This window comes from Cyrtonyx montezumae, unplaced genomic scaffold, assembly GCF_038088225.1.
Source record: "Cyrtonyx montezumae isolate F1298 unplaced genomic scaffold, pur_monq_1.0 scaffold_5, whole genome shotgun sequence".
NCBI classification, from domain to species: Eukaryota; Metazoa; Chordata; class Aves; order Galliformes; family Odontophoridae; genus Cyrtonyx; species Cyrtonyx montezumae.
In genome coordinates, this window is record NW_027072056.1 from 16,385,863 (window position 1) to 16,457,951 (window position 72,089).

At 38.9% G+C, this 72,089-nt stretch overlaps 2 protein-coding genes and 1 long non-coding RNA gene across 4 annotated transcripts; 1 reads left to right on the top strand and 2 right to left on the bottom strand.

The window, feature by feature from the left end:
• The first annotated feature begins 31,736 nt into the window (after positions 1–31,736).
• CCDC39 (coiled-coil domain 39 molecular ruler complex subunit) lies at positions 31,737–48,647 on the top strand. The gene is made up of 20 exons (XM_065748325.1): positions 31,737–31,847; positions 32,130–32,249; positions 33,351–33,497; positions 34,415–34,573; positions 35,556–35,648; positions 35,733–35,861; positions 36,429–36,620; positions 37,466–37,569; positions 37,925–38,057; positions 39,696–39,890; positions 40,585–40,749; positions 41,203–41,340; positions 41,584–41,792; positions 43,235–43,358; positions 44,411–44,570; positions 45,622–45,728; positions 46,431–46,571; positions 46,716–46,895; positions 47,136–47,224; positions 47,780–48,647. Exons 1-20 carry the CDS (start codon positions 31,737–31,739, stop codon positions 47,919–47,921), a joined length of 2,838 nt encoding a protein of 945 aa, XP_065604397.1. The 3' UTR covers positions 47,922–48,647.
• On the bottom strand, positions 36,025–38,541 carry LOC136056241 (uncharacterized). Of its 2 annotated transcripts, none has more exons than XR_010622922.1 (4): positions 38,447–38,541; positions 37,161–37,256; positions 36,600–36,667; positions 36,025–36,177 (listed from the first exon to the last, which is right to left on the bottom strand). It is a non-coding gene; the product is annotated as an uncharacterized LOC136056241 (long non-coding RNA). The 2 variants fall into 2 exon arrangements; XR_010622921.1 differs by having other exon boundaries at positions 38,422–38,541.
• Positions 48,564–58,105, bottom strand: TTC14 (tetratricopeptide repeat domain 14). The gene is given in 13 exon segments (XM_065748415.1): positions 48,564–48,574; positions 49,315–50,267; positions 51,012–51,121; positions 53,055–53,172; positions 53,901–54,023; positions 54,104–54,223; positions 54,650–54,721; positions 55,345–55,497; positions 56,027–56,156; positions 56,242–56,326; positions 56,923–57,122; positions 57,731–57,855; positions 57,939–58,105. Coding segments are annotated over 13 exon segments (2,364 nt in total). The 5' UTR covers positions 58,103–58,105.
• Between the last annotated feature and the right edge of the window lie 13,984 nt (positions 58,106–72,089).

Below are 72,089 nucleotides of genomic sequence, written 5' to 3' on the forward strand. Positions count from 1 at the left end.
CCACAGAGCAGCTTCGAAATATTTTAGTTGAAATATTTTATAGTTGTCCTATATTTATGAAAAACAATTTATTCTTGTTCTGTTTTCTGTACTCGTGCTAAGATATACATTTCTAATGAATGCACTTCAAGCCTGTACTGCTATCATTATTGTTTGGAAAGACAGAATGTCTCTCAACACATGCAGAGTCAATTTCCTGCAATAACTGCTTTGGACCATTTATTATTTTTGCAGCAAACAGTTGGTCAGATCAACCTCAACATTATGTAGATTCGTTTTCAAATAATGATCATAATGATCAATGATCTTATCTGACAGTTTATTATTAAAAAGCATTTTTGCCGAATAATACTGTTGATCAAAAGACTGCTGAAATATATTCCCTTTGAAAACAACTGTACAGCCAAAAAAGTGTTGTAACTCTGATCTCTGGGACTACTTCAGTACTTTATCACACGACTGACTTGGAAAACAGAGTCCTAGCTGCAATGGCTTGAAAAGTAAGCACTGAATGAAGGAATCACAAGCACCCATCCTTCCCTGGCTCTGTAAATGCCTAAACTGCAACAGCCTCCACAGAAGGAACCAGCCCAGGTACTTCACTTCTCTAACATATCATTCAGCAGCAGGTATAGGCATTTGGAATATACCTATCTCCAACATTAAGTGGAAACCACATTCTGCATCTGAAGAGATCTGAGGAAATTTCGACAATTAAGACCCATTTTGAAAACAAACTCATTCTACAATGAATAGATTATAAACTCCATCTAGGAGTTTTCATCAAAGTAACCAATCACAGTTTGTTCCACACATTCAATCAGAACTGCAGTATTTATTTTTTACTCTATCCAGTAGAAAATAATGTCAATGTCCCTTCCAAGCAATTTAAATTCTTTAAATTAAACACGTGTCTACTCTTAAAACACCAGATGCTGCACAGTATCATCAAGTTTGTCACCTTAAATGATTCTGCCAAAACAGAATTTTGTACAACACACCCAGCAAGCTCATACTTAAACCTCATACTTCAGAACTGAAGTACAGAGCCCATGAAATGCATATATTTATCAAACAGCAAAAAAGCTTATCTTGTTGATAGACTTCTAAAGCAGCCTATGAACAGCTTATGCTTTTCCAAGCAGTGCTATGCATTCCTGGAGTAGCCAGGAATTCAGAGTCACAGACTGATAAGCAAACTAGCATCTCAAAAATGACTGCTAGATGTGTAATCCCTTAATTTCTTCCAATAGCACTTTAGAGACGGTGCTACTCCAAAGAGAAAAATAAATAAATGATGCACTTGTTTAAAAGTCCAGATTCTGAAGTGTCTAAATAGGGGATCTATCAGATAGATAGCCATTGCAGAATATTTTCTATTGCAGGGTATTTTATTTGATAATAATTTCAAAAGAATTATTGTTATTCTAAAACAGAGAATTTATTTCAGAATAAAGTCACTTGTAATCTGAAAGAAAGTACTGACATGGGGGAATTATTCCAGAACAGCAAAAGTGAAATAATTATTCTGGGAAGTTATATAAACCAATTTCTCAGTGTAGCTAAACTGAATCAGCAGAATATGACAAAAATGCAGGCTCTCACACACTTGAGGTGGTAGATCAGTGACAGCAGCAAAAAAGCAGAAAGTGCACTTAAGACCTAAGTTTGGATGGCTATTTCCCACGTTATTAGCTATGTATACAATATCAGCATCATAACTGTATCATTACTTAGTTGCACTATTAGACTTGAATCAGGCTACTCTGCCAGTCAGTGCTCAGGCAGACTTCACGTGGCACTGTCTTCCCAGCAGAATTAGATAAACTATGTAAGCAAACAGAGAAGTAGTAACTTCAGAATGTGCTTACATGGCAATTACCCCACTGAAGTCCAGGAACTTATGCATGAATTTAGAATCAAATTGCCCATTTGTTTTTAAGCAAAGGCTTTTTCTCTATTGCCCATTTCATTTCTTCTATATCTGATTTCACTGTGAAGGCATAAAACTGAATGTGCAAAATCACAGCCATTTCCATGGCAACAGCTTGTGATGTTTTGAGGTCCACTGTTGCTGCAAACAAAAGAAGTGACCAAGCTGTTGGGATAAGAAGCAGTGGAAGTACTTTTTTTAACCATAAAGATTCATTTCTAAAATGATTGCTGGTTAATATCATATTTATTTCATAAACATCCCTTACCACTTTCCCCTAAGGTCATAATCTCTTACCTAAGTTAAAATGGTTAGTTAAGAGTTGATCTAGTGAACAGTAAGGTCGATGGAAGGCCTGCTGTTCTTTTGAGAAACAATATGACACAGGAGAACGTGCCACTGTGAATATGATCTAGGTAAGTAGTATTATTCCTGTAAAAAGGGGATGTAAATAACTTGATGTTTTGAGATTTATGTAGTATCATGTACTAGATGTCTGAAAGATCTATCACGGGACTGCTAAATTACATAATTCCTATACTATTTTTTAATAAAATGCAATCTAGTTTTACTATTCTATCAACTCAACACGTTTGTATCTGTCCAACAAGGTGAATTCTACTTAGAAACAGTGAGTTTCCATTTCCCTTAGGAGAGCCAATCATTCTCAGTACTATGAATTAAATTAAAGTTCAAGGTTAACATTTAAGCTCAAGGTGTACATTTGTATTTCCATGAATTCCATAAAATTAGGATTTTTTTAAAAAGAGTGAAAAATGAATTCCACTTTCTCACATTTATAAGACAATTGAACACAACATTATCTGTAGAAATATAAATTTTGTTATCTTTAAAACTATGGAGCTTAGTCCTCCTGTCATTGAAGCCAATGGAGATTTTGTTTCAATCATCCCCATCATCAGTTATATTAAAAAAAAAACCCACAAAAAACACATTTTATTATAAAGAGATATATATTATAAAAGTGCCCCTTTGATGAATGGCAGCAGCAGAATGGAATCTCTGAAAAAGCTCTTTGAAGCCTGCAGTTTTATGAGCTCAGTGCCTTCTGAAGCTTCTAAAGTAGTTACAGACAAATGGAGACATCTAAAGCTTTGCACACTTACTTCAGACATAAGTGAGTGACTAACTTAGAATGGCCATTAAAACTTGAAAGGTGAAGTGTGACCTGAATATTACTTGTCATAGTAGAGAATCTGTTAATGAGTGGATCTGATGAACTTTTTTTCTTAGAGTCTCTCCACAAAATGCCACGATCACAACTTACATAAATTGTATCATCTTAAATAAAATTTTATTTCTAAGTCTTCAGGTACCAGTGAATGCAAGCCTTTCTGGATATTCACACGATGCTGGCTCCCCCTCCATGCTTCCAGCTGAAGACTGTCTGTGTATTGCAAAAGCTGTTGGCCTTGGGTGCTATTCTACCTTCTTGCAAAGGTAATTTTAAAACTTAAAATACCAACATTTTCAACTATTATATTAATACTATATGTGGCTCACAATGGAGAAATGATTATGAGTTTGATAAGATCTAACATAAAGTGAGCATTAATAATGTTACTGAGTCAGTAAAATAAATTTGAAATACTGTTTAACAATTTCCACTGTGCAATTCCTGATTAATGGATTGATTCTAAATAATTCTTAAAACTAAGTAGCAAGTTTCACGTTCATGAAACAGAAACCTATCTCCAGAGATTATATAAATAATATGTAGTCAACAGTCAATAAAATAAGTCTTAGATTTAAAAAAAATAGTGGAAGTTTATAAATAAATGAAATTGAAGCAGCAAATTCCATGAGACAAAAGCAACAGCTAGCAGCTCAGAGAACCAGCTATAAGTAATCACAGAATTAGAGGGGTTGGAAGGGACCTCTAGAGATCGAGTCCAAACCCCCTGCCAAAGCAGCTCCCTAATGTCTGAAGAATACTTACATGAGGTAAAACGCAATAAGGTCAGCCTCTGAGGCAAAGTTGTCTGAAAGCTCCTAAGTGAGAGCTAGGAAAGGAGCCTTGGTCAAGAGGAATTTCTCTTCTTTGTAATGTTACGTTCATTTTCCATTCAAGACGTTTATCTTTTGCTTGTCTAGAATTCCTGCATTATTTTCACAATAAAGTTAGCATAATGTTAGGACTGAATATAGATGAAAGCGGCAATCAAGAAACACACTGTTACTTCTCTAGAAGAGCCCCCACACTGCTAGAACTTAATCAGAAGTGTTAATTATTTTCTGTAATTGTCTCCTGACAGTGGCCAGCAGCAAGTGTTCAGCAGGAGCAAATGTTGCAAGAGTAGGGCAAGTAAAGACAAAGGTAAATTCCCCTTAGAATGTGTTGGTGATCTGTAAAAACGCACTTGAGGACTTGGAAGAGAAAGGAAACACGCAATGCACTTATTCACCCAATGCAAGCCCAAAAGAAGGTATCAGAGTGCTTCAGATTGCCCACTCACACACCTATACACACCTTTCCCCTCTGCCCTGCTCTAACCACCGCTCTGCACTACCTGGCAGTATGCTTCATTGGAGGCCTGTGAGCAGAGACCTGGCCATGTCTGTACCTGTCTTAGGGAGTAAGTGCAATGAAAGTTCACACAACAGAAAACATACCTCCAACCTACTGCTTTACAAAGGAGTAATAGAGTCAAAGGAGTCAATAGAGGAGCCCAAGAAAAGGAGCAGTATCACATTATATTGGACACCTGTTTTTGAGAAACAATGATTGCTGATCTTAGGAACACAATATATATTAAAGTTAATGATTTACTAGGTCATTTGGAATCAGTTGCTTTAATGACAATTAGCAGGAACACGTTTTCAGAAATCTAGTAAACAACTGTATTATTTCAACCATCCACCATTTGATGCAGTAGTTTATCTCCTTCTCATCCCTGAAGAACAACTGCCTCAAAATCCCCGTAACTCAAGGAACTTCCCATATGGATTTTTACTTTCCAGATACTCGAAGACCTAGCTTACTTTCTTTCCCTCAGTGCCTTTTCAAACATTCCCATCTTAATTGAACAAAAACATATGTGTACGTCATGGGTGTTATAAGTTTGTGTATACCTATACAGACATACAGATTTGTAATTATGTAAATATACATACATACATACGAAGACACGGGGACTGCTTGAGATGCTTGCTCGGGCCATGCACAGTAGCTTGGTGTTGATGTATAATGAAGCACCACTAGACAGAACAGTCGCTTGTGGCAGGTAGCTAAGAAATTTCAATAAAGTAAACTCTCAGTATTATCAAAATTATACATTTGGGGCTGTTAGCATGGCCTAGAAAAAGATGAGGACAGGCTCATCTCATTAAATGAGAAGAAATAGTGGAATTAGCTTGAATCTAATTACAAGCCACACTATCTAATGTAAAAACATGACTGTTTTTTCACTCCCATTCATTTTGGCTAGTAATTAGTTTTGGCCTCTAAAATGCCACCCTTTAATCATCCAAACACAGATGTGATTTGCTGTGCAATTTAATCTTGCTTTAATGAAGAACTAATGGACGCATCGCAAATTACTTTCCCTGTTGGAGAAAAATTCTATTTCCTGCTTTTCAAAAGATCAAGAGTATCTTGTGATAATAGCCCAAGCGGCCCTGGCAGCCTCGTCGCACAGAGCAAACAAGCTCTTTTACTCAACTCCCAATTCAATGGAGAAAAAGAGGCTACAATTAGCAACAAAGCAGGGGAAACGCGGCATTACTGCCGAATCACTTTCTGCAGCTCAACCCCCAGCAACCACTGCCTTGTTAGAGCCAGGTCTAAAGTGTCAGGAGCGAACAATGTGCTGTGATAAATTACTCTCTTCAAACAGCTGCACTGCTAATTTTCAATTATACACACAAATGGCTCTCAGATTGGAAGAAAATGGAGTGCATGGGGAGAACAGTAGTAGATTTCTATGTTTGTTTGGTGGTGAGTGTGGAGGCGGGAGAGTGACATCCTGAAAAGAAAGCTGTAGTGTGTGGAGTTGGTATTTCAACATCAGATGATGAGCCCTCCCAAATCTTACCGAACCCGGTGGTTTCCTTTTCACATCTATGCTGGGCTAATGGAGAAAAAGAAACAGAACTGGCTATTTCCACTTCTAGAATATGAAACTTTGGTCATTGGCTACGTGGATTGGCAGCCTCAGCAGCAGATGCAAGACAGCTGACGAAACTGGAGACAGAGGTTCAAGTCCTGAAAGAGCTGACTCCCTCCCTTTCTCAGCTTTTCAACAGAAGAACAGGGGATTCCATATGTTATAAGTGGAAGAAACACTGAAATATGTGAACTTGTCATTCTGTGTGTCTTTGGTAAAAGCACAAATTTGCCCATGATCAAGGTCACACTTTGCCATACAACCAAATGCTGTATAACATCCTGATGCTGTAGGATTGACATGGCAAATTCTACAGAACTTGTTTGGGCAAAACAAGTTATTGAAAATATTTAAGAGTTTTGTTCAAGTCATGATTCCTGTTTTTTCAGTATTTAGGATGAAAAAGACAATATGAAGGTCCACTTAAGACTACTGTGATCAAGATGTGTCTCAGCTTCAATAGATTACAAAGATCTGTAGTGATTTTTCTCTTGCCTTAAAAAACATCAGTCACACTGAAGACAAGTAGATTTGAGTTTGGCTCATCATAATGAAGTTTCGATTGAGGCTTGATTATGATTTGTTTTATGAAAGACAGGAAACAAGTACCAGAACTGCAAAATCAAGCAGCTTACACTGAGGTAGAATAATCAGTTCATAGAATCAAGAAAGTTGGAAAAGACCTCTATCAAGTTCAACTGTCAACCCATCCCCACCATGCCCACTGACCACGTCTCTCAGTGCCACAGCTACATGGCTCTTGAACACCTCCTGGGATGGGGACTTCACCACTTCCCCAAGCAGCCTATGCCAATGTTTGTACAAGTTCCACCAAAATCAGGAAAAATGTCTGTTTTCCTTGCATTGTTTTGCTTAACCTTAATTTTGATGAATGACAACTTCTTTCTTCTTATTCTTTTGGGAGGAGGATGGGGAGGAAACAGTTTATATGACAAAACTGAGACAAACTTCAAAATCAGATTTCTTTAAGATCTGATACTCAGATATTGAGATTTGATTGCAGATATAAAATCTGATCTCCAAAAGTAAACACAGTAAACACTAAATATTATTTTCAAAACCTTGCTCTATTTTTACATTTTCATAAAAGCAGAAAGAGAAAAAGCAGTTTTGGCAAATGGAAGTAGTGAATGCACAATTTGAGAACAGCAATGTTGCCAGATCCAATGGCAAGTTTCCTAAAATTCTTTATTTGTAGATAACTTTGGCCTTTTGCCAAAAATGGCTATTTAGCACCACTCTCACAAAGGCATGGGAAAGAGAATAGCTCAGCATTTAGAAGGTAAAAATGCAAAGACAGATTCTCAACAAATGTAAGCTATTGTAGTTCCTTCTATTTCATTATGAAACAACAACACTGGGACTTACATCCTCTAATGTTCTGGGTCATAATGCTTTCTCTTCGCACACCTTCATTAACATCATACTAACTCAAAGTTCAGAGTGAGTTTTGAAACACTTTATGGTAATTGCAGTCCACAGTATCCCCGAGACAGTCAAATATGACATATGCTGTTAAAATGTTTATGGAAAAGGTTGGCAAAGTCATCAGATTTGTTTTATAAATAGCTATCATTTCAAATGAAACAGGCAAATAGAATCTAGTTGATTTTAATACTTTTCAGCCTGGCTTTTTTTTTTCCTTCCAGTAAATGCTAACATTGTATCTCCTAATTATAAAGCACATTACCATACAAAAAGGATTATTTTTAAATTTAAAAATGCCAGTCACAATTTAAAATTACTTTTCTCAAATATGGCTCCTCAGAGAAGCTAAAGAGAGAAGAGAAAGTGAGGGGGGGGTGGAATGAGAGGGGGAGAGCGGGAGAGGATGCAATATTGAATTGTAACAAGACACTTTTATTTTTTTGCTGAAGTGGGATTTCACTCCCTCTAGTTTATAATCGTTACAGAAATTTAAACCTCAAACCATTTCAGTCCAAGCTTATACTAAGCTTGTTAGTGGTTTCTGATGCTGCGTATGATAGTGCTACAGCATTACCATAAATCAGCAGAATTAACTATGATCTTCAGAAGCATGCCTGAAAGTGGGTGACAGAAGTCTGCAATTTGGTGCTCTGAATATTATGATAACATTCTATATTAAATGTTTATAATCTACTTAGAGCTGAGCTTCAAGTATATTTTATATTTGTGCTTTACCCAATATTAGAAATCATGGGCTATTATGGCCTACCATGCCTACGTTGTTTGTAATATCCAAAATTAAAGAAAATAGAAAAACACAAGGCGAGCAAGAGTTTCTTTTCTTACCAATGTAATGTTATAAATATTAAGAAGTTAAAGTTTACATACAGGTTAGAAAATGTAAATGTACCTTGGAATAAATACACTTCACTCCTTTTCGTTCATAAATAAAATAATCTACAGCACTGACCGGATTTTAGAAACTCCATCCTAATACAATTTAGAAACTCTCTGCTGGTGTTGGAGATACAGACTCAATTTTCCTTTCAGTCTTCGTAAAAGTAACATATCTAAATTATTCATCTAAGAGTAAATAACGACAGTGATTTGCAGAGAGTAAAATCACAAACTCGACAGTTTTGCTGGCCAGTATAAAAATCAAGGTTGCTGTGTTACACAAAGACATATTCTGATCCTGAACAAGCATGATCCAAAATTTAAAAAAATACAGCCTTGTCTGTACTAGGTAGAGGATCCTAGTGCTATCCTCCCAACTGAAAAAAATACAAAACTGCAGGAGCCACTATTTCCCTATATACATACATAATGACAACAAGCTGCAGGGTAGTAGGAGTAGAAGCTTTTTTATCAGACTACTGATGGATACAATAGTTTTGCTGCATAAACAGTCTCGAGAGACAAGAAATTGCATCTCGTAAATCAATATATCTCTGTGCATTATAGTAAAAGTAGGTTAAATTTACACCAGCTGATAATCAAACTACTGAATTTTCAAGCAATTCTGAGCAAGAGCCAGAAAACAATGCTGTCCTCAACACTGTAAGGTGTGTTTAACAGCAGCTTATTTCATATGTAAACTACCAGAAATATGAACGGAGCAGTGAGCCTGTATTTTTTCTGAAAAGACCATCTACAAACATCAGCTATCTGACCTTGCTGTGTTAGCTACCAGATGTGGCAGGTAAAACAAGGATACCTAACATATCTTATCATGCAACAAGATAAATTAATCCTGATTTTAGAAAAACAGAAACTAACAGGTCTGTTATTGTTTTCTACACTATTGTTAGGCCCCAAACAGCCCACCATCTACAGCAATAAATGGCAAACAAACCAGAACACAACCAAGACAGTCAGTCTATGAGGCCTGTGCTCTCATGCAATGCTCAGCTCATCAGCACCCCGCCCAACACGGTGCTCAATAGGAAGGTGAAGAGGGCATAGGTAACAAAAGGACTGTATGGTGTTTGTGGCTGATCTAAAGCTTACTCTTTCAGAGCAGCATAGGACAGCAGCCAGGATTCTTGGTAACAAACTCTTTCCATAAGTAAGTACGTTCTCTTAACTCACACCGATTCTTTACAAGACACTCAGGACATCTTATGATCCCAGGTATGACTTTATCTTGCTGCTGGAAAGATTCAAGGAACTGCAGACAACTCACAATTAAACCACCTTGAGTTCTCTGTAGTTTAATTTGGTTAATTAGCAAATTACCTTGAAAGTTCACCTTTGAGATTCTTGTAAATGAACTACACCAACGGGAAGACAGCTATGCACCACAATATACAGCAGGTAATAGAGAAGGAAATGCCACCTGTTCATTATTTTAGTTTCCACCACAGACTATTTTGAAGGTTCTTCACACATTTTTTTATTCCAAATACCCTGAATGGTAGATGAAAACTCCAGCGAGCTGGTTTGCTGTAAGTTTTATTAGAGCTTTTAAGTTTCTTTAAGCTGAAGCACTTTCCAAAGTGAAGACTGAGAGCAGGGATTTACCCTCACGACATCCACTGAAATATACTTTTCGTGCTAGTATGAAGACTATGAATTAGCATATTGTGATGTTCCTGAAATTAGAAGCCCCATGAACTAACCACTTTATGATATTTATGCTTTGCTTCATAATGCATTCTCCACAGATGAATCAAAGGGCCAAATGCAATTGCTGTTGTGAGATAATAAAGCATGAAGTGGTGTGCTTGGATTAAATTTACATAAGACGAAAGATGGTGGGAACGTTTCTGATGATAGCAACAATCGGTGAGCATACTGTGGTTCTGGCTTCTCAGAAATGGCTCAACAAAGTACCGCATCACGAGCGTGAATAATTAAAGCAGTATCTGAGGATTCAATCAATTTAAAAAGGAAGAAGGAAAGTTTTCCTCTATTTTCCTGGCTTTTATGATCAGAGCTGTCTAGGATGCACATCAGAGTTATTTCCCCAAAATAGTCTCATAGCATTGTGCAACTTGCTGTTCCTGTGTTTGCTTCTCTCGCAGAGCTGTGTTTTATAGTTAGCAGAAGAGCTGTTGGACAAAGCTTGGCAGAATCCTCCACAGAACACACAGATTCAGGGCAATCCACATTTTCAGCCTTCCATTTTCTTTCCTTCCATTTCTTCAACATTTTCCATCTGTCTGCTCTGTGAGTGAAACAGCCTTGCAGCCTTGAACCCTCTCTGCCGCTCTGGAAAGTCACTGGAAGGAGGCAGCCTGCTCCTTTGTAGACTACAATCACTGAATTGTGTCATAGTGTAGTTCAGGGACCACTGCCTGTCCCATTGCTCAATGCTTTACAAGTCCTCAGAATGGAAAAGAACACAGTAATAATTAATAGCATTTACAAATTCAAGGTATCTCATAGATACTTGGGCCTTTTAAAGGAACATCGAAATGGGCACAGAAAATCAAGCATCCCCTCAAAAAACAGGTGGCTTCCAGCTTTGTGCCACTTTGGTGGAACTAGCAAGATTGGAATTCATGACTTCTCAACTCCTAAATCTCTTCAGCTATGAGACCTACTTAAAATAGTCACTGTCACCTAGGAAAGGTACTTTTTAGTTCCATTCCTGATCACGCAATAGCCATTTGCCAAACCAGAAGTAACCACAAAGCTCCCAACAGGACGTGCTCACAATGAGAAAGCCACATTTGCACAATGGCGGTACGAGGTCAAGTTAAGTGGCTGGTGACATCCTGAGGAACCATACAGAATGGAAACGTCAGACTTCTGAAAAGTTCCAAATACTATTGGTAGAAACTTGCTTGGTTCTTCTCAAGTGAGCAGCAGTAAATTCCTCTAGAGCATGAAAGCAAGTGTGAGCAACTGCCAGCAGTACACCAAAAAAGAGAAGAGTTTCCCTTGGCTGAAGAGAACAAAGGCAGACTTCTTCAGGTTTCTACCCTGTGATCAGTTAAACAACCTCAAAGACAATGACAGATGCTCACATCTCATTCATTAAGGACTCACTGAGTTTCAGAACATTCTGAAGTTGGAAAATATCTTCAAATGTATGTTTCTTAAAGAGATTAGAAAGCAGAACTCTAGTTAGCTTTTGTCTGTCTGTTTTGCTGAGGGTGTTATTCTAAGAGCATGCAGGAGATGAATGATCAACACTGAAAACCTTGACGCTTCTGTAAATGTCTTATGTTCATTTTTTAAGGAATATGACAGCAAGAATTAGTACTGGCTCTTCTATTTCAATAATGGCAGTCATGTTGAAATGACAACAAACATCATTACATTTACATGCACATTTACGCAGACAAAAATTGTCATTACTTATTTCAGTGGAACATTTTATAATTTGCCGTATAAACAAATAAAATCTGTATAAGCTGTTTTTAGCCCTCAGCAGTATGTCAACACAAGCAACTTAGAGTTAGACTTACTGACACTGGAAAGTATCTCCTTCTATTTTTAAAACGCTTAAGATTAGAAGTATATTATTTGTTTTTCAGTTTTTAAGAATATAGTGGAAATACTTTTGGATTGTTGGCTGCAAATAAAAAGCAGATGTTAGAAATGTTGCAAATTTAAATAAAAAAGGGGGGGAAGTAAAGATGCATCCATGTGCTGCCTTTGACTTTAACGTTCCAAGTAGGAAATAAAATATGGAAAAATCAAAAAACAGGACAAGTTTATAAAAAAGAACACCTCTCTTTAGCCCATTTGCAAGGAAAAACTATTCTGATGTTCTTCTACCCATTGTTTACTTATCTGATCACACTTCTGTCCTTTGCCTACACTCTAATCACTGTTATACTTGACATACTTTATACCAGCCTACAGAAATCTTATGGTTAAGGTCATAAGTGCTAGAGTGCTTGGTGTGCACGTCTGTTCAGCATCAGTGTAAATTGACGTACTGCACAGGAAAAAGCATTTCCAAGCGCTGAAGGAGCTGCACTGGCTTTTTCTAAAGTTTCTTGTTAGCATGTACAACTGGTTAATTCCAGAAGATTCAGGGAGTATCCAGGCAGATTATAGAAGAGCAGGACAGAGCTCCAGATCCTCTATGCAGGTCTTCCATGACTAATGTTGAATTTAAAACAAAGAAAACAAAATAATGTGATCATCTAATTAAGGTAATGAAGATGGCAGAGGATGAAACTTGCAGTTATTTTTGGTTTGTCATGAATTTTTCATGTAAAGAGGACTTAGATCAGCTTTCCAGTAGAGAAAGTGGGGGAACTTAAATGTTAGGGTGGGGTTTGAGACATTTATGATCAGAATTAATATGACATTTCTGTGACTGCAATAAACAGATTTAGCACTCAAAGATACTGCCTTGTCCTAAGTTTCTATGCAAGCTGTTAGCATCCTATAAAAATTAGCACCAGTCAGGTCTTTTCATACAGAGGTAGGTACAAGTTGACCAAAAATGGAGAACAGCTGATTTGGAATGAGAACTTTCTGCCCTTTGCCTTCGAGTTCTCCCGTGCAAGCAGGAGCCAGAATTCAGCAGATGTGGCTGCAAAATGTCTGTGCACTTTGTTACTGAAGTTTCAGACTTTTCACTGTATCTTCAGTTACCTCTTCTCCCTTCTTCACATATTACAACAGGGAAGGACTTCATGAAACAGTGTGTACAGAGCCCTGCAATCAACATGACTGCATGTGACCGTCTGTATCCTAATCATTATTATTTCATGCACTAGTTGAGTGCTTGTCACGACAGCCCAGTTCTGCCCCACTTTATGCTGAGCAAAGTCTGAAGGAAACCTTTGACTTCAGCAGAACTGTTCGGCATATGCCTCAGTATGGCTGAGAACAGCATCTTCAACTGACGAGACAACTTACAGCTCTTTTTCATATCAGGACTGTTTTCAGTATTGCCTATACTGGGCCAAACTCTGCTTTTTAAGTTGAGCATTATACACCCAGATTAGCTTCACTGAAGTAAACATAGTCATTCTACATTTGTGCCCCTGCAGTTTACTGGAGGATGTTATTTTCCTATTTCTTAGGGCATCTGTAGTGGAGATAGCTGAATATGGAGGACAATTTAAACTTTGCTATCAGAAGAAAGCACGAAGAAAGTCACTCAATATAAAAAAGTCATGTAAGTGTGACATACATGAGTGCTGATAGAAGCAACTGAATAAACAGCTGAAGAACAGCTGGAAGCAATCACCTGACCTGGGTTAGGGTTACAAAGGGACACCATCATATGACTTAGGTCAGTATTATTAGCTCCAACAACAAGCCACATCTTTTCCCTTTTTTGAAATTCAAATGTGAACAAAATATATTGCCAACTACAAAGAATCAGTACAAAGTAATACAACCCAGCAAAGAGGTAGATAACAGTAACTCCTGGATGCTATTACTACCACTTTTTGAATTAAAAAATAAAATAAAATGGAAAGTTTCACTTTGAGACAAGCTACCTGACTGCTCCCTCACCTTCATTGTGAAGCATTATACAGTATCATGCAAGATATGCATTCAGCATAGTCTTTCAGTCCTTTGTGCCCCAGAGAAAAATACTGAGTGGCAAGTGCCATTTATTGTTAACTAACAGTGGAAAAGGCCCTTATGAAGGATGTACCTTCAGGTATTGTAAGTAAAAGAAATAACTCCCAAGTTTTACGAGTAAAGAAAATGAAGGCTCTAATTTGTATTGCCAAATGGTCCTAGCATATCTACTGCTACTTGAATAATGAGCCATAGATCATGACTGTATTTGTTAATGAACAGTGAAACTAGAGCAAGTAGAGAAATATGTGGTTTGCTTCCCTGCCTTCATTTGCATTAGAACAACAGAGACGTTTATTTAGTCTTAGCATTGTTCTCTTCATTAAGGTCTAGCCTCCAGTTGATAAAGTAGACACATACAACAGATTCAGTATCAGTAGGTGAAATAGTAAAAGGAGCAATTTCTGAGCAAGCTTTTCTAAATACTGAGGAAGTGTGAGGAAAATCAAAAACATATTCTCACAAGGAGAAAAAAAACCCACATTTTAAAGCTTGTCATAAATGAAAACAATTTACTTGTGCCAGTGTCCTTAAGTGCCACAAACTCTTCTGCTTCTGCTGCTACATTCTCTAATGATATTACTGCATATAGCACATCTCATCTAATCTGTTAGTAAAATCCTAAAGTCACTTATGTCAGTCTCTAATGCAAGCCAAATGAGTCTTCCCAGTAATAAGAAGCTTCGCAGAATTAGTTTTCGTTTTGCAGAAAATTGCCATTGGGGCTGGCACTTTTATCTAAAAATTTCACTCGTGCATAAGCAAAAAACTCATATATTATTTGGTTACATTCCATCAGTATGAGAAATAACATTGTGAGAATTCTATGCATGCTAATGATATATAGAAATCCACCTGCTTTCAGATAAAATGAGTTTAATTTTCTGTTGCCCACTGCCTGGTTGGCCTTTCATAAATTACTTATGCACAGCTATTATTAAAATAGAGGGAAAGCAAATTAGAAAGTCCTCATATCTCTCCACTGGATTTAACCAAGGCAGGGCTGTGACAGCTAGAGTCAGCGTTTTTGAAAAAATTCTGCTCTCTTGAAAAATTTTGCATCTCTATACAATTCTATGCCACTGTTGTAAACGTTCTGACCTGCCTTCTTACCAAATTAACCTAAATCCTTTCTATTTTTCAACATTAATGGAATCCTCTAGAGTCTTGCTGATATATATTAAAATATATTTATTGGTTAATTTGAATTCCAGCATTTTGTACCTCATTTCCCAGTACTTCTGTTATATCTGAACAGCTTGGAGCTTTAGCATTAGAAACTTACAAATTAAGATAAATACATCTGACAATTATCAGATCAAAACAAACTTAACTTTCATTGGAATATATGATTGCAAATTTCCTTTCCCGATGAAAGAGAAAATGAGGACTGTCTGCTTGAAACAGTTAATTGGATTTGAAAGTACTGTACAATTTCAGCAATCGGTGCAGCTTTTGGTTGGTCAATGACTACTTGACCTCCTGATTTTCTAACAGACAATTGGTTTTCATTTCTTAAGGGTCTTTTAAGTCCATAGTTCATGGTGACTTTAAGTTTAATTTTCTGTTAATGATATTATTTTGCTCTCTTAGGATAAAACTTTCTTGTGATGTGCTGAGCAGCAGTGGCAATCCCATTACTGTCTGAGGAAGGACACCTCAAACTGCATCCTTCAGTATTGTCTATATTCTATTCTAAATGTTATTTTAACACTTCTGCTTGGTAATTCATGTGCATTTAAACCACTGGTTATTCCTCTCCTTGAAAAAATACAAATGTAAAAAAATAAATAAATCACAAAGCCTTTGTTGTCACCTGCCCAAAGCTCCCCTTTAAGTAACTGGGTCCTGATTCTAATCAGCTACTAGTTTAATACCCTCCACTTCTGTACTGACTGCTGATTAGTGGTGGTGTGGGTTTGTTTGGGCCAAGGACGTGCCCTACAGGTTTCAGGCTCAATCTCTCCATTTTCAAGCCCATTAAATTTGCATCCATACCATATAATAGTGCATTAAGCCCATCCACACAGCAGGCTTTTTTCTAATGCTAACAACAATTCTGTCCATAGCTGACATCCACAGCACTTTGCTAAGCCCAGCCAATCAATGCTGGCACTGCTAAGAAATCTCTGCAGTTCCTATACTAAAGCAGTTTTTCTGATGTTGAAGCAATTATTTCTGAGGACTTTTTGACTGCATATATACAAAATGCATATTCATTTGTTATCTGCTATGGGCATTTTTTAATTTCATAATGCATTCTTAGCAATGACGGGAGCCACACAAGTGTGCCCACACCCTGGGTTGCTCTTTCCCACCTGAGCTGTGCAGATCAGCCACATTCGAGCCAAGGGAACTGTCCCAACTGACAAGCAAGCTGTATGCTATGTAACAGCAAAACCGGGTTCTCAACTACTAAAATTAATCCAGAATGTATTCACTTCAGTGATGATGACAAAATATACACGTGCATCTTTTATTTCACAGAGGGAAACATTTTAAGCCAAACTGCCAACTGGCATTACCACCGTTGCTGACTTGTTTTTGAATGGAATGACAATTGCCACTAGTGAACCCGGTATAAAGGAACTCTAAAGGTATAAAGGGACTCTAGGGCATTTGGGCAAAGAATTTCAAGTAGCCATTTCTGGGATCTGTTCCTCACCTTGCCATTTTCTCTCTAAAGGATCTTGCCCACGGTCTCACCATTTCCCAAAGTACAACTACTCATATAAAAGTTGAATACCTTTCTAATGTGGAAAATGCTCATATTCCCTTCTCTACTAATTTGAGAGCATGCACATTCTCTCCTATTTCCCACACTTCTGTTTGCTAAGCAAGAGGACAGGTGGCTTGCAGGTTAAATGCCAGCTCTTACCCACCTCAAAAACATTTTAAAAGTCATCATTGAGCTCCACCAAAGTTTTTAGCAATAAATATTGCTATATTTGTGTGTGGCTTTGAAACTCTCCGACGGCACTTCCTTTACCATGTCCAGAATTTCAGCTTTGTCTCCTTCTCTCTCTACTTTTCAATGACAAGTGAAATTATCAAACCCACATCAATCCAGAAACGTTCTCCAAATAACAGTATATGTTGCAAAATCTTTGACAGAATGGGAAGAACAGGATGGTACAGTGTCAGAGTGTAATGCTGAGTTTCACACACATTATTTGATTGCTTCAATAAAACTGATGCAAGCTATGAATTACAGAACAGTGTGGAACTTAGTGCTCCCCACAACACCTGGTCTTCCCCTTCAGTTTCCTGTCTCTCCTGACAACTTGCTATTTGTGAATCACATTGTACTTTCTGACACGACTCTTACCCTCTGCAGTTAAAGGATGCAGGAATCCTTGTGCCACTGTGACAGATGGAAGACAAACAGGGAAGAAAATGCCATCCTTCCTGCAGAAAGTTTGCAATTGAGGTGTAAGTTGTAGATGTATCTTTGAGCACTGTAATGTAGTATATAAGTAGCTTGTGAGAGTTCCATAGACTGAAATACGTTCTCCTAAGCCAATGACAGGTGATTTTGAACAATAATGAACAACTATATTTGTTTCTGTTCTTTTTAATTGATCTTGGCAGCTCTTGAACAGTTCAAATATTCGCTGTGTATAACTTGCCCAGATGCAACAGAGAGAAATGAGTAAAAGCCTGTCATGAGTTAAAGAACAACTTAAAACATAACACCAGCAATTTAAAACATAACACCAAAAACTATGATTTATTTCTGTACCCTCTCAAGTACAGAGTGTCCTGTGCACTAGTAGAGGACATTCTTTACTATAAGACTGTTGAAATGCTATAATTAAAGGTCTGTCAGGCTTTCCATTAAATCCCTGATTTTCAGGGTTTAATTAATAATAACAGTGAAAATTAATGTGAGTAGAATTAAAACCACTGTCATAGCCCTACTGCATATTAATTCCTGATTTTAAGTCTCTACAACATGTGGGACTGATCCAACTTTCCTTCTTTAGACAGAACTCCCATCACAGAGAAAACCTCTTTGAATGTAAAATTGCTCTTTGGAGTCAGTGGATGTTTGTCTGAACACAGACAGTGCGATTGGATTCTGAAATACCTACAGCACTTTTAAGGTAAGTTAGATGAATGTTTCAGAAACACAAGAATTATGGAACTGGATAATGCAAAAAGAAAATTCCCTGAGAATCAATGTGTTAAGCACAGTCCAAATTCAAACACCAAAATCCACGAACGTTCAGAATTCATCAGTTAAATCCTTCTCATCTATCAGCATAAGCTTGTGCATTTACTTTAAAAATATTTGCATTCTCAATTACTGCTAATTTCTCCTAAGCAAGAACCAAGGGATTTGTCCCATAATGGAAGATGTAGAATGTATGAGAATACTCAGAAATGGAATTTCCCTGGAAGTATGAGAGCAAAACCAATGTTCTGTTACTGAAACAAAAGCCAGTGCTGCTTTGGCAGTTTGGAACACAGAACAGGAGACAATTTCCTGAAAGCATGGGCTAGTAGCTTCCCATACAACACAAGGAAATTGAATCTTTGGCATAAAAAGATCAAATAAAACTCCCTCAGTGTGGAAGTCTGGAGATGGACCTGGCAGAATACTAGAGGATATTCAGCTCTCTGAGAAATAAATAGTATTAGAGTTCAAAAATGGGAAAGCGTGAAATTTTCTCAACGCTACTGGGAGAAACAGACCCAGAAAGATCAGGCATATGCAAAATATTACAGTGAAGGGTGGAGACAGCACAGCTGAGAATTATTAAAAATGTGAAAATATTTTGTTTCATGTAAAAGCACCTATTATAAGACTTGTTCAGATTCCAAACAAATAGCTGCCATCATTTTCTCTTACATTAAAAACATATGTTGTAAAGTAAATCTCTATATCGTACTTCAATGGTCAGCAGACAGAATAAGGTTCTAAACTATTTGCTGTTAGAACAGTTAAGTATGTCAAGGAAGTTCACAAGTAAAATCTCCATGCCATAAAGAAAAGTTGATATTTTAAATATAATAAAATGAAATCTATGGCATCTCAGAAAGAAGTACTTTTGTCAAAAACAAAGTCCACCTAAATAAAAACGGAAATTATGTCACAAATAGTGAGCTGAAAGCAACAACAGAGAATATGATGTTTTCATTAAAGTTGGATACATCTGCAGCACAACACAAAAACTGACAGAATGTATGCAATCAAAACATGCTTTAGTGACTCTGATCTATCTAAATTTTTGGCTTCACTTCTTCCTGCAGCTGGAGCGTTTTGTTCCAACAGCTCTATGCTGTTTTGCAAGCAAAGCTGGCAAAATGCCACAAATTTATGAGAAACTTTGAAAGGGCTTAGTATTAAAGATTTCTACCTTCAAATGAGTACAGCCTGAATCAATAACACTAAGTGCCAACAGGGACACTTTACAAATACACAAACCAGGAAGATCTAAGACTCTTTTATGCAGTTTGACATAACACCTTGCCCTGTCCAACCAGGAATTCCAGAAAAGGAATGGAGGAAAGATGGAAGATGCAGCTGCAAGAACGAACATGCATTCAGGTACATAAAGTACTGGCTAATTCTGCAATGAGATTTTAATTCCGTCAGAAATAATAAACGGGAATATATCGCAAAACACATTTACACTGCAAAAGGAGGAAAGGAATTTCTAGCACATTGCATTTTAGCAATCTGAGCTTTTTTGGCTTGCTGTGTTTTATGGTATCTCATTCGTACTACTGATAAATAAAAGACAAGTGGAATTTTCTATTGCCTCTCAAGTCATACTCCAGCATGCATCTAGGACCAGACGTTCTACTTCTAAAAGCCCATCTTCAGGCACATCCAGAGAACAATCAGTTACAAGCAGTGACTTAACACACTGCAAAGCGTCCAGACACCACAAGTGTGAGCTGCCTCCTGGCAGTCCGTGCTATGGGAGATGAAAAGCTCAGAAGGCACATCGTGGTCACGGCTGCTCCAAGTGTACAAGAGCTACATACATTAGCAACAACTGGTGAATAGGTACAAGCAGTCTTCTTCTAGCTTCCATATATGTGTAAAAGTACGGTCCCAGTTTAAATCATTAAAGGGTTCATTGGTCAGGTCTGGCTAGGCTGCAGAAGCTGCAGAGCCCAACAAGGGGATAGCTCAATTTTTGCAGCTCAAATTCTCATGTGATATATTTAACAGTTAAAGAACTGCATAGCTCGCAGTTCCTCTCCTCTTACATTCAGGCTCTGTCCGCTCTTGCTCACACAGCCACTCTCTAAGGCCTGTAACTATGCTTTCGAATAGCAGAAGTAACTGGACCCTGAAGCAGAGAACAGCTGCTTTTACCACAACTCTTACAAAGAATTTGCTAGGAGTTGTTTTTTTTTTTAAGAAAACTCTTCTTGGAACCTAAACTCTTCACAGGAATTTACCAATTTCAGTGAAGCTTTCAGAGAGAAAAGCCTTTCATGCCAAAGGCAGGATTTCTTACACAGAGCAGCCTGGTCAGCACCTCCGGATATAGGTACTAGCCTGAAGTGTCAAAGAGCATTCAGAGTTCACATTCAAGGAAGGGTTTGTAAAGTTGTACTGTACTTACTGGAGTGCCTACATTCTTCAGACTGTCACCAAACAAAAAGCTGCTTGGATGTATGAGAATCCTACATATCCCAGTCCTGCACAGTGACTCAAGCTACAATGATTACAACATGGAAACCATTTCAAGAGCCATCATTTTTCAGAGCCAGAGGTACAGTGCTGTCTGAGCACACATGTCTAGGAACATCAGGTGTAGGGGAGAGGTAAATAGAAGCTTACCATGAGTCTGAAAAGCAACATCTGCAAAGTTGCCTGAGGACTGTGAAAGTTCTCTCTCAATACCCATTTGACAATGAACTTACTCCAGTGAGTTCAGGTGAAATTATCTGTATTTCACAAAGGGTCTGAGAAAAATGAAGCTGCTTAAATGGTAACATCTCATCATCTTGTACATCTCATCATGCAAACTAAATGAAAAAATAAACCACCACATATGGAAAAATCGTCCAAAGAGTATTCTCTGCATGTAGCTGGAAGTCATTTAAGTTACTCAGTGAGTCATGATAATGGATGCTATTTTTCACTTGGTCAGTTCATATTGTGACACTGGGGGAAGGACAGTCTGTCAAGTTTTTGTCTGCAGTGCCTAATTTTTCACCACACGACTCCTGCCCTCCCTGCATTGTGTCAGGAGGGCTTGAGGTGTTGGAAGGGCAATGAGACTCAACCAGTGGGTGGAGAGGCTGGAGCAGGGGGACGGAATTACAGGCAGCCTGCTGAGTCTGGCTGAAAGGCTGTGATGTTGCTCTTTATGACTGATGTGCATCTGTGTGTGCCCCATGCCATATTACATGGAAGGGATTATAAATAGGATTTCTGATATTTCAGCTGACATGTCAGGAGAGATCATTTCATGCAACTGTCTATGTTGCAACTTCAAATTCACATATTCCACCTTTTAAAGGGATTTTATATACTTTCATCTGTACTCCTAGGTCAGAATCTTACGCATATGGACTGTTACTGCAATTAAATGTACTTTACAGTGTCTAAATCATAGACCATCTTTTGTATCCGTAGGTCTACCTTACTGCCCAGTAACACAATTGGCTATGTGAAATAAAATAAGCATTAAAATAGTTCAAAAATCTAGGTATATCACAGCTTGTAATGGATTGGAAGTGGTTTTGAAAACCAAACCTTAGGATTTTTATTTTGTTGGTTTTTGTTGTTTGATTTTTAGTCAAGATAAGGACAAGAAAATAAATAAAATATCCTAATTAGCTGTAAGTGCTGCCTATAAATACAAATAACGCTGTCACACAAATCTTAAAATAGATTACTACTTCTACCAATATAACTTCACAGTATGTAAAAATGTGACATTTTTAAAGAAAATTACAGGATCATAATAAAAAAAATTATACTGTGTCCTATATAGTATTTTACTGTATGTATAGCAAACATCACAGCAAATATGCACTTTAGAAATATAAATTAACTGTTTCATGAAGACAGTAACATTTCATGACAAATACTCAGTGCAGTAACAAGACTTAGGACCATTCAGTCTCCCAATACAAAACATTACTAAATTTTTGTTAGATTCATGGGAAATGCAACATTTTTTTTATGCTTCCGTGGATATAAGATATTCTAACTTCTGGCTGTGAGGCAATAGAAATTCCAACAACAGTACTACATAGAAAAATTTCTTGAGTTCTGCCCTTGTGAGAGAACGGAGTACTACACAATGATCATTTCTAGCATTCCTGCAATGACATCATCCATGCTGAATTCATGCAGACCACTGTCCTCAGCAGATACAATTTTACGCCGTTCTGTTGGTTCAGATAAGATAGTGAGGATGTCTGATTGTTTTAGTAAGTTTTTCCAGAATGAGAAACAAAATCTCCCAGTGAAGAAAACTACTGTAAGAACCCAGTTGGCAGCTTAGACACAAAAGTAGTCCTTCTGGAGTATTGAATAGTATCAAAAATATGAACCAGAAAGTTCCACGTGCTAAAAGTTCTATGTACTAAAGAAAGGCAGGCTCACTTCTGGTCCCAAAAGACTAAAAATATTTGATTTATGCCAATATTTTCTACGGATATGTAATGAACTTACACAACAGAACAAACACATCAAAGAGATCACTTTGGGCCTATGATTATATACCTGAGCAAACATTAGAATGTTCTTGTCGGAAGCATGAGTTTCATCTCATTATGCTGCACTGTGTATAACTTATCTTCCCTAAAGCATAAATTGATACCATGTGAAGTAAGGGGACCACACACTTTTATATGATGAACAACAAAAGACCTTAGTTCTTTGGAGGATGTTCCTGCCACATTTTCTTCTGCTGTTCTCCATCAAAAGCTGTTGCCTTGACAACTGTGGGGCATTTTCTGGCTCTATGTATGCTGGTGGGAAGAAGGCCAATTTCTATCCACAAAAAAAAACAGAACTGGTAAGCAATAAACAAGTAATAACTGTTCCAATTCCCTCAATACTACCAAAATGAGGAGGAAAAGAAGGAATTTTATTAGATGTAAGATTTTATAAGTCAAAAGGAGGAATATTCAAGCAGTGAGGGCCTCAGACGAAAGTGAGGAACTGAAGAAATAGCAATTACTTGAGACTACGGCAGCACTAGGAATAGCTGTGGCTCAGGACGAGGCTCAGTTCTTCTCTTTGACCAGATTCCTACAACTGTAATGCCACTGGCCTTCCATGGCATTGCCCTTGCTTTACCATTCCTCTCTTAATTAAAAAAAATATATATATATTAAATATATATATGGAAAGGATCTGGTTGCAATTTCTAATACTTCTGCATGCAACCTCTGAAAATACAAAGTACAATTAACTTTATCTTGAATTTTGTGCCTAATTTTTCTTTTTTGAGTGCAAGTGTTCTTCAATTAACACATATCCAAAGCAAAAAATAAAAAAAATAAATAAATAAAGGGGCGATGTCAGTATCTGCATTTCACTAGAAAGAACAGGAGATGGACACAGTTTATTTGTAACAGAAACAACTATGAGAGTGCTGCCTCAAAGCTCTGGTCTTTTCTGTATCCTCTAACTGACACGGAGACTTTTCAGCTATGGAATATTAATTTGTGTGGCTGTTCCATACCAAAGAATTCAGCATATCCATGAGGAAAATCACATGCCTTGGAAGTCAAAGCTTCTACAAAGAAACACAGATATGCTGTCATAATCTTTAAATTCTTAATTACTTTAATCACGTATCATGGCTTTTGCCATTTCTCTTGAGTTATCGAACCTTAACCTCCTTTAAGGGTTACTTAAAACACAAGCTATCTATCTTGCCAGTAGATATTTAACAATTATGTTATGTGTTTTCTTTACCGAGATTAAATTATTTTAGAAAGTATTCATTAGTAATTAAGAGCTGAATTTTCAGTCAAAAGAAGCTAAAATTGTCTGAAATAAAAAGCAACGTACTCTGTATTGCAAAGAAACTGCAGTATATAAATAGACAAGTCTGCCAAATATACCTGACACCACTGAAGTTCTAGCCTAAGTTTATTTACTGTATTTTATTCAATGAAAGAAAAGACAAAGGCTGCTGCAGTAGCACTTCTGCTAGCAGTGTAAATTCAACATTCAAACATCTATGGTCAGGCTTCACAATGTACCAGCCTGCTAGTCAAACTAATAGCATTTCTATTTTAAGTTAAATGGAAGGGGATTAGGGGTAAGAAAACTCCCTTTATTGATCACTGAACACATGACATTGTTTATTACATAAAAGGTAATTGCTTAGTGAAGATTCCCTCTGCTTTTGCTGCAGAAAATGTCTTAGCTTGCCATTAACCCTTCTCCCCTTAACAGGGTAGCCACATGTGTACCCCCTGCTCACAGAAGCACAGACAGCCTTCTGTGTGACTGAGGGCAAGAACTTTGTAATGCACTACCTTTATCTGTCATATTTTGGTCTACAGCAGTAAATTGTGTATGCTTCTACCGACTACACCCCAGAAATATGGTTAAAGATGTGGCCTTTTATACAAAGATAAGGTACACAAATGATATCCAGAGAAAATACGGTAATAGAAAATAACAGGCTCAAACAACAATGAACAGCTCACAGTCAAATCCAAAAGTATTAGAAGATTTCAGGCTGTGTGGTAGAGTACAAATCCATCTTGGATCAAATTATTCACCCATTTACTGTGGTCTCTTGCTCAGCCTGGCAATTAGTTCAACTGTGGAATGGTACTTATGGGTACATTCACAATCCCTGCATATTCTCTACAGCACAAATGGACTTTGGAACGGAAGAAACGGATACAGGCTATCCCATGTAACTAGAATAGCAATGATTTCATATAGGATGTTATATTTGTGTCTGAAAATAAAATGCAAGCATATTGAGTTTATGCAGCAAGGTTTTGGTAGTGGGGGGCTGCAGAAATACCCTTTGTGACAAGAACCCAGGAGCTGCCCCAAATCAGATTAGAGCCAGCTCCTCAAGGGACACACTACTGGCCAGAGCTGAGCCAATGAGCGATGCTGAGGGTGCCTCTGGCAGAGCAAATTTAGGGGAGAAAACACTACTGTGCAACAGCAGCTGGGAGAGTAGAATGAGAAAACAGCTGTGCAGGCACCCAGTCAGTGGAGAAGGAAGGCAGGAGGTGCTCCAGGCAGTTCTTGAAGATCTGCAGCCTGTGGGAAGCCCAACCAGGATCAGTCTGGGAAGGACAGCATCCTATGGGAGGGATCCCATGCTGGAACAGAGTGACCATGTAGGAGCAGCAGGGAGAAGATTTGCGCTGGGGAAGATTTAGATTAGACCTGAGGAAGCATTTTTTTTCTGAAAGAGTGGTCAGGCACTGGAATGGCCTGCCTAGGGAGGTGGTTGAGGCACCATCCCTAGTGCTGTTCAAGAAGCGTTTAGATGAGGTGCTAAGGGATTTGATTTAGTAGTTGGGTAGAGATAGTGATAGGAGGATGGTTGGACTAGATGATCTTATAGGTCCTTTCCAACCTTATGAACTTATGAACTTATGAGAAAGCATTGTAGACTGACTGCAGGCCCCATTCCCCAGCACTGCTCAGGGAGTAAAGGGTGGATGGGGGAGAGCGGTGGTTTTAGTTTGCTTTTGTCACTTCTCTGTTTGTAACAGGAAAAAAACTATATTAATCTCCTTGCACTGAGTCTGTTTTGTCCATGACAATAACTGGCGAGGGACTTTCTCAAATCATGAAAACTTTGTCACCATATTTTTTCACCATTTTTCTTTGAAGAGAGGGGGTGAGAGAATGGTTGTGGTGTAGCTTAGCTGCCCCTCCGAGTGAAACCTCACAGCAAGTAAACAATTCTTATATCCTACTTCGTGTTGCAGGCAATGAGGCAAGTAAGTTAACCTCTTTGTGCCTTTGTTTCACCATCTGTAAAACTATTTTCATACTCCTGCCTGTATGAGATTCACTATTTTTGGCTCTAATAGAGTTAACTTTCCTGTTATATGTAACTTACATACACAAGAGTTTTGTAATTCTGTGTGCTACTGTAAAACAATGCTCTCTCGTTAGGCCATCTTAAAGTGGAGAAAACTCTTCTACAAAGCAAAAAGTTAAGTTAGCAAAGATCACTTAGGCAAAATATCCAAACCTGATCTTTCACACATTCTTGAGAAACTCACTTGAGAGGACTGAAGGTAGAAATGAATGTTGCTGGACATGCCTGATCTGCAGAAATGGACTTTTTCCATTCTGTTTGAGAAACAAGGAGAAAGAAATGCTATTTTTGGAATTACCAGTTCTGATTTACCATTGCTTGACACCATTTCTACAACAGTTTGCAGGGAAATGTTGCAATTAGGCTAATCCTGTAGTGAATGTGTAAATAAAACTGCTTCATGCCAAGCAGCATAGCCTCAGTCTCTTCCCCAAACTGTCTAAAGTAATTGTGGTTATAATTAGCAACTCCTTCAAACGTAATTATTCTGATGGACAATTTTGCAGTAAAGCTTCCCTCCCCGTCAGATGGGTTTTAATCAGAAAGGCCACTTTGGCTAATAATTTCTATGACCTTTTCTCCCCATCCTCCATAAAGCTGAAAGCCTGATTTAACATATGATGTCTTTAGGGGAAAGGAACACGCTGTCTTCTGCACTTTGAGAAGCATACTATAACTCTGACCTACAAGAATAACTCCTGGAACAAGAAGTAAAATGTAGTCTCCTAAAGTAAGTCTTTGGCTTTGCTCCCAAATTCCTGAGAAGGCTACTCTAATCACAGCATCAAACAAAAGGGTGATTTCTAATAAGTTTTGTGCTAATCTAAAGCAAAGTGCTGCTTATTATTTGACATTTGCTGACTTCCACCCAGTTTAAGCAGTTCCTTAGCTGCCTTTCAGCTGACTAGTGTTGATGATAACAATACAGTTTTTATTTTCTGAACACTCAAATCTAAATGCAAGTTAGCACTGTACATGTATGCATGCACACACAAATGTAAGTTATATCTGAACATTTCCAAAGGGCAACAAGTCCTTTTGGGAGAGTAATGAATACAGAAATCATCTTGTGCCCTGCATCAGATAGGTGCCTTTCAAGATTTTCCTATATAGCTTCCATGAAAATTGGCCCCTAAGCAAGGGTGTGAATCATTGATGAATACAGCTCTAAGGCTTCATGCTGTGCAACAAGAGCTGTAAAAGGCATTAGAGGAACACGGGGGAGGAGGAGGAGAGGGAGGTGGTTAGGAGGTTATTAAATAAAACCTAGCAATGGTTTTACATGGACATTCTCTGAACAGTGTTTTGAGAACATAAGTCCCAACCCACTGGGCACCGACCGGATTTCTGTCTGCAACGCCCTCTCTTGGCTGGTGCTCATGGGGGGCTGTACATACCCTTCACTGCCACAAAACAACCTTCTGTTGACGCTTGAAGACAACATGCTAGCAGCAGCTCTCACTTGAATACTCCACTTGTAGAGGTAAAATTACCCCATGCCAGTACAGCTTATAGTAATTTTTCAAATCAATACTCCTGCACCAGGAGTTTTTTCTTCCTCCTCTACACCCATATCCACAGTATGAAAGCCCACAACCACAGCACTTTAACACCAGAAGTCATTTTACCAATGTAGTTGTGTAAAAAGTATGGAACTGACAATACACTTGCCTTGAATTATGAGCAATTTAGCTTTTTTATATATCTGTGTTTCTTCTGTCCAAGTGCGAAGACTCAAGTGTCAATACAGACATATTTAGTCAATATGTAAGCTACTGTCATCCCACATTCTCCATCCTTCATGCTTCCAACGTGTGCTGATCTCTTACTCACCACTGCTTTTCCCTCAGTCTCTTCCTATTTTGCTTCATCCACTGAGTCACCAGTCTTGTTATATCCATCTGAAAGAAGAGATCCAATATTTCCCATTACAAAACATCTCAAGACCTATAGATGAATAGACTTCCACATGAACTTTACTATAAACATTGACTAAACAACAGTAACTGGCCGTGTTGGCTTAGTTTTAAATAATTCAACAGACTTTTAAATTGTTGGCTTTTTTTTTTTTTTTTTTTTGTAGACAGCTTAGCCTGCAGGCCTTCCTGTATTTCAGATAACAATGTGGGAAAGCGAACTGTAAGAACTTGAGAATTTAAAAAATTCTGCTGGGAATAAGCAAAAAATGAACCTTTTTTTCTCCCTCCATAACAGGCACCCAGTACGATTTAAATGCAATAAAACAGTGCTTTTACATTTACGTATTTTGAACAAATAGGCATAGTGGTCTAAATCACTCAAAATTCAATCCAAAACTAATGTCGAAACAGGAAAATAGTTTGCCACATTGCAGTCATTTCTGTGTTTCCTAACAGTCTTAAAAGTAGCACCGATAAATTTTACCAGAAAAAAAACAAAGAACAAAAAAAAACCTTGGTGTACTTTCTGATGGGTTCTTTTAAAATAGAAATTACATTTTCCTTTTTAATGAAGGAGTTTGATAACTGTTAAAAACAACAAACCAAGCACAAAACCATCACCCTGAAATACACAGACATGCAGCACCATCTGCTGGATCAGCATCTCTGCCAAAAACTTCTGCACTTAACAGAAAATAATTCCACAGGCAAAAAAGAAAAAAGCCACACAAACAAAAGCATATCACAGACATTCATTTTGGCAGCAACTGGCAAGAGAAGTTAAGGAGCATGGAATTTCCATGAAAATTGCAAAATAATACTCACTTTGAACATCTTAGACACTATTCTTAAGTGCTGTACTCAATAAATATATGCAGACAACATATGATTACAAAAATTCAGAAGTTTGGTTTTAGCTGCACTAAGATGGTTTTGATCTGGCCTCTTCATTGTAAGCATTACGTTATGCAATTATAAGTTACCATTTTTTCAGTGAATGTTTGTGAACAGAACTGTAATGATAAATAACTATCAAGTAATTTGCTTTCTTATGGTCGAGCACTGCGGTCTCATGTTATTAGCACACAGGCTCTGTTTGGATGACAACAGATGACCACAGCAACACCACATTTCATTGCAGATGTTAATTTTAAATCCCTGTGAGATAAGTTGTGGGATGCATTTATCTTTCTTATCCAAGTTATGGGGAGAAGGGGCCCCTCACGCATATCACATGTGTACCACGGCAGTTCCCGCTATGCTTTGGCAGTTTCTACCATCAACCTTTCCATCTTACCAGGCCATCTAACTGATCTGTGTACTCAGGGCTTGGTGCACTTCTTCCAGCAGGTAAAAAAGCACAGCCCTCCGCAGGCACTCCTTTCACCCAGCACCTTCTCAACAGGTGCAGGTTATTTTCACAGCTGCAAATCACATTGTACTGGTTTGTTTTCTGATTATCTTCATTTCTGATACAGAGCTGAGACTTGCTGAATTCGTTCTGAAAAGGCAGCTTCGCATTTTTCTAGAAGTCTTCTCCACATATCCTAGAATCAAGAATGCGAGCGCCTTAAGAAGCCTGATTTTTATGCCTACGCACATTTCTCATCTTCTTAAAGGCCGCAAACATTAGCTATAATTACGCTCCTGCAGATGACCATCTTTGCCCTGTTCACATCCGTAACGCAGTTCCAGTCACCCCACATTCCTCCAGAAGGCACTAACTGCACTCAGCAAACCATTCTTAGCATCAGACAGATACCATCACTGTGAGAGTGTATGGCCAGGAGGTCAAAACAGAAGCAACCCCAACTTCATATATCCAAAGGGCAGGCAGAACCTAACAGGAAGATGTGTGCAGTTAATTACTGTCTCAAGCCACTACATTTGCCTGCTGCATACAAGGACTGCTAAGTTTGCTTCTTCAAAAATATGATTCAGCACAACTCCAAACCACTCACTGCCCACTGTGCCACGTAAGATGACAGAGATCTTCCTAGTGACCTATTTGTTTCAGTTAGCTTGAGCACTGGATTTCCTGCACCATTCCCCTGTCTGTAAAAACCTAAGCTGCCTCCTAGCATCAATTTTCTGTTTTCTTTCAGTGCTGTAAAGAACATGAGTGACTTTTCACAGGGGTATGATTAGTGAAGTAATCAACAACAGAATACCAGCAATAATCTCCAAATAAGAAACCAAACAAAATAGAAAAAAAAAAAAAAAGCAGAACACCAACAGGCCTGTCTTTCACTGTTACTCAGTGATCTATTCCACAAAAGCATTATATGCAGATGTCTACTAAGATTACTGTTTCCTGCTATGGTCACTGTTGATACTATGTCACAGAACCAAGTTCTTTATTCAGTCACTGCAAAATCCCTGCTCCTCCAAACCTTTTCCAACAACCACATTTTAATCATGCTCTGATCAATTTCTGTAATGTCTTTTCACCTCAAACACTTATCCTGAAAAGGTTGACTAAGTACTACTACCTTTCCTAAGGATAAAAAGTCATCTTTCTTTACACTGGATTCCAATTCCAAGTTTTCTCTCTCCTTTTTGAGAGCAAATATTATACTGCTGGGGAAAAAGCTGGGTTGATGTTTCAAGCAGACAGCACGGCAGAGTTACCAACAGAGGGTTTCTGCAGGAAGACTATGCTCTTTCAAAGACTGGTATAGCTTTCTTCATCCAGAAAACACTGAATTCGGTGGTAGAGGATGCTTCCCAACCCTGAAGTATAAATTCACATTCAAGAAGTCTGTTAAGAGATAACAGCAGCAGCCTGCTCAGAAACAGCACATGTAGCAAGCACCTCCTGGCACTCCACCTTTTGGCACTATCAGTAGCAGGTGAGCTGTGGGCTCGGATTGACCCCAACCCTTACCCAGCTGTGAAAGACGCATGCTGAGGCACAGGGCACTGAACCAGGTGGGATTCTGATGTGCTGTTAGCAGCCCATCAGCTGAAGGCATTTCGGCTTCAGGAGGTCAAGTTCAGTGAGGTTACAAGCAGTTACAGGTAAGGTTGCCTTCAAACAACTCTTCTGCAAATAGCAATGCTTGTGTCTTGATGCTTAGAAGTTTCTGAATTTCCTACTCAGTTCACACCAGCGGACAGCAAGCTCCTCCCTTACCTTCCTACAAACCGAGGACTCACATCGCAAACCAGAACCAAGACCTTAGCTCTCCTTCACTCACTCCCCCCAGGCACTGCTAAGGAGGTACCACGGCCGCAGCCTTCCGACGCCTGGAAGAGTACAAATAAAGGGCACCAGGAGCCAGAGCGGGGCAAAAAAGGGGACGAGGCAAGGAGGTGCAACCAGGAGGTGCTCCCAGTGCTAGAGCTCACCCGAGGCACGGAGAGATGGCGAAGTGCTGCACGAAGAGGCAGGCAGAGTTTTGTTCAGCAACTCCAGCAGCTCTTCCTCCCCTCCGAGGAGCCGGGCTGCAAGAACCCGCGTAGCGAGCGACCAGAGCCGCTCAGCATGAAGCTGCCTGCTGTGCTGGACACAAGGAGGCGGGGAGAATTTCTAAACAAACCAATAAGTAAATGTGAAATTGGAAAACACCTGCTGTATAGCTGAGGTCATAGAACATAAACTTCGGGAGCCGACGAGCCCACGCGGTCCGCCCGCCCTGAGGCGCACAGCCCCCCGCGGCCTACGGCCGTCATTGCGCGGGGCGGGGCGAGGCGGGGCGGGGCCCTCGGCTCCTCACTTCCCGCTTGCTCTCCGGTTGCTAAGGCGCTCGGCCGTCCTCCTCCAGTTCCTGCGGCCATGCAGGGCACCGGCAGCCGCTCCGCCGCCTCGGTGCTGGCCGAGCTCCAGTGGGACGATGGCTACGCCGTGCCCATGGCCAACGCCGAGAACAAGGCGCTGGAGGACGACGTGAGCGCGGGGCTGCGGCAGTGGGAGCGGGAGGCGGCGCCAGCTCCGTCCGCGGGGCTCTGGAGCGCTTGGGGTACGCGCGGGCGCTGGGTGAATGCCGGCCCGCCGTGTGAGACCGGGCAGACCTTGCTTATCTTGGTCAGCAGCGGGTCGTAATGGCTCCGATGCTTTCGCTGCTGGTTAAAAATTCTTACGTCTTTCACTGGGTTTCTTCGGACAAGAAGTAGCAGGTAAAAAGCGCTCCCCCAAAGCGGTTAATTGACAGTTCTAACTCTTAAACAGCTGCAGAAGATGGAAAAAGAAAAAGTAAACCTGCAGAATCAGCTGGCTGACTTCGAAGAGCGTATCAAAGCGATGGCGTCTCATTTGAAAAACGTGAGACAAGAGTTCAGCTTCACCCAGGTAAACTGACACGCCTGGCAGGCCTGCGGCATCACGCACGTTTGGGATCTGAGCGCCTGGCTCTGGTTGGCATCCCTGCCTGCCCGGCAGCATTGCACGAGTTCCTCTGGCCTTTCAACCACGACCTACACGAGAAACATAAGTGAAACCATGGCCCTCAGTGATGGCATCTGATGGTCTGTGAAAAAGGACCATCCTGGATCAAATGATGGTACCTGGAAAAAAAAAAAAAGCCAAGAAGGATGCAGTTTAGATTCCTGTAGTATAGATTTAAAAAAAGGAAAAAACAAAAGTCTGGAAGAAAATGAGTATTAGGGAAAAACATTTTTAACCTTTTTAACAGTCAAGAGTTAATTGTGAAATTCTAATAAAGAGTAAATTCACAGACATGAGAAATGAAATGAGATGGTAAAGGTGCAAGTCTGCATTTTCACTCCGAGTTAATTGGCTAAAACGGGCTGTTTAGCTTTCTAAAGAGTTCCAAGTCAAACCTACACCTCTAAAGTCTTGACTACAACTGAACAACTTCTTTCCTGTTGCTGTGCTGGTTTCACATTTTAATCGTCATTTGAGGAAAGAGGCAGCACGCACCATGCAAGAGAAGCTTCTAGAAAGTGGCAGATTTGTATTATGTAGGGGAAAAATCCTGTCAAATCACTTTGTCAGAAAGATTAGACAGTATACTGCTGTAGGCCAGCCTGATGGTCTCTGCACAGAACAATAAAAGCATTTCTTTCCCTGTACCTTCTGAATCTTACATAAAGCTGCTGTGAGATTAAGACTTCCATTCTGATTTAGTCTTTGGAAGATGAGTATCCAGAATTTTGCATGAAATCTCTCTGAACTGGGCTCCTAGGGCTATATGTGGTTAATCTGTGGATATCTGATACAATATGTGTATTAAAAATATATATATATCTACATACAAATAATACAAACAAGTACATAAAAAGAATGCATACATTTGAGATACAGAACTCTCAACAATAATGATACCCTGAAAATCCATGTATTTACATGACAAAATCATGTCATTTCTTTTGGTTCCTTGGTGATAAGAGCCTGTTGTCTGTTGTAAAATGCTGAACTCTTATTCTCTAGTCTCTTTACAAAGCCAGAGAGAACGAAGTTGAAACTGAACAACATTTTAAAGCCCTTGCTGAAAGAGAACGTGGACATCTTAAAAGTGAGATCAAACGACTGGAAGATGAGATAGCTTCCTTAAGAGAAAAGAAAAACAGTCAAGAAGTAAGGTTCAAAACTTTTGCAAAGAATTTTCATATTACAGTTATATTTTATTACTTTTATCCTCGCAGCTGAAGAAGTAATATTATAAGTCAAGATATCTATTAATAATTAAAATTTTTAAATCATAATAAGGTAAATGGAATGACATTGAGGTTCTTCTTGCACAGACTGGTCCAAACTTAGCAAATATTAACTAGATATTGAAAGATTTCAATTCTTAATGCCATATACACAACCACACATCCACATCCCAATTTTTATTAACTTTGGAGGTTATTTTCTTTATGGTTTACATATTAGATTGTTAGTGGCAAGTCTTCTTCCCCCCATACATTAAATTCACAGTATGATTTCAAAATGCAAAGATTTCTGTACATTGAAAAAAAAAATTGCAGTATCTTCATACTTCACGGTCTTATTTTTCTACAAATCATTTACATTTTTATTTTTTGTATTCAGCTGCCTCCAGGTGCTATCACATTTATATTAGGAAGCCTCTTCACAGTAATACATGATCATTTGTAAATTCATACAACAGGATAAGGATCTAAGAACGAGGTGCTAACGTGTGAGGGAGAAACTTCACCCTGTGTTGCTTCAGATCAGTGTATTACACAAACCAACATCTTGCACGTGGCTGTCACTTGCCAGGAGTTGACATTTCTGTTTAAAATTCTTGGCCTTGTTGCCTTGTTTTTTCTTTAGGATATATATTAGCACTTCTCAAACACAATTAACAAAAAGCAAACCAACAAAAACAACTCAAACCTGCTTATCAGTTCTACTGACAACAAGATGTGTGTTAACTTGCTACAGTAGCGTGAACCAATTGTTTCAATTTCTGATCAAATTATTATTAGTAGTAGTATTATTAGCTATTTAATATTAACCCTTAAATTTATTTCAAATGTTATTAGAATACTATAAATAAAACCACGAAGAAGTTGGAAAGCTTAAAACAACAGATGAACTGCGATGAGGAAGTTCTGGAGAGTTGGATAAAGGAATCAAATCACAAAGATAATGATATTATCACAATCCAGAAGTATGCGCAGCAAGATGAAGGAAAACTAGGAGTAAGTAGAAATGACTGCAATTTTCCAAAACAAACGTTTGTTTTTTTTTTTATCATCTAAAGGCTCTGTTATATTGTCAGATCAGGTAATACTGAGATTTTGTACATTTTAAACTCATGATTCCTACTTAGCACAGGAGTGGAACTTGTATAAGGCTCATGTGAACTTGAATAAAGCTCATTTCAAAGATAAGAGAGAACATGTTTGAGAGAAGATGAAAGACATAACTGAAGACAGAAACTTCTTTCTCCGTAAGGGTAAAATTTGACGTTTTCTGAGGTGTACAAATAACTAATAAAATAAAAAATTAGACAACTGAATTACACTTAATTCAGTAGGAATTGTTCAAGAACGTGTGTCAAATTTGGAGAAGCAATGTCTATTTTTCCCTTAGAACTAAAATGTTTAGTATTACTTAGTACAAAACACCACTTTTCATTAAAGCTGCCTAGAGTAATGAAGGATGATACAGACACTCCTGTCACGAGTTCAGACTTCCTAACGGTTGGTTCTGAACTACAATATTAATTTAGAAACATCCCTTCTTTTTACCTTTTAAATAGAGTGGGGAGAAAACCGATTTTTACTTATTAAATACTTCAAAAAATCGGTTTTTACAAATCGTTTTTTAATACCACAAATCTTTAATTTAGACAAATAGTCTCACTGATAACATCTACTTTAGCAAGTCACATGGTGTGCTAGGAAGAGCTGAGCAAAACAGCTGGTGCTGAGGACTCCACACACACATCATGCATGTGGCAAAAAGGTTCTTTTGGCTTGGCTGCAGTCTGGACCTAAGGGACATAAGATTATGAAGAAAAATTTGGGGGGCTAGGTTCTCAGTTCTTTGTTCTCTAAAATACAATAAAACAAATGCCTCAACAACTCCATCCTTAGCTGCTGCACAGCTTTAGAAATTTAAGATACATTAATATATTTACTTCTAAATACAGTCTATTTCCATATCATTTCATTTCAGGCACTAATCCTTCAAGTAGAAAAGTTGACCATGCAAGCAAATCAGAAACGCAGAGCTCTTGATAATGAGCTTACAGAAACCATAACTGCTCAGGTTTGTGCATCCAGTTCTTGAAGTATCTTTCCTTAGATAATGCTTCAAAAACGAGGAATCATAGGGATGCTTTCTTTTAAGCAGATGGAGCTCGACAAGACAGCTGAAGATTTACGTAGAGTTCATCAGGAAAGGCAAGAAGTCATCAGGCAGTGGGAGAATGCAATACAACAGATGCAAAAAAGAGACCAACAGATCGATCACTGCGCTTTGGTAAAACTGCTTTACCTGATTTATATTGCTGTATCAGCCTACTTTTCTATCTGTGAGATTGAGAGAAATTTTGCCACTTACACATGAGAACAACTGTTTTCTTTAGATGTTCAGTGCTCTTTTTATGTTGATTGTATTTTACTAAAATGTTTACAATGTCCATATATTTCTGAAATGCAGTCAGTATTTATTTTGAAAGCATTCTCTCTCAGTGTAAATAACAGTGCTCTGCTCGATGCTGAATCAGGTTTAATTTTCAGACAGAAAGTGCAAAGCATGCCAGTTCCAGTACTGCTCTTTTGTATGACCTAAGAATCTAAGAAGCAACAGTGTTATTACTTAGAGTGCAAAGACAGTCAGCAGCAGTGAGGGGATTACATCTGGGCTGTGATATAAGGAAAGGAAAAGAATATAATGAACATTCAGAAATGGAAGGAGTTAGCATTTCTACATCTGTGAACAGATGTATGAGAAGTCTTAACATTAATCTGCCTTTTGGTTTTGCTCTTCACTGATCTAACACATCTTACATCGTGCAAGAAAATCTAAGTGTTTTTCCTTTGATAGTTACTAGCCGAGTTAAAACAAGAGATGCGAAAGAAAGAAAGTGTGCTGAAAGAGAAGGCTTCCTTTTTAGTGAATGAAACTGTTAATAATATGGAATATGAAAAGAGAATTTCTTCTGCTGAGCGGGAAGCAGCCAGTCTCCGGAAAGAGCATCAAACTCAGGATACTTACAGAGTGCAGCTGGAGAACGAGGTGAGGATGTCTAGTCAGTTCAGAAAACCCAACTGAAGCTACAGCTTCTTAATTTTGATTGGATGGAGGAAACACATGAATAGCATTTATTTTTCTGTTCACATACTAGACTTTTCAGTAGTTCAGTAAAATGTCTGTTCTTCCCAGTTTACTCTTGATTATTTGGATCTTAAGTATGAACTTAATCCCTTCAATGATAGCATTGAAGAAAAGAAAACAAGCATACAGCTGTTGAGATGAGCCTGTATTCTCTATGGAGTTGATATTAAATGAATTCATTTTTCTCTTAAATTATATAACACTATTAGGTACTTCAGAAGAAGGTGTGTTGCCTTTACTATACCTAGAATCCAGGATTGTATAAAGATCAGAGAAAACTCTTCCAAACAATTCCTGTCCTATACTGTCAGAAGTGAGTGCTGACTGCCCTTGCACTCAGATTAAAATTCTTGAAAAACATTTTCTCATAGCTTTCTAATCAAAGGCAACAGAATAAAGCTGCCCTGTGAACAAGAAATGTCTGATACTCTTTATACTTACATTTAATCTACATGTTGAGCTAGGAATGAGCCACACTGCTTCATTACTTAAATATCTGTAGTAGTTGTTCCAGGAGGTAGTTCAAGTCTCATGCATCTATTCATAAGGGATACACTTAGATTATCTGAGTGAGTTTTCTCTTAATAGGAAAGTGGTATCACCAGGCTACTCAGCAAACTTGACAATTTAACAATTTAATAATTAAAAAAAAAATTAATAAAATACTGTTGGATTAACATTGAATAGCTTGAATAGCTTTTCCTTAGCAGGTGATTAATGTACTGATTTCCTAATTAATTTATTAGCTGGACATTTTGAAATCTGCTGTGGAGAGAACTGCTTCTGATCTAGAGTCTTTAAGAATTAATATAACTAATATGAAGAAAGAAATTGAGAAAAAAAAAGTCAGGTAAGAAAGAGACTTCTAAAAATACAGTTTGTAAGATTTACAGATATAATCAGATCCTCCTAGCAAAGAACCTTAAATAACATTAGTTATTAAAGCCTACAACCTTCTGGTTACTTCGTATCTATTTTACTACTGTGTACTGTAATTTCCTACACTGGGAAAGTTAGAAAATATTCCTGGTAACCACTGTTTTTAAGGGAGTGAAACATCCAGCTGTGGCCTCAGTTATCATAGGTTCCAGTTCAGTCTGTGTTATTAGGCAGCTGTTGAGTAAAGATACTTGTTAATCCTTGATTTTAGCCATGTTTTAAGCACAACATGCTTGCAACTTGTTAAATCATCTATTTTTGTTCAGACTAAGCTTTCTTAAAGAAAGAAATGCAGGTCTTTCCAATAAGTTGAAGCTTGTAACTGAGAAGACACTCAGTTCAGAAGACAATGCTTTGAGGATGGAAGAAATGCTAAGGGAAGAAGAGAGAATTGTCAAGGTAAAATGTTTTTGATGGTTTCTGCAAATGAGGATTCATTTGAATTTGCAACCTCTTCCTAGAAGAAACACTTAAGTTGCAATAACAAAATGCTCCTTTAAAATGAAAACCTTATTTGCTTCTACTTAAGACTATTATCAGGGTGGCTAAACCATTAGCAGGGTTTCTCTACTCGCATCTGTGGCGGATAACCTAAGATGACACTGAGCTTGGAGGCTCTGGAGCTTCAGGGTATTATTTTAACTTGGATGTGCTATTCTTGAGCAGTATTTGTAATGTATTAGTCAGAAAGATGCTTTCCGTCAACATTAGCTACACATGACTTTTTGTGGCATCTATTAATTTACTGTGAAGAGATACTTACAGGAACAATGTGGGTGAAATCTCACCATTTTACGCTTTAGTTCTCTGATACTTCTCCTTCTGTCTGTGCCAATACGCTGTTGTGCTGTGAAGCTTACTGAATATCCCTGTGCTATTGACAACTGCACCTAAAGAGAGGAAAAAAATGCTACTAAATAATTTAGACATGCACAAGAGACTATGAAATTAAGGTCAAATCTTGATCCAATTTTAGTTGACGAATTTGTAATTATTTTCACTAGGTTCAGAAATATACGTCAAAATTGGATACAGGAAACTAAAAAGCTAACTTCTGAATTAAGTTCCTCTGTTTGAGTATGATTCAGAGCCTACTGAAGTCAGTGCAAAGTTCTACAGTCCTTAACAGATTCAATACTAAACTTACACTTGCTTTTTCCATCTGGAGTTTTGCATTTGGAATTGTACTTACTGTGAAGTTCAACTACAAAAAAATCTAGTGGGAAAATCTGATTGTGAACTCCTAAAGGATTTAACACATCTTACAGTGTTAATAGAGCCAGCAAGATTGTTGAGAAGCAAAATTTACAATGTATACTTATGAAATCAAGAATAAGTACACTTTTAATCAATTTGAAGAGTGAATTCCGTAGTGTTTTGCTTTATTAATTAGAATATGCATATTCAGACTGTACCAGAACTGTAGTGAAGGTAATTGAGGCGTTCAGAACAGGGCTGTCAAAGGCAGCAGAACACAGTACTACTTAACTTCATTTTTGCAGTGTACCTTACAAGAAACTAATACACTGAGCTGCCTGAGCTCTGGAAGGTCTTTTGTCATTTGGGGTGGAGGAAGGAAGGGAAAGAAGAGAGCTGTCCTCTTGCTAGGGTTATTAAAAAAAGACCTCTACCCTTTCTGTTTCATAACATTCCTCGTTACCTGACCTGTTCAGCACTGTCTTTGCTCTAACAGACCCTACTCAGACCTCAATTACTGTGCTGATTAATGTGTCAATGGTAACTTACCTCTGTGGATGAGGAAGCGATTTAAAAATGCATACTTATGGTCATGTGATAGCAGGGTAGGATCGAAGTTAAACCAAAAAACCCTTTCTCTTTAAGTAAAGAATTCTTCTCGACAGCTACATTGAAGACCATGAAATTCCATTTTATTTACCATTATATTTTATACTACATTTATATTTTCACCATCCATTTATTATACCATTATATTCTCATATAATATTGAAATTTTTTATCTCTCTACATACGATTAATAAATCCTTGCAACTTACTTAACAATTAATTTGTCTCTAGGAGAAAGAAACAGAACTGAACCACCTAAAAGAAGTATTTTTCAAGAAAACTCATGAGCTAAAGGTGCAGAAGGATAAGGAGAAGTGTGTTCTGGCAGAAATTGAGGGAAGTCGAACATCACTTAAAAGTCTTCATACTCGTCTGCGCAGACTTGATGCAGATGCATTAAAACAACAGGAATTAATATACAACCAGGTAAAATATCAATGCACTTGCATATTCTGATTGTTCCCAGGGTGTAATGAGAGCTCAAGTTCCATAATCCCTGTCAGTATTTTACAGTTCTCAAAATGCTGTGCAGTGTTAATCTGAAGCCTGCACTCTGTCTCTACATGTATCATTAACACTGAAATAACTGAAACTTGCTATGTATCACTTACATTATGTGTATTTTGTTACTTTTTGGATCTGATACTTTTCCCACTCATTTCTCAAATCAGTTCTTTTCTTTGATGCCTGTGAACCACAGACACCTCAGGGTAGATTTTTAATGCACTACAAGAGGTACATGCCAAAATCCTTTTATTTACTAATTGGATTTTGTGCAAATTTCCTATGCACCACTTTGAAAATTTGCTCTTTTATATTGGCATCCACTGGTAACAGCAAGATGGCAACTATGCTGTAAGCCTCCCTTAGAGCAGACTGCTGAGCATGCTTTGTTATTCTTCTAGCAGATTACTTCTGAGCCATCTCTGCACATCAGTCATCTAAGAATATTTTGATAATGTTTTCCATTTCTGAGGTCTATAAGCCATAAATTATTATAAAACAATAGTTTCATTAGGTGACTGTCCTAAAGCAACATTTAGATCCAGCGTTCTAGCTTTACGGGAAGGCTGTAATGGCTTATCTCAGACTATGAATTCACTTTCAAATATTTTAACAGGATTTTTACATTCAGCAAGTACAGAGACGTCTGTCACGGTTAGAAGGGGAGGTTAATGCAGATGAAAAACAAGTGTTGGAGGAGAAAGTTGCTGAACTTAAGAAAGCTTTAGAAGAAAAGAGAAGTGCATATGATACTTTAAATGCACAGCACAAGAAACTTCAGGTAACTTCCTTAGAACATTAGGTTGATTGTGTTAGGTGTTCATAGTCTGGAGTACTGTCTGAGCCAGGTAGTTCTGTGAAGATGAACTAAATATCAAAGCCATGGCCAGACAATACTGCAGGATTTTTTTCTTTTTAATAGACTAGAATACATGATTATATTAGTGTTGCCTTACTGGCTGAAATACATACATTGTACGAATAAGAAGTAAGTACTAGACTCCCAATGGAGCAATGACAGCAGCACTGCAGTAGCACTCTCCAGGACTGCAGTGCTCGAGGCACTGTTTGTGTGGCAGAATACAGACATACGGACAAAAGATGATTATGGCACCTGGCCCCAGCACTTAATTTTTTTCACAATAATTAACTAGTAGTTTTTGGTGCGACTTGCATTAACAGAAATAAATTAAATATAATTTAATTAAACATAATTTAAAATTTAATTAAACAGAATGACGTCCATTTCATCAAGAGAGTAATGGATAAGACAGGAGAAGAAGCAAACGGTCTGATGATCAAGATAAATGAGCTAAATCTTTTCAATGAGAAATCAGATCAAGAGTTAAAAAAAGCTAAAGCCGTGAAGCAGGTACAGTATCATCTCGTATTTTTTCTAACACAAGGAACTGTTTTTTCACCCTCACATCTACAAATTCATGTGTAATTTGAAGGCTGTTGTTTGTCCCTCCTGCTATGTTATATTTACAATAAATCCCTAGTTTCTTGTGTCACGCTTCTGATCCCCAACTTTTATTTGAAGTCATTTTCATCACTGTAATCTTACCTTAAAAATGATACTTCCTTATTTTAAGACCTCTTTGGTATTTGATAGGAGAGGATGATTGAAGATAATCTCCTGAAACTGGAATTGAAGCGTCTTCAAGATATACTCTGTAATAAGACAGAGAAGGTTCTAACACTGGAAAAACAAAAGTTGGAGTTAAAGAAGTCCATAGCAGAAAGAAATGAGGAAATTAAGATTCATAAGGCAATGCTGGATTCCCAGATCAGACTTGTGGATCAGGAACGGCACCGCATCAGGTAATGATTATTTTCAAAATCTCTGGTGCAGCAACTCAAAAAAACCTTTATAGTTCAAAACACACTACGTTCCCCTAAAAATCCTAACAATTGTCATTCAGTTCCTTCATCTTCAAAGTAATTGTGAATAAAACCCAAAGAAAAAATTAGGCACCTTTTGCATGTGAACTTGCTTAGAATAGAAGACATTTTAACCAATTTTACCAGTTGGAGAAAGTGAGCGAAGTAAATCTTGCTGTAAGTCATCTGCTGAGACAGTTGAGGCTAACGAGCAATCTTTTATCTGAAAAACAGTTTGCAAGCATTAATTACCAGGCAGCATTTATCTTCGCTGTCCATTATGGTCAACAAGAGACTATTGCTTATTTTGTGACTGAAGATCCTCTACAGTACTGAGAAGAAATCTCAGTTGCGGGCATTTGGTTTGAAGCACATGTTGTATGTGCAAGCCTGCATTTTTCAAAATAATCCAAAAAATTTCAATTTTTTTTTCAAATTTTCAAATGTTTCAAATTTCAGAAAAAGGAGGTGTGAAATCGGTGTTTGGAAGCATGAGAAAGTTCTCCTCTGTTTAAAACAGGAAAATGGTTTTTGAAGAGGTGTTGATAAAACTGATTTATTTGGCTTGTCTAGTATGGCTGTTCTCTTTTATTTTTATACTAAAAAAACCAGCACTGCTCAACTATGTGGATCTTACCTCTTGCTAGTGTATTATATCAAAAGATACCCTCTTATAAAGCAACCATATGAAAAAACAACTTTTCCCTTCTACAGTAATCACGATAAGTATTTGGAACAGGCTTTAACTCTTAAATATCAGTATCCGTATCTAGCAACAAATCAGTGCTTTAACAGCTGCTGAAATCTGGCAGGGCTTTTATTCACTCCTCTGCTAACCACACCCCACGCAATAGGAAATTAGAATGATTTAGTGTGACTAAAGCTTAATAGCTCACCAAAAGTACAGAATGGGTGTTTTTTTCCTTTGATAATTACACAGCTAATTGATACTTCCATGTAATTTGATTTGGGGTTATTGCTTGGTGTTGTTTATTCTCATCTCAGAGTGGCAATATTAAGATAGTATCAGCAGGGGGCAGCTTGTGCAGCTGCAGGATTTAAATGACAAACCTTTAAATGTATTCAAGGAGGACTGTGGCACAGCCTTTCATGATGCAATGATCTGAAATAGGAAAATAAACTTGACTCATTTTAGAACTGAGAGATAACAGTAAATAACCAGAAAAATAGGTGACTGTGACTGAGAGAACACAGAAAGCATCAAAAGCTAGGAGTGGCACAATTGCTGCCTTCCTGCATCCTAGTAGAGGGGCAGAGTGCTGGACTAACACCAGTAATTTAAACTGCTGCAACAACTGCACACAAAATGCTGCTAGACAAACATATGCTCATCTCATTTATTTTTCCCCAAAATATTTCAGTGCTGAATTTCAAGATCGCCTAAATAAAATTGATAAACTGAGATGCAGATATGAAATTCTTACTATTGTCATGATGCCTCCTGAAGGAGAAGAGGAGAAAACTCAGGCCTACTATATAATAAAGGTATTTTATTATATTTGTGTTCAACTTAGAATCGTGGAATCACCAAGGCTGGAAAAGACCTCCAGTCAAGCCCAAACACCCACCTATCACCAGTACTTCCCACTAAACCATGTCCTTCAGTACAACATCTAAGCATTTCTTGAACTTGTCATTGACCAGAACACCCAGATCCCTGTCCACAGGGATAGGCTGCTCCTCAGCCCCTCAGCGCCTACTCTGCACACAGAGCCAGGGATGCCGTCCCAGGTGCTCTGCCACTTGCTCTTGCTAAACTTCCTAACTTCATAAACATCAGTTGCTAAGTTCCTATTTATAACAGACTCCATTTACTAGAACCTTTGGAGCCCAATCTGTCAGCCAGCTGCTTATACTGTATTGTAATATAATACAGTATTGTATTATATGTTGTATTACATATTTGCCTATTGTATGCTGAATATGTTGTCAAGGATAGTGACAAACAGTACTGAGTGCTTAGCTGAAATCCAAAAAGATTTTATCTACTGGCTTCCCTTGGTGAACTAGAGAGGTAACCTTGTCACAAAAGGAAATTATGTTAAACAGGACTTTACCTTTGTGAACCTATGCTGGCTATAATCAATGACTATATTGCATTTGAAGTGTTTTTCATTAATTCCCACAGCAGTCTCCATAATTTTGTCAGGCAGCACAGTGAAACTGACAGGCCTGTAGTTACCAGGATCTTCTTTCATTTCTTGAAAATTAGGAGTCTCCCCAGCTTCCCCTCAGTTGGGTCCTCTCCAGATTCCCACAACTGTTGAAAAATAATTGGAATAGGTCTCACAAAAACATCAACCCTTCCTTCAGTAACCTGGAATGAATCCCCTTGGGTCTTACTCACACGCATCCAGCCTCTAGTACTGTAAAGACCTACAGCTTCCAGAACACAAATCTCAGTCCAATCCTGACACAGTTAACTCCAGTATTTACCTAGGATTTTAACCCCCTAAATATTGCATGTATCCTTCTCTGTATAATTGTCCTAATGTTTTTGTGTGCATTTGGTCACTGAAAATACATTTTATTTTCAGGCTGCACAGGAAAAGGAAGCACTCCGGCGTGAAGGTGATGATTTAGATGCAAAGATCAGCAAAGCTGAAAATGAAATTGTAGCTCTTGAAAACACTCTGCAAATACTTAATAACTGCAATAGCAATTACCGAAACTCTTTCAAGGAAGTCACTGAGACAAGTATGTAAAATGTAAATTACTGTTTGCTGTGTGAGTTGTAGACGATGGTATAACTGCTATACAGTGGGAAAATTAGGAGGCACAAAAGAATGAATCACAGCCAGAGACTAAACTTGTAGCAGCAAAACAGAGTGAAATTCACACACTACTATTATTAGTTCAGCAAGACTGAGCAGAGTAACCACAGAAAATATTCACGTTCTTCCATCTGATTTATGTGAGCATCCTCTAAGCCTGTACAAACACCGTGAAGGAACATTTAGAAGAAGCAGAGCATAAAGATAATTACTGGGAAAGTCATTACTGGGAGAAAGGAATAGCTAGTGAAATATCTAGTGCATAAAGCTGCATATTATAAAAAGAGTACCGTCCCTGCAGCACTGCATCTCACACTGCACTAACAAATCAAACTGTACCACTGATCATCTTCTGGCACCAACTAAACCAGTAGGGTCACAAAACACACCCAGAGCAACTGCACTGCACCTTTAGCTGTTAGAGCCAGCTGCGGTACATGCACTCCAGTGAGTGTAGATCCTTTAGCTAAGCTAGCATATCTGACTTTTACGTGGAAGGGAAGAGAAGAAAGTAGTAACCTATCATCTGTGAAAATGATGAGAAAAAACAACAGAAACTGCACTATTTTAAGGGAGTGTCAGCAGCTTAAAATAATAAACTACAAACGTGGAAATCTCAAAATTCTGAAACTTACCTTCATCTGTTGTTTCTGTCATAAACTTGTTTTTTTTTTCAGTGGAACTTCCTTTATTTAGCTAATAAAAAGCATTTCCATGAGCAATTATTTAACTCGTGTCTTCTGCTGGCTCTGGAACAGTGAATTTAAAATCACTGTCTTCCATAAAGCCAATAAGTGATTTGGAACAAGTAAGGGAATATTACAAAAATCTCTTAAACCATGAGGTCTCTGTAATACTTTAACACTGATGTAGTAACATTCTGCATGCAATCACATTGCAGTACAACTTATTTTGAAATGAAAACTGAGTTGTGTACTTCAGTGTCAAATCTGCCTCACTGTTTGGGATCACAGGTAAGGAGTATGAGGAAAAGCTGAAACTAGAAGAAGAGAAAAGGGTTGCTGATGAAAAATACAGATACAAACGAAGACAAGTCAGGGAACTTCAGGAATATCTCCAGGTAAAATACAAACAAAAGTTTCACTCATACATGGCTGCAGCATGTAGTTCAACCCATACAAACCATCACATTGAAAGATTAGGAAATTCTGGAACAACTTTTGCTTCACTCTCTTTTACAACTTACACTTTGTATCAATATATGTGATTTTTTTATATAAGACTCTACATCTCCTTTCAAAAATTTCCTCGAGTCGCAGCCGAACACTGGGCCTTTTAGTCATGTATGCCTTAAAGATTCCAAATTCCACATTCGTGGTGAAATTTTCTGCCTTTTTATTTATTCCAAACAGAGACACCGTTTAGAGCTGATTTTACTCACTCCAGCTACTGCATCCCATCTCTTCTCATGGGAAACAAATGAAGAATGTTATTTTTTGGGGGGATAACTTGCAGGGGAAACGTGGCACTGCCATGTTCAGTACTATGCTGCATAAACTCACAACCACATCTGAAAACATGTGCATGTAATTTCATTATTCATACAGTCAATGGTAATATACTGAAATTAATTAGTGGTCTTTTATGCAACTGTTTATCCGTTGAACGGTCTAACAAATCTGCAATATCATTACTACTATTTGCTTCAGCTGTTTAGAAACAAGCAGTAGCAATACCAGATCCTTTGACAAAGTAGTGTAAGAACAAAAAGGATATCAGAACTGCTTTATAAATTAAAAGTACTATTCAAATGGATTTGCAGAGCATGGAAAAAAATTTGGATGCACTACTGAAGCAGGAGGCCATCTTCCAAGATCAAAATAAGGAAAAAGAAGCTGTTATATTACAGCTGAACAAAGACATAGAAGAACAGAAGCCCAAACTAGAAAGGGTTATAAAACAGGTCTGTATGTTGATTAATGACAGCTTCTATCTTTAGTGGTCAACAGCTGTGCTGAGTGTTAAAACCACAGCACTTGAACTCAGCAGGTTTGTGTAACAAAACTGCATCTTCATCACAGCATGTTTTACACTTACTTATGTTAAGTGTTCCAGACTCTCCAGAGAGATTCAGTCTCTAAAGAAAACTAGAACAGAAACACAGGAAGAGAAAGACATTGATCTCCGTGCACTGAAGACCTTCAGCAAAACCATCAACAAATTGCTAGTCGAGGTTCTAAATGCGAATCCTGATCTAACTGCATCCTTTCAAAAGTACTTTCACCAGGTGAGTTTTCCAGTTAACTGCCACTAAAATCCTGATTTGTAGCAAGCACCTGTTGATAAGGTGTCTTTCAAGGGCAACTGCCTCATTCACAATAAAGTATACTTAAGGTACAACAGCAGAATTATGCTCATCCACTTTGGACATTTAAATGCAAAGCACTATAAACTCTCCTGTTGTGCTGTATCCTATTACACAACTTCACACAACTTTTTTTTTTTTCTTCCCCTCCAAATTTTCTAGTTCAATCTAGAGCTGCCAACGGTTGCTTCTGTTGGGGGTAGTCAGAGTTCTCCATCACCGTCCACACAAAGCTCACTATCTTCTAGGAGGTAAGTGCTGCCAGTGTTCTTTTGTGGGGGTGGGGATGTGCACGTTCATTTTTTACTGAAAGAACAGCAAAATCATGACAGACTTCCTTCCTCCTGCAGGCATTCCCAGTCTTGTCTCTGCTTATTGAGCAGCCTATGAGAAGTTTCTCCCTCCTTTTGGTCTACTATATTATTTTTAGCACACAATTATTTTTAAAATACACAGTTTAAATTAAATTAATTCTTCTGCAGTTACGGTTCTGTTTTGCTAATTATGCTGTCACTATAAAGTGGTTTCACAAGCACAAATCTGAGCTTCAACCAGACTTGGCACTTAAGTCTGTAATTGATTAATTTCTAATTAATCAGGAAATACAGATCTATACTACTGTATTGAAATCTTTCTCCTCTCTCCAACGTACACCTGATTAACAATGCATGGAACATACTGAATCAGTTGTGATCTAACATTTCCACAGATTGCTTAAGCCATTAATGGTAATATCTGCAAAGACTTCTGTAGTGCGTTTCCCTCGAGCAGACACTGACTCTGATGAGTAAATTTTCATTTTTCAGATCCTCCAGAAGCACAAGCTCAGGCTCCAGTCAGACTTCATTGCTCAAAGTCATAGACTTGAACTTATCAGTCAACGTTCCTGCAGAAGCAGCTGCTGCCAGTTCACTGCCATCCAGCAGAACTAGCAACTCCGACTCTTAAAATCACAACCCTTAAATCATCTTTTGAATGCCACAGTTAAAGCTTCTAAATTGCTTAAGTTTCAGCTTAATTTATCCAGGACTGCTGGCAATTAGACAACTATTTCTATCCAAAATATACTGCTTACTTTAAAGAAATAGATTATTTACTATAGTGGATGTTTTGCATAATAAGTTGACCTTTAAATATCTTTCAGATTTTGCTGCTGAAGAAGAAAAGATCCGTGAAACCCTTTAGAAACCAGTAACACACATTCTAAATGAAAACAGCTTTAACATTAATTTTAGTAATCTGGTATCTCACAATTACTGCTGCCTCATCACAAAACTTAAAACTCCAGGTAGTCAGCTGGCTGCACAGTGCCTATTCTGTGCTTGCAAAAGCTGCAGCAGGGGCAGTAAATCTGTCCAGAAGGATCAACCTTAACCTTAATTACGAAGATCTTACATTTTCCTGTAACTGTCTTTCTTACCTTAACAGCAATATGAAGCTCTTGCAATAACCCAAACAGCAGTATTTGTGCACTGTTTCCAGGTCACTCTTGACTTCTAAACAGTCATCTCAGTTCTTATCTTAATCAAAAGATGGCACTGGTATGCAGTAGTGTAACTGAAGTCAGTAAAACACCGCTACTTTGCAAAATTACACAGTACCTTTTTGACAACAGACATATTAAGAATTACTTTGCAAAGGTGCAGATGAAATGAAATACAGCTGGTATTATACATCAGCCAGATGTTAGCTATTACTTGCAATAATAATAAATTTGTTCTTACAAAAGCATTAGAGAATGTGTTTGATGTACTTAAAGAGCACAGTGTCTTCTCCCAGACACAGGAGGCTTCAGTTCACTAGAGCTGCACATAAAACAACCCACTGCACCTGTATCGAACAGCCCAGCAATATTAACAGAAGACAAGACACAAAATTAAGAAAATTTATTGATCAAATGAGTGATATATGTTGATGGCATAGGAGCTTCATTTAGTTTTCCTCCTTTAATGGCTGGAAGTTAAAGCTTGATGCAAAACAGTCAGATGTATCCCAAGGGAAGAAAAACAAAACCAAGTTCCTGCCATTAAAGTATGTATTTGATGGCAGTTCCACAACTACAGTCCAAAAGAATCAAATTATTTCATCCCATCACACAAAGTATATTGTACAGGAGCATCTTAAGAAAATTTGAGCTTAAATAATAGCTGATATTTTATGTAAGATATCATTGCATCTCTTTCCACCATACAAATCTTTACCTTAATAAACCTGACATTCTACAAGACAGAACAAATTCTGCTTGTCGTTTTTCTTATGCATTTCAAGAGCACGTTTCCTCAAGAGTTACCTAGATAAAAATGCATAACCACATCCAACAGAAAAGCATTTTCTCATGTACTTTACTCTTTCTTCTGCTTACTTCCTTTTTCCCGTTCAAATTCAGCAATTTGATTAAATATGTTAACTAAGTTCTGGGGCAGGTTTCTTTTAGTGCCACTTTCTGTTTGTCCTGTGTCATTTAAAGTAGATTCCCTGTCTGATTCCTTTGTTTCATCAGTCTCCTCGTAACTTCTTTCCCTATTCTTAGGCCCACCTTCATTTTTATCCTGAGGTAACTCATGCCTGTCACTGTCATAACGTTTATCACCTTCACGTAAAGGAGTGCTACAATACGATCTGTACTTTCCCATCGACTTGCCAGAATAGTCAGACCCTGCTGGTGATGTGTAATACCTGTCCTGACCCCAGCCATGCTTTCTAAAGTGTTCTCTTCTCCCTTCTACATCCCACTCTGATCTCCTAAAGTAATGCATCCTGCTTTTATCATCTGACTTATAATATGAACCTGAATATCCCCTTCTACTGGAGAAAAATCTGTCTGTTTTGTGGTATCTTTCAGTTTTGCTAGTACTTGCCTGAGTTTTGGAACTACAAGAATCTCTTGAGTCTTCAGACCTACCTCCAAAAGTGTCTTCATCATCACCTGAAGTCCTCGATAGAGAACAGTGTCTGTCTTTCTCTCTTACCTCTGTTTTTGGACATACTAAGCTGTCCTGCCTTTCCAGCAGTTTTTCCATTTCAAAATTTTGGTTAAGGAAGGAGGCAGAGGTATCTGCTGGAGGTGAATACCACTCCTCTTTCCTAATCTGATCTCTGTAATGCGAGGAAGCTCTGGAAGAACGCTTTTTGGAGCTACGGGATGACTCGGATCTGTTCCGATGCTTTTTCTTGCGTTTCTTGTGATCAGAGGAAGAGGAAGAAGAAACTGATACATCTGATGAAGAATCAGTTGAGGATGAAGAAGAGGATGAAGAGGAGGAAGAAGATGACCTTTTCCTTTTCTTCTTCAACCTAAAAATATAATTAACCTGTGAGGTAATCTTCAGCATTAGGCAAAAATTATATCTAGAAAACAAATCTGCACTCCTCATAGTTTGGCTGAGACTGGATTGTAGGGCATGAACAGAAATTGGGCCTGACTTAGCAAGACAATTTCAGGTGTTTCTTTACCGAAAGATTTAAGATTAAATCCACTGTCCATTGTAATATGAAGTGTCCTTCCCGTTCAATACAGCACTGCACAAATACTTCACAATGTATTACAAAGTATTTGTAAATATCTATTCCACATAACCCTTACAAAAGGCTGCAGAACTAACAAATGTAACCATGAGTTTATTTGAAAGCTGAGTGTTTATGGTCTTACCGGCACTTGTTGCCTTTCCCTTTTGAAAATCTTAAGGCCTATTCAACGGCTAATGCAGAAACAGTAACAGTTAGTTAGGATGCAGACAATGACTTCATTTACTAAACTCCTTAGTCAGAGCTTAGTTTTATCAGCTCAGTTTTATCAGTTTTATGTTTTATTTACAGTTGAAGAAAGTGACTGGGACACAACCATGGAACTGTGTTGCCTTATGCATCATGCTTTGTCTCCATTTAATTTGTGCTTTAGCTGTCAGAAATTCTAGTATTTACAATGGGCCCGTTAACAGTCTGTAACTTACTGTTTTGGGGTGCTTTCTCTAATGGGAAAAAGAGCTCACGTTCTGGCTTAATATGCTCAAGAACAAGTACTGAATATAACAAGGTTACCTTTTTTCCTCTTTTAAAAGCTTACGCAATTTTTCTGCACTTGCTTCTACTTGCTTTTCTTTCTCTCTCTCTTCTTTTGCAGCTTGTTTCTCTCTCATTTCCAAAGATTTCTTTTTTGAACCCAAACATCATAAAAAAAAATTCATTAAAAGTGTTAACACAGGTATTTTTCCCATGCCCCCAGCCCCATTCAAGTGTATAATTACAGCAAGGATGTTTTACCAGGATGGTCAGATTGGCAATGAATATAGTTCAGAAGTTTGGCATTGGCCATTGTTATGATCAGGGTTTTGTGAGCGACCGTATCGCAGTTTTTTATCCATTAAAAATGTATGTGACCAACCATTGCAGTGGGACCCGTGATCCAGCACCCCACGAAACACACAATCCAAGGGGTACAGAGAGCATACGCAAGAAAAACACAATGTTAGCAACGTGGAGAAAAGAGCAGGAAAATCAAAATTAAAAAAAAGAAGAGGTTTGAGGGAAAATATTGTTAATGTCGTTTACAAGTAAAGTATTGCAGAACCCATTGTGAAATGTGTTCGAGTTGGCCGTGTTTGCATACAAACCATTTTGTAACAATTTCACAGACCAGTTTGATGCATAGTTTACGTAAGAAATCATGTTCCAAGGGTTTGTTGGTGATGAGCAGCACCAGATGTCAGATACAGCAACAACGGTCCAATTCAGAAGAAAATGCATTGAAGAAAAACACATAATCAGTATTACAGGAAAACACACCCGGGTGCTGTTTCAGCCATACTAACACAAATGATAGCATGAGACTTGCATACTCAAATGCATATAATGCAAAACTGTGATTATCAGGTGAATAAGGCAAGCTTATTAAAATCTAGTAAGGATCAGACTTCTGCAGTCGACACCACTACAGAGCAGCTCTACTCAGAAACAGCAGAAAGTCCAGCGATGCTTTTCAAATCTTAGCACTAATTGTAACAGATATAACATAGGAAGCCCTTAACGGAAGATAAGGCTAGGAAAACCAAAGAACAATAGCTAGCATTATGTTTACCTGCTGTATCACTGACCACAATACCAGAAAAATGCTGAAAGAAAATAAAGCATTCCCTACTTGCTAAGAATATTCTTCATTTTAACCAGGAGTCTGAGATCTTTTTAATGCAGCCAAGCATAGATAGTGCACAAATACCATACAACAGTTCATCTGTAATGCAGTTCAGGTTTATTAAAAAGCTTGTCATAGCTCCTCTTCCCCTTCTCTCAGCACAACCTGTCAGCATTATGGCTTCACCAACTGAAGAAGTGTCAACTAAGGCAATCTGTCTTAATCTCTCTACTTCATTAGATGTAGAAGCATAGAACACACCAAGCCTCGCTGCTATATTTTACTCTGATCCTCCATGGAAGACAACACAGGTAAAGGAGATAAATAAAAGGGGGAAAACAAACAAAAGGATGACAGATTAGCAATAAGATCGACCACGGCTCACCTGGGAAACATGCTGTGTGCAAGGGAAGGAAGAAAACAGATACAAGAAAGCTAAGACTTCAAAACCATCTGTCCATCCTCCCAGCCTGCTTGTTTGCTTTTTTCCTTTAAATCACCTACTGTCTGCCCTCTTGCCATCTTCCTGTGAGTTAGCTTTGGCTGGTGTCACCTGCCAGACAAGCATCTCACTGGTATGAGAGTATGCAATGTTTATTTGATGTGCTTGAGTGGTTTTATACATGGCGTGTTTCTAGTCATTAAATTTTTAATGTTATTAATCACACCTTTGTGTCAGAATATTCTCCTCCACACTTCAGCTAAGGTTAATAGTTTTTTCCTCTTGTCCTGTCTCCGCTGTTTGGCATTTCTTTACTAAACAGTGGAGTCATGAAGAGGTACCTCTCTTCTAGTAGGTACAGCCATAATGCTCACCATGAAAGATTTACAATGGAGAAGGGAAGCACAGAACAAGACAAACCATCAGTTTCAAGCCTCTCTGTTCAAAAGACTTACAATGATTTTTGATATTTACTGTAACTTAATTATATGAAGAGAAAGTAAAGAATCACCTGTATACGCTTACGGACTTTTTTTAAGGCCTCTTCTGCTTCTTGAAAAGTCTCATCCAAACTTAAGGCTTTTTTATAGTAACTCTCAGCATTTATTAGTTTGTCTTCCTCTTCCAATCTAACATTTAAATTATGAAGCATAGACAGTTAAGCCACAAGAACTTGAAAGTGCTTTTCTATTTTTTTTTTCTTTTTAGGACTTTCTTACTTGCACTATAGCCACTACTTCCCTTGTTCCTGCCTACCACCTATCATCTTATCCCATGTCAGTACAAAAATAAAACAGTATTTCACACATTTTTATCTCCTCGTGTCCTGGTCATCATTAGAAATAATACTGTGTAATTTCAATTTCACTTCCAAAAATAACGCAACTCTTTGTAGCACATATGCTCAGAAATCTATTCCCTGAATACTCAGAAGTTAATTCTCTCTTGCAGAGGCTAACAAATGTTTTGCAGAAGTGACAAAGCATTGTTTTGTTACAAATACTTTCTCAAAAATATATACAGAAAAATATGAGAATATGTATTCCTGTATACATTGCAATATACATAGGAGTGGTCAATGTGAACATCCCTATATATATGGGAATAACTTCAGCCATTTCACAACGCTTTAAACAAGCCTAGTACCCTGTGAAATGACATCAAATATTAAATCTTAACGGTTTTGCAAGGATTTTAACTAGGAAGAGCAGAAAATATAAACCAACAGGCAGGTGTATTTCCAATATAAACACTCCAGAAGGTCAGATGGCAATCTGTGTCCTAACTAGGGCCATATTAAAAAATACAGTATGGAGAAGAGTTCACAGCCAAACAGAAACATAACCCTAACACTTACTGCTCGCCTCTTTCCACCAGTGTCTGACAAAGGTATTTTCTTGCATTCCTATGCGTAGGACAGTTCTCTAGAGCAATTTCAAAATCACTTATGGCTTTGTTCAGACTTCCTTTTGTTGCGTACCTACAACACAAATGTTGCACAGGATTTAATGATGCTTTTCTTCCACAAAGTAGGAAACCCAATGAAACAGGCAGACTTACAGAGCTCCACGAGCTACCAAAGCTTCAACGTTCTGTGGATCTATTTCTAAAGCCTTGTTGTACTCGTTCATGGCTTCCACGTGGCGCCCATCCTTAAAACAGTCAACCCCTGCCTTCACACTAGAGAAAAACATTTGTAAAAATAATATGTATGGTTAGCCTCCAAACTTTCTACTGACAGTAATTCAGTAATTAGGGTTCTATGCAAGCAATGAACTTATTAGAAGGTAAATTACATGAACTGGATTTCAGATCTTCCTTTAGACACCATTTTTATAATTAAGATTTACTATCATTATAAGTAGTCTTTCATGTCATTAATTGAAGTTGCTAAACACTGCTTTTGCTAGCACAGAATCCAGAAATACTAAGTACTCACTCCCTTTTCCCCACAGCTAGTAGATTCAAAAGAAGTATTTTAGCAAAAAATTGAAGTGTGTGCCGTGGAAAAACTGGTTCAGTGTGTACTTTTCTTTCAGGAAATACACGCTGCAGCCTAACACGATCTTACAATAAATTCTGACAAGAAAACAGTGTACTGCTTACCAGTCCAGGGCCCAAGACTCAGATTGCCTTTTCCTCAACGCTGGGGCAAAATCTTCTTCATCAATATTTTTCCTTAAAAAGTAACAAAATTATAAAGAAACTGCACACCTGAAGTTGACTTTTAACACTATAACATTAAACTTATAATACATAACGCATTTGAAATAAACTAAAATACTACTGATACGATGTATTACTTCCTTCCCTCAGTCAGGGACTGGGATTTTTTCAGGATCCACTTTTCCTGAACTGTACTCAGATTGCAGCATGGCTACAGCACGTTTAAAAAAAGTAAATCAAGTTCACATCTACTTTGGGGTGTATGATAATGACACACATACGTATGGAGGGCTGACATTCATCACTGCACATATTTCATTTTATTTTACCTACTAATGAGCATCAAACATCATGCATTTCAATCCCGAGACGTTGACCAGAGTGAAATAATGACCTCCTAAAGCCTTGGCATCAAACACGTTTGGTAAGATCTTACTCAAACAAACAGAATCTTAAATGCTGTCTTCTTGCTCCAGAGGAGTTTGCTTTTAAAATATTTAAGGACACAGAAACTGCAGTCATGGAAACTGAACAAGAACGGTTAAGTATCAGTGGTCTAGGACTTCCAATCAAATGTATATCAGGAGATTAGAATAACAAAGCTACAGGATAGGAACAATGTAAAAATCACTTACATTTGAAGACTTCTCATCAAAGATGGTGGATTTGATTCACTTATTCCTAGCTTTTCTGTTAAATATTCAATTAATGATGGATTTGCAAATCCTGGGGAACGATGCAAAACCTCTTCAAATGTCTCTCCTGTTTTTGCAACTTCCAAACTTCGCCTTAAAAAAGCACCAGCATACACAACACATCATGGATAGACATTACACTAAATTGTATACCTATGTTTAGAAGGCGTATGCCCATACTGACACTTAATACTGCTCACAAGCCATTTCTTTCTACAGGCAGAAGTTTTCCTACTGTTTAGCTACAATGAAAATGGCAGACAGCAGTGACCTTGCTACCAAAGTAGATCTTTAAGAGTCTAATATTTCAGTCTCCAAAGTCATTATAACAACAAAACAGCAAAAAGTAACACAGTTTTACAACGGCAGATACCTTAAGTTTTACATTCAGCAACAGAAGTTAATTTGCTTTTTGCTTTTCTTACATTCTGTGATAGACTGAAAAACCAACTACAGCTGATGCATCCAGAAAAATGAGTGTTACAGCAAAGACCAACAAAAAGTATGCAGTTACTAAATTAAATCAGAAATAACCCCAACAAGCTTAAGGACAGTCTATCAGAGATCCTCTTCAGACAGGCTACATACATTTAGTCAGAAAGCCTGGACAGCATATTCTTACCTATAATGTAAGGGAAAGTCCTCAGAGGTGATTACTCCTAGTTTTGTACTAGAAAGATTGGGTGGAAGAGCTGAGCTGTAGAGTGATAATGTGATCTTCTCATGGTATCGATCGACATCCTTAACAGCAGCTACAGAAACAATACAAGTTAGGATAAAGCAGAGGGAATGTCTCAAAAGTGGAACAGATTCCTGGTGACACTTGCAACTACTTGCCTCGAATAATATCTCCAGCTTGATAATAAGATAAAGGATCTCCATGGTTGGTTTGAGAAGGCACATCTCTCAGTGGACAAAGAGCCTGCAATACAAGAATGTAGGAATTACATAAAATGAGGTGTAAGTACAGAGCCAAACTGGTTGAATTACAGTAATCCTCCACATCTTTGCCATCAACAAAATTTAATCTCATCAATAACCTTTCAACACGTACAAATACTAAATGTATAAAATCTTTTTAAACATAGAAACTCCCTAAAGTAAAACATGCACTAACAGTACTGAAAACAGTAAACCAGCATAATTTTCCTAACGTTTAGCACACACTTACTTAAAAGCATTTGAACAAAACCAGAAGGATTTTTTGCTCCCCAAAATTAAGACAGAGGAATATCAGTTTAATCTTCATGCACATGAAAGTAGCAATAATTAAATGCATGGCTTGGTTCAAATCACAACTTAGAAATCCATAAACAATGAACTTTTCAGGTCTCAAGTAAAACATTTTGAGCATGGAGCATAATGAAAGTGCTCACTGACTCAGCAGAGCATCATAAATTGTCCACAAATTCAATTACCATTCTGTCCCAAAGCTCAGCCTTGCCTTTACCTGTACCACTGCATTATGAGATACAAGATGCAATGCACACCCCTAAAACAATCACAGTCAAATCTTACACTGATTTGTAAATCATCAATCTGCCGTATGAAACCACTTCCCAGGCACATCAACACCATGAAAAAGCCAAATTCACGAATGGAAGTGATCCTCCCAATCACGATGTCTCCACGTTCGATGTCTCGAAAAAATAACTCCCTCCTGATCTCCCCAGGAACCTCCATGAACTGCTCCAGGGGAGGCATCACAGCGTAATACTCTGCAACGCAAGAGACATTCACAGTTCCCAAATGACCAAAGCACAGCCTGAAAGCACAACATTCTTTGAAACAGTAAAACACTTTAAAATCTGATTCATTTGTAGTAAGTTTACGCATGGACTAGAAAATATAACAGCTAACTTTAACAAGGCTTTTAAATATACCTGGAGCAATTTTTTTGTGGGCAGTTTTGGGCACCATGATACAGGAAGGGCATAAACCTGCTAGAGAGAATCCAAGGGGGGACTATAAAGAGGAATAAGTGCCTACAGGACAAAATGTATAAAGAATGACTTAGGGTGCCTTGGTTTTTTTTGGCCATGAGTAGAAGGAAGGCCTCACTGCAGCCCACATCTCCTCAAAGGGAGTGGAGGGGCAGTGTCAAGTTCTGCTGAGTGATGACTGCAGCAGAACCCAAGGAAAAAGAGCTGTGTGAGGGGAGGACTGGGGGGCTGGAAATTAGGGAGTTTCCTCACGAGAGGGCAGTGGGCATGGAACAGGGCAGCAGGCACAGCCCCGAGCTGCTGGAGTTCAAGCAAGCATTAGGACAACGCTCGCAGACATAAGGTCTGGGTGGTGCTGAGCAGAGCCAGGAACTGCCCCTTACCTTCGTTTTCTTCAATGTTTTCAGACATAGGACCATTGGGTTTCCACGACTGAGCAAAAAGCAGGTCCGCCTTTTTGGCGATGAAGCGCTGTATCTCGGTGTCAAGCTCCGCATCTTCCTCGGCCCTGAAGGAGGAGAACGCGCTGAGAATGGCTCCGCGGCCCTCCAGGCACTCCCGCCGCCCACAACCGCCCCTGTGACCCCTCACCAGGCGGACGGCGAACGGGAGGCCCCGCGGGGCGGCTCGAATACGGTCCCCGGGGGCGGCAGCAGCCCGCGGAAGTCGGGGTTATCGTGCTGCTCGGAACGGAGCAACGCAAGAAGCGAAGGGCCGTGATAACTCAACACTTGGCGCAGCAGCTCCCGCTCCATACCGCCGCCGCCACCACGACCGGAAGCGGAAAGCTGCGCCCAGGGCGACGCGCGTGCGTAGTGCTGGGTACGAGAGGCCAGGAGCAAAGAGCGGGGCGGGTCGGTAGCAGCGCCCCCTGGCGGGCGGGAGGACTCTGAGCCGCGCTGAGGCGGAGCGGCGCAGCGGGCTGGGGGCTGCCGGGCAGCTGGACAGACCATAGCCTCTCACGGGACGGAAGGGAGGGCGGCCCCGAGCGCTCCGGCGGCGCTGAGGGAGCGGCGGCAGCAGCGCCGTGCCGCCAGGGGTCGCTGCAGGGCCGCGCTCAGGGGGATGCCGGGGGTGCTCGTGGGAGCGGGGCTTCCAGGAAAAGTCGATGTGTGCTGCCTTGCTAATACGAAGAGGGAGCGATGCAGACCGCTTGCAGCGCTCGCTCTGCTTGTGTAAGCGTTTCTCCTGTGCAGTGTGCAGATACACGCAGCAGTAAATACTTCCGGGGAGTTGTGGCTTTCTGTGCTTACCCTGCCAGCAATAGTGCACGGCTATAGCAGAAGCCCTTATCATTATGGACTTTTCCTGCACACATTTTCTTCTGTGAGTAGAAATCAACTGCACTTTAGGAAATTGAGCAATGTAAACCATGCCAACCCACAGACTGCATCTGGTTGCCCCTCAACATGAGGGTAAATTCTCCCTCCATGCTACCACTGCCTTTGCACGGAGACACCTGTTTTAGAGACAGCTTGTCAGCAGCAAGCCAGCAACCCCACCCAATGATATATTTAGCTATACTAGATTTTGGACCACACAAAATCTTAAGTTACCTTAATCAAATGTGCAAAACACACACTATATAATTCCGGCTTCTGAAATAGCTTTGCAAGAGCAGGGTATATGAGCATGAACTCATAATTTTCCTTCCTCATTTTCAGATTATAGGAATGAAATCCAAAACAAAGCATGGCCACTGCAGACCTGAGCATATTTCCCCCACTCTCTCCACACATGCCTGTGCTGTCCTTTCTTGCCATAGGCTATCACCTGGATATTTGCTGTGCTATTAGAAATCGCTGTATGCTCTTAGTGGTGGATCCTTTTTCGCTCCACATTTTGCTTGTTTTTCTTCAGTTGCCTGATAGGACATATCCTTGGGACACAAGGATACAGCAGCCATCACATTTCAGGGTTAACGTTAAATGGGACAGCATAGCATGGGTATGTACACAATGTAAGAGACTCTGGGGACGGGCTGGGGCATGCTCCATGCAGTCCTCAGTTCTGCTGACTTCTAGAACTGCCTGAATAAATAGTGCTTCCTTCCCTACTGAACAAAGGCAGAAGGTGTGCAGGGCATCCCCTGCTCCTGCAGGAACAAGTTGGGATGTCAGCACATCACTCCACACACAGAGCAGCATTCCAGGCCCTCTGAAGCCAGCCTTGGCCAAATGAGTTAGATGTAAATTTTCTGACAGCTTAGCTCACTGCATGATAAAAAGCTGCTTCTAAGATCATGTACCCTGCAGCTCTCACAACACAAAGGTTATACTTTCACACCAGGCTACCTTTGAACCTAGGGTCTAGCTTACAGTGAACAACCCAAGTCCTGATCAGCATGATAGAATTTTAAAGCGGATATGTGAAACACTAAGCAGATTTTCATTAAACTCCAGTAAGCACAGCTTGAATGCAACAAGGTCAAGCTGGTTTTTAAATGTTCCCAGGTATACAAAATCAGTGGTAAAGATTACAAGAAAATTTCATAGAAGAAAGGATTTTATGACAAGAACCACATTTTATCACTGACAAAAAGATTAGATCTTCCAAGATCATGCCCTTCAAAGGGTTATTTTCTGCAAAGTTTGGGCAGATTTGAGGTAAATTTTAGCCTTCTCCAAATGGGAATGAAATGTTCGACTACATTTATTCTTTCGACCAAGAAAGATGAAATAAATGAAGAGCTATGCTCCCAGATGTTCTTTCAGTTTTTGGGAAGCTCTGCCCTGAAGTTGTCCTGCTTCCCAACCTTTCTGATCATTTATGTGGCAGCAAAGGGTTTGTTCAATCCTGACATGCTAGCCAAGATACTATTTTAGTTCAAGTATGGGGGAGGAATGTTCAGTGCAAAATAATTGCTAGCCAGCTAGCAGCTCTACTTTGTGAAAAACATGATGTCTGCAGACAGAACCACCAAATCATGATGGAGGTGGTGTGAAAACAACACCGCACTGAGTGGCTGTACAACCCAGGCTGTGCACATTCAAGCATTTCCCTTTTTAATATGTCCATCCGAAATCCAACTTTGGCACTGTCTGTGAGAGAGAGTAAAGTTTCAGTGCAGGATCACCTGGAGGCATGCTGGGCACCTGGCTGTAGTGTCCTGGACTTCGCACTTCTCGGTTGTCTGGAATTGTGCAGATGAAGAATACTTGGTTGCATGTAGGAATTATGCAGAGATGGACTGTGGAAACTGCCCAGGCTTTGAATGAGCGATGAGTCACTGTTGGAGTACAGCAGAAATAATAGTTAAGAAATGTCAACTGAGCACCCCCTGCAACTTTTGGCAATTTCTGTCAAACTCTGCAGGTGGAGGCACTGCTGAGCCTTTGTGTGACTGCAGGGATTACTGCTCATGCTCTTGGTGCAGCACTGTGTGTCAGCAGATTAGTGATGAGTGTTGGAAGGGTTCAGGTGAAACTGAAAACATTACTGAAGGAAACACTGACATTAAGGATTTTTTACTTGCATGTGGAAAAGCAGGCTGTTGTGAGTGAAGATTTACTTATTTAACAGGAACACCAGTCAGGCAATTTAGTGATAACCATGACACAGACAATATTTGTACGCCCACCTGTACATCATGCAGTGTATCTGGAAATGCTGCCTACAGAGCAAATTCCCACGGTACATGAGGGACTCAGCAGAAGGTAAGCTCAGCAGACAGGTCACTGTGTTTCCTATGAACTTCCCAGCCTCTCACAGTCTGCAGACTGCTGGTATCTGCTGCTTCATAGCAAGGGAGTCATTCTGGCTTCAGAGTTTTAGAGTAAATCATTACAGCAGTGTAGCTTTCCAGTCAGCAGAGCAGGTCATTCCTTACAACCCAAAACTTCAGTTCCAGCACATAGCAAAATACAGTGCCAATATTTGATCTCCAGTCTGCAAGTACTACAAGGCTTTTAACTTCAAGCATACAACTCCCAATTCTTATCCACCTCGCAGTTTTTCTTTCAGTCCCTTCCAGCCCTAACCTCCCATTAGTGCAGTATCTGTAACTACTACTGGCTAAAGAGCAACTGACAAATATTGAAACTTATGTTCTTGATCACTCACAATTAACTGGAGGTGTACCATTGCCACTAACTAATCAGCAGCCTCTTAACATCATCACTTGTTAACATTGTCACTTGTGTTTCTCACTATTTAAAATATGCTAAATTTAGTAAATAAAAACTGTTCTAACTCATGAAAAGTGAAGCAGTTGGCAGTTTCTCACTACAGATTATCTCTGTCTTTGCTCCCATTTAATACATGAGCATAGCTTTATTTAAAACAAACAAAATGTATCTAAAAATAATTTTTGTCATAAAATTGATAACTGAGTTGGTCTGATATCATGTCCAATTAATTTTAATTTCCTATAAGAGCTGTTTAGAAATAGAGTGTCTAATAAATAGCTGTGCAAACAGGAAGAGAAGTTACTCCCATGAATTCTGGATGATGTAATTCTAGAAATTAACAGCCATGAACAGCGACTCCCATGTGTAGCAAAGACATCCATTGGTCTTCTCACCGAAGGTTTGGTGTTCCCATCACCTCGGAAAACTGAACACACAGCATGGAATAACAAAATACCAAATTGATGCATGTGTATGATGTCTGTTTCTTTAAACATTTGGCAAATCTTTCACAGCAATAAATCCAGGAAGCTGAACTGATTCACAAGTAAATTCACATTCCATTTAAAAAAAATGTTTATCTGCTCTGAAATTGATAAATATCATTTGGTTTGTAACTTAAAGTAGAGGTTTCCAATTTGTATCAACACAGCTTTTTAATACCAGGCAGCAAATGAAATCTGTTGTCTTTTTGCTCATGGATGAATTTATAAAGGCTGTGACAGCCTCAGCTGCCTCTGACTTTAATGGGAAGTTTGTGCTTCTGGTGGATTTTGGATGAAGATTCTGAGAGATCACTGACTTCAGCAGGTTTCAGGTCAGCCATGGGAGTCATAAATCTGTCATTAAACTTTCTGTGCTTGCATCGCTGTCTACAATTAGGAAAGCATTAATCACAACATATCAGTGCAGATGAGTGCCAGTGTGCTTTGGCTTGAGCTGCTGAAATGTAAATAAGACTCATCTGTTGATTTTCTCTAAGAGAAAATTAGATAGTCTTATTAAGACAGGTCAAATCAAATACATATTCACAGGAAACAGAAGGTCTTCAACAAATGAAATCTAATGAACAAGGAAACAAGGAAAAGAAAGGAAACAAACAAACAAACAAAAACCCCAACAATATGAACAATGTATGAAGGACAGCTGTATGCACACAGGTAAAATCACTCAAGTAAGAGACCCATGTACAGCAAAAGGCAGGATTCCTCTCTCTCTCTCTTTTTTTTTTTTTTTGTATTCCAAACCTAATGCAGAGACAAGATTAAAATGAAAATTGTGTTCATCGTTTTTTTTCCCCTCCTATTTGTTGTATTTTACATGAAACTTAAAAAAAATAAATCTGTTTTTAAGGTATTTGGCAGCAGAAGTCACAGGATGGTGCCAAGCACTGTTTCCAAAAACAAATAAGCAGGCTAAGCTTGTAAATACCTTTGAAAATTCTGCCCTAAGAAAGAATGATAATTTGAGCCACAAACAAAGTTCTTATATATGTAAATGGAATTGTTTACTGTCACAACTAATTACAGATGTAACTCTGTGCTTAGTTGATTGTGAGTACAGAATAAACATACAAATGCAAAACACCGGGGCTTAAGAGTCCCCTCTTGTATTTGTGGTGATGTGATCCTCCTGAAACTGACAACTCTATACATGAGGGACTGTGGGTACATGTGTAGGAGAACAGTAAGTGGGAGAAAGGAATCTAAATCTCCCATCTGTACAAAATGTCAACACACTCTATAAAAAGCCATCAACAAAATCCTGATAAGCAGAATTCAGTCTGGTCAAGTTCTAATTTGCATCTTCACCGACAGCAAGAGTTAATGAGAACTTCAACACAATGTTTCATTTGATTGAAAATGTAGAAGAAAAATGATGCTTTCAAAAAGTGCGATAGGACTTGGTTTATGCTGGACAGCACAAATACAACTACAATTTAAACAAAAGGTCAGCAATCCAGGAGCAGGTTGGCCCTGTAAACATCTCAAGCCAAAGTGGTTGAATTGTCATGTCAGCTCTCAAAGACACAAGGCACATTTTTTCTACAAAAGCAATGAATTCAAATGCAGGGGTCCTTCTGACACTGGGCTCCAATAGGAAAGGGAAAGTCTTTCTGATCTGAAGCTAACAGTGCCTGATGGTGAGTGATGGGCTGTGGAGAAACAGTTACAGCATCACATGGTCAGAAACTATCTACAGTCTGAGAAATCACTTGTAATAAAGAGCTGTCCAAGACAACAAGATAAATCAAGCCAAAAAACAACTAAGAGTAGCATATAGGACAGGGAAAAAAGAGGTGAAGAAAAATAGTGTCTACAGTAGGGCCAAATGGAAGTTTTAAAATGTAACAAGGTAATAAAATATAACAAGTTACTGAAATAAAACAAGGTGGTTATAATGAGAAGTCTGTAATTGCAGGCTCAAGAGCAGTAGTATGTTCCTGTTAGAAGCTAAAATGGGCTGTAACCCTTTCTATTCTGCTTCAGAAATTGAGTCTCACACGGCTGGGAGATGAAATGGTCTCTTTCAGTGCTATGTAAAAAGCCACAAAAAGTGGGGAAAAGTGGCAGCTTGGATGGTGCCATGTACAAATCCTTTTCTTTCAACATCAGCAACATATTATTGCCTTCATACTTTAAAATAACGATCACAGAGAGGAACAATTATTATAAAGCAAGATAAGAGTAGAAGAGTTACTGGGCTTCACTGATAGCAGAAGTGCAATACAGGCACTTATTTGTTATTTAGCTTGAGAAAAGGAAAGCCATCACCAGAGAAAATCTTAAGGTAGAAAAATATACAGCATAAATAGCTCACATTTTCAGAGGGGAGCATCCTTCGGTACATCAAGCTCTCATGCAGCTTAGCAGCATGACACATCTTAGTTATTAAATGCCAGCTCGGTGGCAAAACCCCAAAAAAAACAAAACAAAAACATTTTTCAGATGAGAAAGCCACTGTTCTCTAATCCTGCACCTCAGCTCTCACAGCTGTAAAGGCACAGTGGCAGGATGGTAGAAATACAACTCTATCAGCAGGTGAGCTGCAGTCTGAACTTTATAGTCTGTATCTACCTTCAGTCTCACATGGCCGTTGGGGAAAATAGTCCATGAAAAGCCCTGGCTCAAAGTAGCATCAAAGGGACAGGAGGAGGAGATTGTTGCCATCTGAAGAGTCACCTTAGGTTTAGTCCAAATTGTACCAAACAGTAATGTGTTTTTGGTGACTTAGCAGTGTTTATCCACCTTTGTTCTCCTGTGTTTGCAGCTCACAGCAGTCATTTTGGGCAGCTGACCATGAAATATATCCTCCATAGATCAGAAACAGCTCCTGGGACTTTAGCACGGGTGCTGCAGTCAGATGGGGGCTGATGAAATGCATGTGCTGACACTTGACAGGATGGTGATTATCCCATAGTTTAATAATAACATGTTAATCATCCTAGAGTCATTATTCACTCTCAAGCACATTGCACTCCCATATTGACACTAAAAAAGAATATACTGGAGAAAAACAGCAGAGGACATTTCTACAGGGCAAAACACACTGGAAACCTAAAAGGATCCTATCAGTGTAAGTCATCTCAGCACCTACCTAGGACACAAAACCAACAGAGAGGTGGTGTAGCTTTGTGCTATGTCCTGGTACTCACCCCAAATGATTTGGGATATAATTACATAGGATGAGGGTGCTCCCATGAAGGAGATTCCTACCAGAGCAGAAAGTAATTGAGTTGGAAAGAAGTAAATCTGGAAAGAAAGATGCACTCTGCAAATGGACAAATGGCAAAGGATGACAAATTATCTTTAAAATTTGCGCTCATTTAGAGTTGATTATTGGTAAAGTGAATTGAATTAGTTTATATTCTAATATGAGCTGATCTATTAGTTTAAAGGACTCTGACAATACTCACAACTCCTGTGTAGGTCAGGTTGGTAGTAGGTCCTGTCATGGGTCTGAATGAGAGTTGTTTGGGGTTTGTTGTGCCTCAAGCCAAGCAGTGACAGCCAGCCCAGTCCCCGCTGTCACTCCATAGGGCACGTACAAAATTAATGGGAGTTTGTGTGAAGGTCGTGTCCTGATGCTAATAGAAATAATTTGCTGAAATACATTTAATCAAGACACTGTCCAAGTCTTCAAACAAAGAGGCTTCAACAGTTCCCTGGGAGAATTTTACACTGTCTAGTTCATTTCTGTATCAGAGTTTTAATCTTAGAGTTCCGAATATTTTCATCTCTTTTCATTGCCTCAGAACATCCCAAGTAATTCCTCTTCCTTCTTGTTGCTCATCCCACCGATAGACTGTTGGCAAGTTCTGAAGTTCTCAGCCACTTGATCCTCCTTTCACCAAGCTATAAAGATCGATCCACCTCAATCTTCCCCTCTATGTCTACTCTAAAATCCTTCAGTATTCTTTCTGCTCTACACTGAATGACCTTCAACTTGTTTGCTGTCATGTGCTACCTGGAAAAGCACACTTTCTATCAGTTGTACAGAGATTAACAATTACCTCCTGATTGATGCTGCATGAGCACAGGCAATCCAACAATTTCTCTGTCCTTCACATTACTACTCTACAGATTTGTCCCTCACAAAAGCAAATATGTATATCTTGAATGTTATTGTTTTTTAGATGGAGTGGGTGACATTTTCCCCAGTGGAATTCAGTTTGTCTCATATTTCATCATTTAAGACCTCCAAGAAACAGATTGATTCCCAGTTGCTTGGTTTCTTTCTTTTTTTTTTTTTTTTCCACAACTAATCCAGACTATATCCAAAGCATAATCAGAAGGTTCCATTAACATGTGAATTACTTCTTTCCCTAGACTATCAGGGAACACATTTTTGGGGAAACTACCAGTGATCTCTACTGTACAATCAGTCACATTATTCAAACTCAACGTTTGCCCACTTATCAATCAGGATCACTCTTGATTTACCACTAGCTTTAGGAAACAAACAACTGCCTGGCTTATTTAAAAGTTGTCATATCATTTGGAAGTATTCCAGGAATGGAGACAACTGCAATTTTGACATACATATACACAGATACACATCTGAAAATCACAATCATTCACTGCAAAGACTACAGCTTTTCATTTCATATTCACAATCATTTCATTCTGTTTCTACTAATACAGTAGGCACTGTAGCCACTGCTGCCAGCAACAATAGCTCATGCAAGTTTGCAGCCTTGAATATTGTTACAGTATGCAGCCATAGTATAAACTACCCTGGATAGTGAAGCAAGAACCTTCCACAAATGTCTAACAACAGAATTTGTCTCAGTAGTCATAGAATTACTTCTGCTTAATATCTATCTACAAAAGAAACTTGAAAGCCTTGAGGGAGTTATTTTTAGATCACTTGTCTGCTGATAAGAAAATCTTTCCTTCTGCATCCAAGCCAGAGCATATGAGAAGGCACTGAGCGTTTGGAAGCACCGCCACCTGCATCTCTCTGGCCTCAGATTGAGTTGCTGTTTTGATTCCGACAAATGAGACATCATGTAGCAAAATCCCACTGTTTGGGCTTACAGCACCTGCTAACAACATCTGGTTATCACTCTTTATCTTGAGCTCAGATTGTTTTCTCATCTGCCTCATGTGCTTCCCCAAGTTTATCCTCACAAAATGTCATGCAACAGAATGAAATCGTCTCTTTTTGTGACCCCTTATAATCCTACTGATTTGGCTGTTGTTCAGCCCAGTTAATTTCAATTTGCCTTTTTACAACTAGTTTCCCTCGAAGTTTATAAGCCTGTGCAAACCATTTTAGTTCCAGCTATTATTTATTTGTGCTAAACAGCAGGGGAGAATAACGAATGGTGAACTCTGGTGCCATGCCTCAGGGATGCAGCACAGAAATCCCAGCCCATGGCACAGCATGCCCAGGTGGCTTCAGCAGTACTGGAGGCAGCTGCGGTGATGCTGGAGGACTGCACAGCTGCTCCCAGGACACGAGCACACTGGCTGACACCTGCAGTGGGTTCCTGCTGCTCCGTTCCTTTGGGAACACCTGCCTTGACTTATGGTTTGATAAGGGATTCAGCCGAAGTTTGACAAGCTCTGTGGGCTGTGACGTAATTCAGAATCCACACATCAATGCACTGCCTGATCTGTGATGTGTCTCTCAATGCTGAAATGCCTTTTACATGTAAATCCTGCAGGCAGCTCGGCACGGCAGCATGGGGAGAACCCATCAGTGGTGCTGACCAGCACTAGCACATTCATATTCTGTGCAGTGCTGCAGCCCTGACAGCGGCATGGCTGCCCTGGTGTGGTGCCAAGGCTGAGGTCATGCACAGCTTCACAGGGAGACGCATTAGTTCAGGAACATTGCATTAAAGAAGTTACACTGCTCTCAATATCGTGGGGGAGATGTGCCCTTCACAACACCGAGCATGGGAAGGGCAATCCTGGCTGGCACCTTCTGCTGCTGTTGAGCCTCTGTTGGCTGAAACAGAACTGCCAGATTGTATCACATACACAAAAAAAGGAGAGTTCAGGATATATGATGGTATAATCACAATATAATCCTCTGGGACAGACACATATTTAAGTGGTATCTTAACAGAACTGTACTGTTAATGAATGGCCACTGCATTCTCTTGTGACCATCCTCTGAATGTATTTTGTCGTGTTCTAGGATTTCTGAAATCATGCTGAAAGACCCACAAATTCTGAACCTCTGTCCCTCCCTACAGGTTTTCTGAAAATACACTGCTGAAGTCACAACACTGACAGAACCATGAATTGAGTCCAAATGCTGTAACCCACAATTATATTTTTCAAAATATTTTCAGGAAACTGTTTCCAAACCCAAGGAAAATTCTTCAATGTTTCTTGCTGTAGAACCTGAATGTTCTCTCTAAAATCCAGTTCCAGTGGATATTTGTATCAGCAGTAACGTTTTTTTCTAGCAGCTATTTCAGCTTATCTCTGGATCTGGAGCTTAGAGCAAAAGAAAAGTGAAAAATGGCAGTCTCAGAAGCATGGTGTTGGATGACAAAGCAGGACTGAAATCTATCATACTGTGGCTTCCACTTTACCCCCTTTTCAGTTAGGGCAAATATTTTTCCAAGAAAAACAAATACTTAACAATAGATCCCCTACCAGTGTTGTTTTAATTAGATCAATAACTAAGAGAAAACACAATATATAGTTGTTGACTGACTAAAAAATATCTCCAGGTACAATTAACAAGACACAGGTTATAGCAGGGCATGGTGCCTGCAGATTTTGCCAGGCAGCAGATCAAACAGCCAAACTGACAGGCTCTGCAGCTCTCTTTCACCTGCTGCTTCCCAGAATGGCAGAATCAGGGGCCATTTCTGAGTCACTGGTCAGTTCATCCTTGCAAACCATTAATATCACATCTGAACTTTGAAATGTCACAATAGAAACAGCCGGGAAGGGGAGGGGAGGGGAGGGGAGGGGGAGTTTCACTGTACTTTTTGGAAAGGTTTTAGGAAAATGTCTATCAAGTGATTGACAGGCCTACATCTGGAATAAGTTTGGGTGGAAAGGATATATATAAAAGCCCTCAGAATGTTCTCATACAGTTCTTCTGTCACTGACTAAACATTTTTGTTATGATTAAGCATCAAATGCAAAGTGCCATTTCTCTATGCTTGCTTTTAAATGTCTTCTATAAAGAAAAGCAGCCTAGCAGTTGTAATTTCTCACAGTTCCCTGGGGAACTGCTGCATGTTACTCCAAAGAGAAGTATACAGACCTCAAACCCTACAGCCATATTTTTATACAATTTCACTCATTGATTTTGTGCCTCAAGGAATGGAGTTCACAAATACCTTTTTGTACCACAATAATGAAGAAGCTGACCAGTGACTGCGGTAATGGAATGTGCTAGTTGCACGTGCCTGGCTGCTTGGGCTGTAATGTTTTGAATCACACATCTAATGAGGCCCAAGGTAAAGCATGCAGAGATGAGGAGGAGTAGGGAATCATCACAAAGGGATGAAGGGCCAGACCCTCTCCTAGCTGCCAGCCCTCTGTGCACTGCTGGTTGATCAGTGTTCCCAGCAGCACTGCAGTGCTGTCTTCTCCCCCACGAGTGTCACCAGGGCACCATTTATCTCCAGCACAGCCTTGTTAGTGCTGGCTTCCCAGCTGGGAAATGCAAGCATGGATGTAACAAAAGCGCTCACCTCTCTTGCTCATGAACGAGCCCTTAACAGGAACCTAGCTCCTCAGTTCTAATTATAGCCAAAAGTTCCCTCTCTGCTGACTGTGAAGAGGAATGGAGTAAATCTTACCTGACTCAGAGCTACAGCTGGACCAAAATTACTGCCTGCTGGAGACACACAATAACATTTTTCTCAAGATACTTTAATCTCTGTTTTCTTATTATTATTACTTTTTTTTTTGTTTCCTTTTTTGTCTATTTTTGCAGCTTTTAAAATATTAGAAACATCATTAATGCTATGAAATGATTAAAAACAGGCTAGTAAGAAAATCATTGGAAATTTCTCAGGGTAACACATAGTCTGACCTATTGCAGATAGCAATAATTTACAATCTAGGGCACTGAGAATTTTACAAGAAGATTTTGTATACAACAGATCCCAAAAGAAGTATATGGATTCATATTGAAAATCATAGAATCAGATCACCAGGTCCAACCCAAACCCAAACCCACCATGCCCACTGACCATATCACTCAGTGCCACATCCCCACAGTTCTTGAACATCTCCAGGGATGGTGACTCCACCACTCCCTCGGCAGCCTGTGCCAATGCATAATCAACATTTCTGATAAGAAATTTTCCGTAATATCCACCTTGAACCTCCTCTGGCATAACTAAAAGCCATTACATCTTGTTCTATTGATAAAATAATTAAATACAGCAAAGAATGAATCATGTATATCCACCAACTGCCCTATCTTTGTCTAAAACTCTGCTTATCACTTTGAATTAAAAGCAAATTTTTCTCACTGTTAAGATGGAAATGGTGCAGAAAGCAAATTCTGATAAAAGTCATACTGTTCTCTCGCACTTGATATCTGTAGATCTCAAAGTAATTTACTAAAAAGAACAGTGTGATTATCTGTAATGTTGGATGGGGAAATTGAGGCACATGGAGGTGAAGTCACTTGTATAGAATCCTCACGTGGGTCTGAAGTCTCTGTGTTGAAAGCAGATCTCAAAACTTTTGCAATAGCTTTGTGTAAAGAATGTGTAAAGAATTCCAGAGGGAAAGACCTTTTATTCAAGTCGATCCATAACCTAAAAGTTAAACGTTCTTGAAGTTCCCAAGTACTCGAAACAAACACCTGATGTTCTTAACGCATGTTATCCTCCCTAACTAGGTAGAGGAACCTACTGTGCTAGGTACATCATAAAAAATAAGTAAGAATTAGTATCAGCCCTGAAGAGCTAAAATTATAGTCCTTTGGTTATCAAAAACCCTTTGCGACATCTCAAGAGTTTCACAATTTCAGCTCCCTTGCCATTAATTACATATCTATTTCTTCAAGTTTTCAAGGAATAGCTGTCTCAGAGATCAAAGCTGATCGACCTAACAGGGGGTGCAGGGAAGGAGTTGTATTCTCCTCAATACATTCATGGGGTTTTGATCAAAGTGGGAAGAGAATCACATTAAGAAGAGACTGAATTCAGTAGGATGCATCTAATATTCAGCTGACAAATGGAAAAATAATCTCTTCTAGTTTATTGGATACAGAAGTGTTTATCCTTTCTGTCTCTCATCTTCATTTTTTCTTACGAAGTATTCATTATATTTGTGTGAACTGAATGGATTCAGTGGTGTTCAAGGCGAGAGTCTAGGGTCACAACTGCTTGCACTTAATCTTCTCCATTATGTTCTCTATTGCCAAATTCTGCCACCAACAAAGCAGAGCTGGAACAGCACAGTAATGAGTTGCATCAAAGGTCCTCAGCAAATATTGGAGAGTGCTTGTTAATGCAGATAGCCTCAGGCTTTGCTTTTGTGAGCAGCAGTATCACCCTTATGCATGGGGTTTCAAGCTTTGAAGGCAGAATGCAGTGCTACAGATATGTCTTGTCTTGCTTAGGAAAGGATCCAGAAGACCACTGTTGTGTATGGATGAGATAGGAAAAAACCAGCCTTTATATACCTAGAGAAGCAAGGAAATCTATACATATCTTTACATTATTTGGTACACATAGGAACTTCGTATGAGAAAGTAGCATTCATTTAATTGAAGACAGATTCCTGACCAGTGTAATTACATTGGCACAAAAGATTTTCCATATCCTATTACTTTAGTGAGCAGCTTGTTGCCAAAGAGAGTACGAAGCTTCTAAAAACAGAGTAAGATGTTTCTAAAAACATAATGTAAAATGGAAAAAAGAAATCACTCAAATTAAAATAAAATAAACCTTTTTTTTTTTTTTGCACTAGTTCAACCATCTTAGATTCAACTCAGACTTCAAATTTTACCAGTGCAATTCTGATGCGAAGGTATGGATGTATATAAGTATGCTCATTAAAGACACAGAAAAGTGAAAGGAATAACAACAGTGTGAAACACATAGATGAGGGGAAAGGTTGTGCACCTATCAGGCTTCATAAAACCCCTGATCTATTCCTAAAGAAAACACATA

Bases quoted from the DNA above. Each gene is read 5' to 3' on its own strand.
- CCDC39 (XM_065748325.1), top strand. From the start codon at position 31,737: ATGCAGGGCACCGGCAGCCGCTCCGCCGCCTCGGTGCTGGCCGAGCTC. The intron at 31,848-32,129 runs GTGAGCGCGGGG...ACTCTTAAACAG, and splicing joins ACAAGGCGCTGGAGGACGAC to CTGCAGAAGATGGAAAAAGA. The intron at 47,225-47,779 runs GTAAGTGCTGCC...TTCATTTTTCAG, and splicing joins AGCTCACTATCTTCTAGGAG to ATCCTCCAGAAGCACAAGCT.